Raw genomic sequence first — 72,089 nt, 5'->3', positions numbered from 1 at the left:
GAAGGAGCACAAATAGCTCCAGGAGGAAGATGGTGCTGAATGCAAGCAGGAGAGGTATTTTCACAAGACAAACTCTTTCATTTCCTCCATCCTCCTGCTGAAGCCTCTAATTTTCTTCTCCTGGCAGCAACTACAGTGAAGCCGTGTAGCATCAGAAAGGTTTCACATTTATATGGTTAGGGTTTCTATGACCGAAAAAGCCAAGATGTTATTAGGGAAGGTGGTCAGTTTTGTTTTTAATAATTGTTAGCATGGTGCCTAACTCTCCATTGCCTTAACCCTTGTATAATCATTGAAGCCTCACACAAAGGATATGTAGAACAGTACCAGATCTGCGTGATATGTTAGTTCACATCTAATTTTGTAAACAAGTGTGTTGTGAGTCAGGTCATAAAGAAATGTATTTGTCATACCATCTGGTCTAATACAGGGATGTATTAAGGTCCATATTTTTTCCCAACTTTTCACTGAGCAGCATTTTATTTTTTAAATATCTGTATGAGCTCAGTGGAGCTACTTACGTCATATGGCATTAATAAATGCAGGCCTGTCAGAATCCCAAGCTATTTTTCATATTTACACTTAGCCTTCCAGAGTCTGAAACCACATTTGTTCATGAATCTATAAAGAATGCATCTGTACTCTCACATAAACAAGCCATGACTCTTCCCATTTTTCCTAATTTTATGACCTGTAATGTCTGAGTTCTATTACAAATTTAATTTCTGAAGTACCAAAAACATGTATTTATATAAATACGTGCCAACCTAAAATGAACACGTATACCTCTGTATTGTGTAACATTAAAAAACAGTTTTAGTATTTCTAGTAATTATTTATTTGAAACAGAAGGTAAAAATCCTTGTGAAGTGCTACTGAAGACTTTAGTGCCAACAAGTCACAGAACATTTGTGTACCTAACAATAGTGGTCAAATGATACATCTACTGTTATTTCTGTTGAAGACTGGAAGAGGCTGGATTTATGCCACCATGCCAGAGATAAAAGGATTCACACTGCATTTATTTAAGATATTGACTTAGTTACGATAGCTTTTTGAAGTAAGTTAGAGTCCCACGGGCATGGCTTTTATACAGCTCATCTAGCATTTCCTGACATGGAAAGTTTCTCACTGATTTATCAAATACAAGGGGAGAAAATTAATAGTACAACCAAGCACTACCAACACCAGGCAGCCAATGTGCAAGGTAAAAGATTGTTTTAAGATGAGCATTTTCAATCTATAAAAGACTCTGCCCTTACCCAGCAACCCTTAAATGGATTAATGATTGTAAATTGACAAATAGTTTCAATGAAACCCAGGACACTATTAATTTACTTCAGTTATGCACATGCTCAAGGGTTTTGTTGCGTCATAGCTTGTGAGGATGTCACAGCGTAAATCCCTGTAGCACTCTCTAATTGTAACTCATTATTAGCTTAATTACTGCCTGTATTGTGCTAGAAAGCTAAGACCGTACGTATATGTATTTGCTTTAATAGAACCCAGTTTGTTTTAATAGAATTCAGTTTGTTACCACTGATGGACTTGGATGCTGTTGGAGCATCAAACTTACAAAGCTCTATGACTTTGCTTTAAAGAGCATTTGTTTCAAAGGACTGTCAATAACTTGAACAGATAAACAAATATACTGATAGTGAAGAACACAAACACAGCTATCATCAAAAAAGTGTCAGTAAGAAAACTAAGGCACACAGGAGGAAGGAAAAGGTGATCAGCAGTTAAAAACAGATATGCTTTAATATTTCAGAAGTTTTGATCCTTTCAGAAGACTTTTATTTTTGATAATTCCCACTCTGATGACAGTTTTGCCACCTGTTATTATTCACTCCCAGCATTATTAGAGAGAGTAATACCACCTTGTGCTCAACTACTTGAGCACTAAAAACCTCAAAGTAAAAACCAGTTTATGACAACAAAGGAGTACATAAATTAGCAGTCAATAACCTCATATATCCACGTTACTGGTAAAAACCAGAACCAACAGCTTCCCTTTTTTTTAATAGGAAGGTACAGTCTGTGAAAACTATTGGCACAAGCCACAATGCTCCATTACAACATGAATTAGGTCTTGTCTTCACACTGGACAAAAGCTGAAGAGAACATAACGAGGTCTGTAGTTTCCCCAGATTTCCCGTAAGCAAGATAAACTTATCCTAAGAAGACGGTAAGCTGCTGAGGCTTATGCTGACTTTGACTACCTAAGATCTAACAGCCAGTTGTCAATGCTGTTCTGGAACTGACCCCCAAGTCAGCTGAAGACTTTCTTAGGAAGTGAAGGAGACTTCTTGGGTGCTTTAGTCTGGTGCCATTTCAGACAACCACATCACACAACATGTTCAAAATACGTATCATTTCCTTTACAATATTACATACATCTTCTTACCTCCCATTACTCACTTCTCTAGTAGTCCAAAAATATTTTCTAATTTCTAAGTCCATAATTATTTCTGACCATTTAAACCAATTTGTTGTCATGACTTATTAAACTAGCTCTTTTCCTGCTGCTCAAGGCCTTTTATGTGCTTATAGAGGACAAGTACGCTGCTTCAATCTGTTTCAAAAGGCAGGTTCTTTCAGCTTTCATCATAAAAGAGGTCTTGTATTTCCCCAGTCATCCTTGTGGCCCTACTCTGTCCTCTTCCAGTTTTGAGCTCCTTTTCTGAGAAACTTCCTGTTTCTCAGACTTAAGATAACTACTTAGTTATCAGACTTAGGATAACTACTTCTCATAAAATCATTTTCGATTTATAAAATAAACATAATCCTTTAAATATATATATAAATAAATAAAAAATCTTACTGTCTGGTTCCAGTTGACGGCAATTCTATTTGCATAACCGAAGAGGAACACACACAGGAACACGATGGAGAGGAACCACGCAGTCACCGCTACGAACATTACCCATCCCTGCAGCAGCGGCAGTGGAACTTTTGTAGATGCTACCAAAATCCAGACTATTGTTCCAAACAGCTGCAAGGAAAGGAATGCAGATGATGAACTGACAGAGAACTTTCATTCAGTCCCTTCTAACTCAGAATTAGCACTTCATATCACACATCAACAAGCCCTCTGACTACTTTCAGGAAAACAGAGGAAACACTTCAAAAGTTCTCAAAGAGTACAAGTGTTGTTCTGAGAAATGATAGGCACTAAGTGGAGGTTAAACGAAGCCCCTCTTAGAACAGTCTTGGCAATGGGATTTACATACTCAGGTGATTTCTGTGTTGCTGTTGAAAATGTTACTCTTACTGTCATTTATAGGGAAAGAAGTGTGAAAATATTCCACACACACACACATATATATATACACAACTATGTGTATATATATATACATATATATATATATATATAACGTATACACGCATACACTGAAGTTAGCTTGATGAGGATGCACATCAAATTTGGATTCAATCTCATACTGTTTAGTTTGGTAGTCCTAAACAGATGAGATACATAAAGAAGATGAAACCACATCTTTATTAATGTATTTGTAATAAAATGCTGAAAAAGTGCACAATAAATAATAAAGTGAAAGAGAAAACTAGATTATAGAATAAGGTGAGTTATAAATTATGTTGCAATAACTAGAGAAATGTACATTTTCCAGAAGTTATTGTAACCAGAGAAAGAACACAGCATCACCAATTTTTTTTCAGTATACAGATCTGAGCGAATGAGTAGTGGGGATACTGTGCCATAAGGGACTGATGGAGCTTTTACTTCCGCTGTTGGATAGCTACAATTAATTTCAAAGCAAGCTACTACTTTCTTATTTAAATCCTACAGATTTAAAACTACAAAGTCAGAGGCTACATTTTCAGATTCAGATAACTTCCTTGAGAATCAAGGCTGGAAGAGCGATCCCTTTCAAAAGCTGCCTGCTATAAAATTAGTTATAATTGGTTAGAAAATTAGTTGGGTCCTCTCTCGTGTTACGTTGCTGCAGCATGCATGTAAATACACACTGGTAGTCTCAGTTCAAAACTCCCAAGGGTTTCGGTATTAGCCTTCAAGTTGTTCTTTAGGGTTCCTTTTTTTTTGCTGCTGTGTGACAAACCGCTTTCTCTAGTTTCACAAGGCTGCAGGTGCAAGTCTGTTACTTATTGACCAGACAGCAATGGGCAGTGAGGAAGCAGAAGGGATAGCAGAAAGCGTCTGCTAAATAAAAAGCAGATACACATGAAATGTTTTCAGTATTTTGAACGTGGAATCTTGTAGGATTCTTTAAAAAAAAAGAAACAAAAACAAGGAAAAGAGAAGAAAAAAAAAATCTACTGCAGAGATTGCTAATCTCAGCATCCAGGGTTGTGCAATTTCCCCAATACTACAGCTGTCCCCTCCAGCTCGCATGGCAAATGCCTGCCAGGTTAGCCAACCTACTTAACCTTTTGTGCCCACTGACTCAGGCCCTGATTCAGCGCCAGGAGTTGGTGCTCAGCTCCTTCCTCAGGTGCCGTTGTACAGCTTGCAGGGTGGCACCTAGCTCACAGACACACGGACTGGGACGCCAAGTTAAAAAAAAAAAACAACTCTTAATAAAATTAGTTCTGCCAAGATTTCTCCCCCCATGCACACTAATTAGTGCCACAGTTGCGCAGAGACTGAGCTCGAAGGACCTCAGTCCCACATAAATCAGCACGGCCTTACGCACACACAAATTAAACACGCTTGCAGGAGTTTGCACAGGACCTGTAGCACAACCAGCGTAACTTTTCAGAGAGATTTTTGGGATCTCAGCAGCTTGAGCTCCCCCTGCCACCCATCAGGACGGGGTTGGGGGGTCAACTCCCCACATGGCCGGGACAGACCGGGGGTGCCCGAGGCGAGGTGGGGCGGGCCGGGGAGAGGGGTCCCGGTCCCTGCTGCCCTTCGCCGGGGCACGGAGCCGTTTTCCCCCTTTTTGGGCTGGGGTAGGAGCAGCGATACCTCCCCTTCCCTCCTTCCCTCCCTCCTTCCCTGCCGGCGGCTGCCACAGCCCGCCGCCCTCAGCCCGCTCACAAAATGGCAGGTGAGGGGCGACGGGGCGGGGGGGGCGAGGGGAGGAAGACTACGGTGTTCCCCCCCCCCCAAAAAAAAAACAACTCACGATCTCCAGGAAGATGAAGGCTCCCGAGTAGGTGCGCAGGATCTCCAGCCCCGAGGGCAGAGTGACCCGGGGGGGCGGGAAGTAGGCGGCGGGGTTGGGAGGAGGCGGCATGGACGAGGCTCCCCTGGGCAACATGGTGCTGCTGGTGGTGGTGGTGGTGGTGGTGGTGGTGGTGCCGCCGAGCGGACACGGCTGAGCCGCGGCCAGGTGGGCGAGGAGGAGGAGGAGGAAGGAGAGGAGGAGGAAGAGGAGGAGGAGGAGGAGGGAGCAGGTGCGGGCGAGCCCGTACGCACCGCCCCGGCCGCCTCCCTCCTTCCCCACCCCGCCCCGGGGCCGGAGGAGCTGCCCCGGTGTCCCCTCCCGGGACTCTTCTCCCGGCCAAAAGCCCGCAACAGGAGGCGTGAAAAGCAGGAGCAGGTTCCTCAGGAGCCTCTCAGGCCGGGCTGGTGGCCTCCTGCTTGCAGGGCACCGCGCTGGGTGTTTGCTCCGGATTGCAAAACCGCCCGTTCAGGAGTCCTGAGTCAGTTCCAGCCGCGTTTACGTGGCTGTTTCCTCATGCCGATCTGCAGAAGGTGGTTATTTACCTTCTGGTTGTAGATATTTGAGGCTTAGAAATTAGGAGGCTGCATTTTTTTTTTTTTCCTAAGGAGCCTATTTGGTTTACCTGTTCAAAATGCTGAAAACAATCACGTGCATCTGCTTTTCGTTCAACCATGCACAATTACTAAAATCCAATAGTATTATAAAGTGTTTTTCTGATGTAAAAGTTTGGGGTAGATATGGGTCTAGAAAGTTACATGGTCGTCAGACCACATATAATGTATTTTCTCATTCTTCTTAGTATGAATACCTTTTCCAGATCTTTTCCAGATGAAGGATGTAGGACCATCCAGCATTTTTGTTGTTTTTCCCTCTGTGGCTTAGGACAGGGTCACAGAGCGGCCCAGGCTGGAAGGGACTTCAGAAGATCATCAGGTCCAACCTTCGTGGGAAAACGGAGCCTCATGAGATTGTCTTGCACCCTGTCCAGTTGCATCCTTAAAATCTCCAGTGATGGGGGTTCTGCCCCTGAGGTTGTTCTGGTGATTGATTATTCTCACTGTAAAAAAAAAATCTTTCCTTTGTCAAGATGAAACTTCTCACGGTGCAGCTTGTACCTGTTGCCCCTTCTCTGTGTGGTTCCTTGTGAAGAGAGAGCCTCCATCCTCTTCGTAGCCATCCTTTTAGTGCTGGAATACTGTGATGAGGTCCCCCTGAGTCTTCTCCAGGGTTAAAAGATATGATTCCTTCAGTCTTTCCTAACAGGGCAGGTTCTCCAGCCCTTCGATCATCTTCCTAGTCTCCTTTGGACCCTCTCCTTGTCTTTTTTGAATTGCAGAACCAGAACTGGACCATGTGCAGACTGCCAAGTGCTGAGCAAAGTGGGAAGGATCACGTCTCTACCTCTGCTAGTAGAGCCCCTGCAGAAACAGTTCAGGATCTGATTTGTCTTCATTGCTGCAGTGACATCTCACATTCAGCTTGTTGTCCACCAGCACCCACAGGTCCCTTTCACCAAGGCTGCTCCTCAGCCACACAGATTCAAGCCTGTACTGGACTTGTTGGTTATGTTGTCCCAGGGCCAGGACCTTGCACTTTGTTAAGCTTCATACAGTTCTTGCTTCTCCCAGCCTGCTCAGGTCTCTCTGTAAGATGGCACCCATTCTGATGTGTCCACCCCACCACAGTTTAGTGTCATCAGCAAACCTGGCAAGGGTGCTATCAAGCCCACCATCCACATCACTTATGAAGATGTTGACCAGCATGGGCCCCAGTATTGATCCCTGGGGGACCCCGCTTGTGCCTGGCTGCCAGCCTGAGCAAAAACCATTAATTCCACCCTTTGAGTGCAGCCTGTTAGCCAAATTCCTACCCATCTCACAGACCACCTGTCCAATCTGTATCTTGCCAGTTTATCTAGAAGAAGACTGTCGGAAAAAGTGCTGAGCACTTTGGTGAAATCCGGGTAAACAATACCCACTGCTCTCTCCATGTTGACAAGAAGATATTATTTTGCTCTAGAAGATGATGAGGTTAGTCAGGCATGATTTGCCTTTGGTAAATCCATGTTGGCTTTTCACAACCACCTGCTTCATTTGGTTTGTAGTTGTTTCTAGGAGGACTTGTTCTATTATTTTCTCAGAGGCTGAAATAAGACTTAAGGTGTCCACTAGAATGAGTAAGTGCTGTTTCGTCCAGTGTTTCTGGGTGTTCATCCTCAACATATTCAGCTGAGATTTTAAAGATAATGTTTCAAGAAGGTTTCATGCAAGTGTAGCTGCTCTGAAGGTTGAACCAAGAAGGGCATTAACATTGTATTCCTTTGTTTTTAGATGCACAATGTCTTTCATAGGTTTGTTTTTTGTGATGACAAGAAATATTTTAGCTTGAGATGCCTGTCCTCCCCACCCCAATCTAAAATCTAGGTGGGGAAGCAGTCAGCTCCTCTAAACACATCTCATCTGTGCTTAGAGCATACCTAGTACATAAGTAGGATGGGGATACATCTAAAATGCAGTAAGAGCAGCTCAGTTTTTAAATCATGGCTTCTAGAGAAGGAAGAAGCAACAATTTGTATTTTCTTGTGCTCTCTCCTCATCGCCACACCCGTTGTGCGCCTCTTCCACTCTTAAGACGTGGGAGATGAAGGGTTGAATTTCTGTTAGGCTAAGGGAAGCACTGCACCTGGCCTCCTCTCTCTTCTGAGTGCTTTAACCTGTTAGTTATCAGATGAGAAGAGGGATACCTCTTATTCCTCCTCTGGACATATTTTAGAAATGAACATTGTGTCCCATTCATTTATCTTCAGGGAAGAATTCCAGGCTCTGGAGGCACATGCCTACAGGTCCTGACTTGGGTGTGTTTTGGAAGGGAATAGGATTCAGACTTGTGCCTAACTGATGAGGTGTAGGTGGTTCTTTCTTGGGGCTGCGTTCTGGAGACCATATGTCCAATTAACTTAACAGTCTGGTCCTAAATCTGTTGAGATTGCCCTGCACAGGGAGAGATCTGAGTGGGTAGAAAACTGTGTTGAGCAGTTTATGATTTGGAAGAAGAAATGTGATTATCCTTCTCTTATGCAGAGGAAGTACAAATAACACTTGGTCATAAACATTTCCATCTTTATTATCCTGCCACACAATTAATCTGTGTGGACTCCAGCAGCAATAGATTTTTTTTTTCATTTTAACCTGCACTTTCCTTTTAACACTGATATTCTTGACTTTTACGAGGTTGTCACAATAAAGTCTAAATTTCACTGTTAGGTATATGTATACACAAATAGTCTTAAAGCAGATTTATAGAAATCCTTTTTTTTTTTTTTAATAGATCCTAATCATTTAAATGAAAGTAGCTGTTTAAATGATTATTACTACGTTTGGGCAGTATACATTACAATGCCATATGTGATTCTTTATATACTGATTCAGATACTGTTTGAATCTTTTAAAAATCTGAAGTCAATAAGGGATCAGTATCAGGACTGCATTTTTAAGTTTCCATGGCAAAAGCATCCGTTGGTGCTGGACAGTTGTCTTAATAGCATTTTAATGTAAATAATTGCATCTAGGCATGCTACAAGGCAAACTAATGATGCGGCTTCAAGTCCACTGGAGTTGACAAGTAGACAGAAGTATATTGACTCACTCTACATAGGAAGGTCTGTTTATACAACCAAAGGGACTAAAAACTTCTCTTAATTAAAGTATTAAATAAAGTCCAAGCTTCCCCTTGATGTTCTTGAAGTGCTTATTGCATCCTAATGTAAAGTTGGGATTGTCACAGAACTGCAAAATCACTTTCTGTCATTTTTAGATGATAAGAATTATCTGCAAGGAGAGGAGATAAAAGTAAAATAAATTAAAGTTCCAGCATTTAAAAAGCCCAGGCGTATGTAAGTCGGTACACATGGCAAGTCAGTAGTCAGTGCAGAGAAAACACCAGTGGAATGAAACTTGTTTACAGGTCTGTAGATTGTTGATAGTGAGTCATTTTTCAAAACTAAGAGAGAATCTTACATATATTTAGCTAGACTTGCTGCAGAGTACATGGCTGAGGAAGTTAGATAATCTCCAAGATGCAACAAATGTCATAGGGTGAATTAATCAATTGATGATTTAAATTCCAAGTATAGTGATGTAATGTGTATATCTTTAATATGTATTGAAATAAAAATATCTGTTTCTGAAGAGAGAAATTAATATTTTGAAAAATACTATGAAAATTACTTATATGGATATGAAAATTACTTATATAGCAGCCCTATGTAGCCATATTCAGACTACCTTTTGTGATGTTCAGCATTACACTTCTGGAAGAGCTGAACATTTTTAATGATACTAGGGTAGTAGGTGGAAGTAATGTCAATGTAAGAATTTATGGTCTTCATCTTATCTCTGTGTGTTACCACAAGCACCTCTGGAAGCAGATTTAACTTTCAAAAGATGATCAAGGGGTTGGAGCACTTCTCCTATGAAGACAGGCTGAGGGAGTTGGGGTTGTTCAGACTGGAGAAGAGAAGGCTCTGGGGAGACCTTACAGCAGCCTGCCAGTGCCTGAAGTGGGCTACAGGAAAGCTGGGGAGGGACTCTTTTTCAGGGAGCATAGGGATAGGACAAGGGTAATGGCCTTAAACTAAAAGAGGGTACATTTAGATTAGTTATAAGGAAGAAATTCTTTATACTGAGGGTGGTGAGGCAGCAGAATAGGTTGCCTAGAGAATCTATGGATGCCTTGTCCCTGGAGATGTTCAAGGCCAGGCTGGATGGGGCTTTAGAAAAATAGAAAAAGCAAATAGAAAGCCAGAAGTTGATTGTATGACATGCAGACTGTTTTGTTTATAGATTAATTCATTTAATATGCTCCTGGAAATTGCATACAGGATTCTGATCTCATACTGGTGGAAGCTGGGTGTCATTCCTCTTTAGCCAGTGAAATTAAATTGGCATAAAACTGTTTTGCATAAGATGAATGTCAGGGAAAACCTTTTGTGTAGTGTGTTCTCCCAGTGGTAACAGAACTTTACGGTCATGTTTGGACCAGTGCATATTATGAATTGATGTGTAAATACCACATTGTTGAGGTTTCTTCAGAGGCAGCCTAACAATTTTTATTTTAACATGCAGGGCCAGGCTTTTGATTGCATGCTGGCACTTTTTGCATCGCCTAACTAAAGGAAAAATAACTGTTGAAGTCATTCGCCTGTTCCAGTAAGACTGCATTTAGGATGCTTGCTGAAAAGAGGGGATGAAGACTGAGAAACTGGTAGGTGGACAGCACACCAGCAATACTTACTGTTTTTTTTCTCCCTGCCAGCCTCTAGGTCTATGGTGTAAAAGAGGAGCAGTTCAGCTGGTTGCAGAAGAACCTAGGTTGGCCATCATTGGCTGGAGGATGTCATCTAAGTGCTGCCAATGCAGGATGCAGCACAGTGCCGTGCCATTAGAGCTGCTGATAGCATGGGGCTCTTCTTACCTCTCATCAGTCAGAGCTTCATGGACTCATCTTTAGTTGTAATGTGTTGGCCTCTGATCTTATCTCACTGGTCAGAAGTATGTGCCTGGTGTTTAGATGAACTATCCATGCTGACAGAGAGTCACTTTTTTTCCCTAGTTGCACTTTATTTGCTTTTGGAGGACTGTTTGTTTTATTGAGTGAATTCCTGGCTAAAAATCCAATAGAAGGCAAAGGGTAATTAGGCAAAAGACAAAGGTAGCTTCATTTTCTCATGAATGAGTTCAGGAAGGAGAAGCAGGGAGAGAAATCAAGCAGAGCATTGCTAGCCAGTTGAGGGAAGTGATTGCCCCACTCTACTCTGCAGTAGTGTGGCCTCACCTCAAGTAATATGTAGAGTTTTGGGTGCCACAGTATCAGAAGGACATAAAACTATTAGAGAGTGTCCAAAGGAGGGCAACAAAGATGGTGAAAGGTCTAGAGAGGAAGATATATGAGGAGCAGCTGAAGTCCCTTTGTTTGCTCAGCCCAGAGCAGGGCAGGCTGAGGGGAGGCCTCATGGCGGCCTGCAGCTCCCGCACGAGGGGAGCGGAGGGGCAGGTGCTGAGCTCTGCTCTCTGGGGACAGTGACAGGACCCGAGGGAACGGCATGGAGCTGGGACAGGGGTGGGTCAGGCTGGGTGTGGAAAAGGTTCTGCACCCAGAGGGTGGTTGGGCAGTAGGACAGGCTCCCCAGGGCAGTGGTCACGGCACTGAGCCTGCCAGAGTTCAAGAAGTGTTTGGACAGTGCCCTCGGGCACATGGTCTGATTTTTTGGGTGGTCCTGTGTGGATCCAGGAGTTGGAGTCGATGATCCCTGTGGGTCACTTCCAACTTGGGATATTCAATGATTCTATGAAATTAAAATATGTTTGTAGACAAATGCTCTGTAATGTTTTGAAATAATATAAAAACTTTTGCAAAAGGAGCAAGCCTTTAGATTTCAAAACACTGGGAGTTTATTCAATTGTAAATAAGGATTAATCTTAGTGTAAGATAAGGCCACATAATTAGGCCTTATCTGATGACTATTAGTAGGATGGTAAACATAACTATTTGAATGCAATTATGGGCATCATTAAGTGAATGATAAGTAACCTCTATATTTGTAGTTTCAGTTTGCTTAAGAGAGTAGGATCTTATTCTATTGGCATTTGTTGCTACTTACATTAACTACTGGAGTTATAAGGCTGAGAGGGAGCTCTTCGAGCACTGAATAATGGGCAGACCCCCAATCCTTTTTCTGACAACGCTTCATCTCAGGGTCTTTGACCCTGGCATCCAGGAATCTTACACCTCTGTTGTTTATGAGCTTTCCTGTGGTACTTCAAGCTGCACATAAGTCTGTGTAACAGGGCTTCTGCCAAATCAGGTGATCCTGTTCCCCCAACCATGGTTTACCTCTGCCTCCTTTGTATCAGAGCTAGTGTAAATGAGGGTACCAAGTGGGTCAGACCAAGACATAACTGTCCTTTTTTCTCTTTGATTGATTAGGCTTGTGCTGAGATTGATTAGTTTTCAGTACTAACAAATTGGTTTAAAAATAAACGCAGAATTTATGAGCTGAATACACTGCTATGTTCTGTCTTCTTTATGGAATACGCAAACATGGATTTTAATTCTCTTGTAAGATGATAAACAGAAAACCATTATTATGATTTTTTAAAAGATTTTCTGAATAATACATAAATAAGAAATAGTAATGCACCCAGCTGCTAGAAGCCTTCACATGATGAGCCATGCTTCTGCATCTTTAAAACCTGTGCTACTATAACCATACTAAACAAAGAGAAAAATCAGATCATCACAGGGATCTGCTTATGCTGAAAGAATATTGATTTCAGTATGAAATTCAAATTGTTCTTAAAGAGTTTAAACATGTAGGTGATATATGTATAGGTGATTTTAGTCAAATTAGTATCTGGAATTTATTTTAGTTAGACAAATTCGAAGTGCTTTAATGAGACAGATTTACAGGGTTTTACATCCTGGAAAACTCCAAGGGTCTCAGCAGAGACAAATAGGACATATGTCATCATTTGTCTCATTTTTCTTGTGTACTCATGGTAAGCACAAATATATGTTCTGTCACCTTGATTTTTTTGAGCTTGTCTGTCCACTGAAATGATAAACTCCCAGGGGGCACTCAGATGTTTGCAGGAGCTTATAGAACATGAACCTTATTTCTAATGCCTGATTTTCAGATGTCAGATTGTGAAACGCTGCCAGCTAATATACTTACATCATCTGAAAACCAGCCCTGATACTGACGGCAAGTTCCAAATGGTAACTGTTTCTGGTTCACCCAAGTGCTGAAGCAACATCAGAAGTTAGCATAGCATGTGAGAACAGTATCTTTATTTCAAAACACACTGTGAGTTTGGGAAAATATGTGATTACTTCCATGTGTATAACAATTCCACTCTGGGGAAAATTCTGGAGGAATCTAAGCTGCAAATGCAATGAACTGGGAAGTATTTATAAACGCAATTTATGGTGAGTATATTTTTTCAGGCCGATTTCAACTACTCAAATCCTACTGAGCTCAATGTCAGGTTCCTACTCAACCCAGCTTCAGGTTCTTACACAATGTTTTGATAAGTTTAAGCATTTGATCAAGTAGGTCTTGATTCATAGGAAAGCAAACAGGTTCGAGGATTTTTTTTTCCTTCTTTCATAAATCCCAAACCAGTTACACTGCATTCCTGTTAGCGTGGCGTCCTTCATGAAGAAATAAGTATTACACAGAGTATGTATGCAATTTTTGAATAGAAAACAATCTGTAGTTCTATTAGCATCCTTTAACTTCTGATTCACAGAGGAAGGTGAAGTGTTTTGTGCTGTCCTCACACCGAGACACGCTCTGCTAAGATGTGGTTCAGACCATGAAAAATAAGTTAAAGACCAACTATCTCACTTTCACTGTGTGATTTTTAATGAGACAACTACAGCAGTTACTCACCCAACTAATGCTAATGAATATTTTAGTTCATTCACAGCTGCTAATACAATCTCGTGTTCATCGGTGCCTGATCTTGTGCTTTTTTTCCAGTCATCTTTTCACTTCTTATATATGCTCCTCCATTATCATGAGTGTTGTCATTCTTAACAGTAAGTAACTCTTCAGAGTGGACTTGCACATTGTTCTGAGAGATTCTGAATGAGGGGAGGGAAAGGGAAGATGAATTAGCTACCAGGAAAATTTTGTTATTTATTTACAAGACAGTAAGTGAAAACTAAAACCAAATGAACTTAAAAGAGCAGCCTCCCTACACATCTCTGATTCTAAAAAAAATATTTCATCTACTCTGGAATCTGATTTGGGACGGGATCTTATGTTCACATACCCTTCTGAGTGTTTACAGTGTGTAGCAGTGCATTTCAAATACTTGCCTTTCCATTTTTGGCTTACCAGTAATTTTGTGGAGCTGTTTAAAAAGCTTAAATTTTAATCCACAGGTATTTAGAGGAAGGAGGAATCAGTGGTCAAAAAACACAGCTCATTAATTTTGTGTAATAGTAGAAGAATAAATAGGCCAGTATTCTGTGCATTATTTTACTAATAGAATAGTCTAATTGCACTGAAGTTAATGTTTATATGGTACTTTGAAGTTATAATTCATTGTGCTGGACTAATGTAGTGTTCATACACTTCTACATTTAGCTATATTCTACTTGGAAAGAAATTATTAACCTAGCATGAAGTCCTTGGGGTTTCTGGTACACAGCGAAAAAAAACAGGTGGGATCCGGCTGACCAAGTGCTTATGTGTATCTCTGAGCTATCTGGCTAGACCCCCACTACAAAGGGAGAAAGAAACAGACACATTTGAAGAACATTTTTTTTCATACTAAAGTAGATAACTGACAATAGATCACAAATCATTTGTGTCCGCTTCTCACCTATAAAGGAAGTTTAGAGCAACTGCACCTGATGTGGACATTTACTTTGCAGATTCTTAAACTTAGGTGAGAAAAAATGCCTAGACCAAACTAGTTCAGTGTTTTCTGCAGTGATTTGAAAGAGGATAGAAGGGCTGCTTAATGTGATTTGAATAGCAGTCTGGGCTGGTTGATTGAAAGGACTGACTAAATGTAACTTCAAGGGACTGCATATGCCATATGCACATGTACCTGGTTCCAAGCACGTTTGACATGGTGAATGAAAGATGTTGTTATGCTCTTTTTCTTTGCCCTCAAAGTCTATGCTTTTCTTTCTGTCAAAACCTAGCAGGCTAAGTTCTTAGAGCAAACCCATTCAGACTTGATGCTGTATCAGCCTGCCCTGGCTTCCTTCCAGAGACATCTGAGCTTCCCAGCCCCTTATGTCGGTCACCGTGCGGGTGGTATCTCGGAAACAGTTGCAGCCTTGCACATTTGGTGGTAAAGTAAACACAAAGCAAAAGTATGACCTTCCTTCTTGGATCTATGGCAGACACAAAACTCTCTCCAGCCTTCCCCACATGCACTTAACTGCCTAGAGTCTTCCTAGCCCCACAGAAGCAGTTGTGATCAGCAGGTAATCAGTGGAATCTGCATCTATATTTCAAACCTAAATAACTTCTTCCCTCTGAGTACTTCCTTCTGTATCCCAGTCTGGCTCTTCTCTAGAAAATCCTTTCTTTCACATTTTTGCTAACCCTATTAGCAACAAACAAACAAACAAAAACAAACAAACAAACAAGAACATCTTTGTCAGTGTAAGATTGTGCTGTGTTCCTGCGAGACTTTCTCCAGCTTCTTCCCCCAAAACTGGTCTCCCAGATGGACCAGTGCAGGTCTGGGCTTCTGAGGTGCTCTCTTTAACTTTTTCCAAATCTCTCCTGACTAAACTATGCATTCTCTCAGACACATGATCTGATTTTTTTTTTTGTGTGTGTGTGTGGTCCCTTGGGGATCCAGGAGTTGGACTCAATAATCCTTGTGGGTCCCTTCCAACTTGGATATTCTATGATTCTGTGTTGTCTGCTGTTGTTGTTTGTTTGTTTGTTTGTTTTTGCTGAGCCATACGGGCAGCTAGCCCTCACTTCCAGCTTTTCTAGTAAGCCTCACCTCCATTGGAATAGGAACTGGCTGATACTATTGTCCACACACAGAGAAAATTACCTGACTGCCATGACAAAAAGAGGATGAATATAGGGACTGGTAATACAATATGCACTCTGATGTCTCTGAGTTACAAATCAGATCCCTGTGTGTTGGGAGGAACCACAGCCTGAAGTTTCAGAATTTAATTAGTTATTTGTAATTACAACAACTAGGAAGGATAAGCAAGGATACCTATCTTATTCCATAACCTTCAATCTCTGTGGTTCCTCTGCTTCCCAGATTCCTATAGCTACTTGGATAGTTTGATGTAGAGTTGTTCTACTATTATTATTATACTGCTCTTATGTTCTCTTTAGTGAGTCTTTCAGTGGTATGGTATGATATGGCATGTATAGTCGCTATCATCTGTCACACACTGTCCTGTCCACAGAGAAAATCATACGAAGTGCAGTCATATACATTCCCTGCATAAACTTTAATATGTCCAGTGTTATGTGCCTATATATGGAAAAGGTTCATATCTGAGAAAGTAGGAATGAAAAAGTGCACCTTTCACACACTTGCGTGTGATTATAATTGTCCTTGTTTCTAGAGAAAATGTATTTCTACCTATTCAGGCACTGAGAAAACTCTGTCTCTTGCATATGTGAACTTGTAGGAAGCTCTGGGGTTCCTGAGTTATTGAATTCAGATTTCTTCTTGATCTACTGACAGCCTTTCAGATTTCCTCAGAGAAGAATTTAAACATTTTCAAGACCTAGAAACTGGCTCACAGTGGGGAAAAAATTCCTCAGTTCACATTCTAAGTATCCGCCAACTCTGCATTCACATTTTTCTGCAGTGTTTTACTTAATTTTCTCCCAACTGACTGATTATCATTGTTGCTCCTCCACCCTCCACATGGTGTAGTCCCACATGCTCCGGGAATGTTGTGGGACAACTGGTACAAAGAATTCCATTGTATGAAGTTGGGAAAATTAGCATTTCTTGCTGGACAATACTTCACTGATAGGTGAATGAAATAGCAAAGACTTGAAAAATCTAGTAAGGGGAAAAAATGAACAGAGGATTCATGACTGAAATCTATTTTCAAAAAGACATTGCTTACATTTATTATGCTCTTAAGGATTGAACTATGTCTGAAACAGTAAGACCAGAGCAATAATTGGCATCTGGCTACTTTTACAAAGCTATGCCTGTTTTGTAAAACATGTAAGTAAAGACTAACACAGCTATTATCTGTGTGGAGAGGGAAGATATATAGTGAAATGAAATTACATTGTGTGCAAGGGTTGCAGCTCCGCAGATGGGCCCATGCTGTACTGCATCATGCTCATGGGGAGCTACAGCCCCTCTACTGCCCCAACACCAGGATATCTGTTCTTTTTTAGGCACAGGGCGTCTGTGGGATTTAGGTATAGACATAGCATGGAGGATGTTACGGGTCTCACGAATTCAGAACTCAAAAATGCACATGATCACACTTGCTTCCCAGACACAGAGATCTCTGTGAGGTTAACTCCTGTGCTTTGGCAGGCCACTGCTGCTTTCTGCAAAACAAGGCGATGCAAGTTCCTGGTCCCACCCATCTAATGAAAATTAAGTGAAACTTTTCTTCCCTGTGTTGAAATGTCAGCATGGAGAAACCTTTCCAGGCCCAGGGAGGGTGGGGCGGCCTGCAGCAGCAGTGTGCTCCGCATGCTGCAGGTAGGCCGAGCTCACAGAATTCTTGTACCATTCGCTGTTCTCCCCTCCCACACAGGCATAAAAACAACCCGGATTAAGCTACGGCTTTGATCTTCCTCATTCTTTCTTACACACGTTGAGTACGTTAAGTGTGACTTCAATAAAAGAAAAAAAAAAAAAAAAGGCAGTTCGTGGCTTTCCTACCTGTGCAATTGTATTGAAGTGAGGCAATCTAGAACAATGCCTTCCAACATAACCACAAGCTGACCCCTATCTCTGTGACACATATACTACATGTCATCACACAGTGTCAAATCACATCTCGTAATAACAGTTTCATCTGGTTGAACTTCAACTACAATGTAATATTCGAGACTATGTGAAACCAAATAGAGCTGTCTGTATATTCTTGTGGCCGTGGTCAAGAATGTGTCACACCATTGCTTTAGGTACTACTTTTTTTAAAGTCATTGACCACACTAAAGTCAGTGAAAGAAGTGGGTCTGCTTAATGCCCATGTGAGATTGCTCGGTAATGTTGAGGAAAATATATTCCTAATGGTATATATTTATTCTGTAATCTTTTTTATTAGAATTATTTTTCAAAACATCGCATTTATCACTAGGATCTGCACCCTGTGTGCATTCTACATCTGGTGTGAGCAGGAGGTTAATGCTTGCATTGAGGTGATAATTTACAGGAGATCATTAAGTCTGTAGGAGATCATAAAATCCTGATTCTCTAAGAGCAGGAAGAACACTGAAGTATTCCTGGTATGATCTATCAAGATCTTAGGCAGCTGTCTTGTGTTCACTGTTCATCTACAAGCAGATGTAACAGGAGACTGGCGTGGCTGAACAGGGAGCTCATGGTGGAGTTCCAAACAAAAGAGTAGTATAGAGGAGATAGAAGTAGGGATGGGCTCTGGTGGAAGAATTTAGGAACATTACCTTAGTTTATAGGGGTAACATCAGGAAATCTAAAACTTAGATGAAGTTGTGACTTGCACAGGATGTTTAAGGCAACAAGAAGAGCTTCCACCACTATGTCAGTAGAAAAAGGCTGAGCAAAGAAAATGTAGCTGAATGGAGGAGAAGATGTAGTGACAGCAGACAGATAAAACTGAAGCATTCAATGGTTTCTCTGCTTTCTTTAACAAGTTATCCCATTCCTCTGTGCTTAGGGAAAGTGCTAAAAGAGAACAACCAGCAATAGATGAAGGCTGAGGCAGGGATTGCTTGAGAGATATTAACCAGAAAACTCCATGGGACCAGACAGATCACAGCCAAGGTGTTGAGGGAACTGGTTGCAAGGCCACTCTGTCACTTTGGAAAGGTTATGGTGAACATGGAAGGTTCCTAATGACTGGAATAGACAAGTGTCACACCCTTCTTCAAAAACACCAAAAGATAATCCAGGGAGCTATAAACTGATCAGCATCACATTGGTCGACCTGGATCTTAACAGAGGGAGTCCTCCCAAAGCACATTTCTGGGCATATCAGTGAGGAGAGGCTGACTGGGAACAGCATGGATTTACTAAAGGTAAATCATGCCTGGCCAGCCTGGTAGCTCTCTGTGATAAAATGACCGGATTTGTGGATGAGCAGTGTAGAGCAGTGGCTGTCATTTATCTTCGCTTTAGGAATGCTTTTGACACTGTGTCTCCAACAATATTCAGTCGATACACTCGCGGGCAGGGCTGCCATACAGAGAGACCCAGGCTGGAGGGCTGGCAGGAACCTTATGAAATTCAGCAAGGGCAAATGCAAAGTTTCCTTCATTTGGGGAGGCAGAGCCTCCTGCACCAATAGATGCTGGGGCTGACTGGCTTTACTGAGAAGACCCTCGGGAGTCCTGGTAGACAGCACTGCCCATGGGACAGTATGCCCTGGCAGCAAGGAAGGCTCACAGCATCCTGGGCTGTGCCAGCAGGAGCACCACCAGGAGACTGAGGAAGGGATTATCCTCCCATTCAGCACTTGTTAGAGCACATCTAGACACTGTGTCCTTTTAAGCCACCTCCAGAACAGGAAAGACATGGAAAAATTTGAGCAAGTTCAGATGAGGGCCCCCAGGATGGTGAGGAGGGGCTAAGGAAGCCAGACTTGTTCAGTTTGGAGAAGTAGCTTTAAGTGAACCTGATAGCTGCCTGCCAGGACCTACAGGGGGGTCTTCAAGAAGGTGAAGCCAGACTCTTCACAGTGATATCTGGTGGGAGGACAAGTAACAGTGGGCATAAACTGAAGAAAGGTTCAGACTGAGTATAAGGAAAAGAAAAACATGGGAAAAATACTGGGGTTAGGTTAAATGGTTTAGGTACCCTGCTCCAACACACCATAACTCATGAACAGTCTGACACCATTTCCTGTGCTCCTGTCTCCATCCACTTCTCGTAGAAACCTAAGGTACTTTACCTACCACGGTGAATTTCCATTGGCTAGCAGTGAAGCCTGTGATCTAGCCCAAATTCTTAATTATAACAGGCACGTTTTTCCTGCAAAACACAGCTACAATCCTTGAGTAAGTGCTAGCTCAAACTTGTGTCTGCATGGTGCAGAGCTGTATGGACTTACTTGCCAGGTTTCCTGTGTGGTACAGTGTCTTATTTGGCTTGGCCTGTGAGCTAGACTTCTTGGCAAAATTTATTAACTGAGACCCGGTGCTGCAGGAATGGGTTGTATGAGCACCTGACCTTGTTTATGCCTGGCTAGTTTAAACATCTGTGCTGGTTTCTTGGGCTGTGCCTCTTCTGTAGTTAGCAAAGAAACAGACACCCCAGGTCTACTTGGCCAGTGAATGCATAGTGGTTAGGAGGGTTGGTTTTGTTTATTTTTTTTCTATTTAAGAAAAGGTGAATCTGGTGTGGTAGGTGAGGTGGAGGATGCAGAAGACAGTTCCAGCCTTTCCATTGCAGAAACCCAACACAAGTTTGTCACTTGCTTCCCTCCGCCGTGCAGCAGTCATTCCTTCCCACATGTGGGGCCTGTTCCTGGATTACTTATAATTCTCTGTCTGCTAACAGGGTAGATGGAGTCCAACTTCCTTCGTTGCTTTGACCATATTTCAATCTAGACAGGTGCTCCTTGCTTTTGTACATGAAGGAGACTGGTTTTATATGTGACCAGACTGCCTGGTCAAATCCTAGGCAGAGCTTGACCCTGCAGCAAAGTGTTTCTGCTCCTTACCTTTTCCCAGCTCTGAGTTTCCTCCTAAGGAACAAGAGAATGGCCTGTTAATGATGATTGTCAGCATTAAGGACACCTCTGTTTTTTGTCAGCCAGCGATCCCAGTATGGCCAGGCAGTTCCAAATTTCGTTCCCCCAGTCTGGCAAGCATGCTTTTGTGACTTTTTGGCTCAGAGGTGAAGATGTGGGGTGGGGAGGTGGGTACCAGTGTGATTTTGCCTACCCACCTGGATGTTAGTATGCCATTTCCTCTTGACTCGTAGGAACTGACCTAACACAAGTGAGGCTGGCAGCCCGTGACTTGAACTGAAAAAAGGCATTACTTTTTTCAAGAAACTTGGCCTTGAATTAGTCATTATTTCTTTATCATTATCCATTAACTATTCTAAAAGCCAAATAACTTAGCTTAGTGAGTTTATTACTGTTGATCCTAAAAAGTGTAATTCTGCTTGATGCTGGGGACGTCAGTTCTCAGGAAGGGAACAATTCAGGATGAGGTGCATTGTGCTAAGTGAACCTGTTTGCCTAAATACTCTCACAGCCTAGCAGGGGAGCAGTGAGAAGAAATGTGGTCCCGCCCCTGCATTCACGGGGCTGAATAGTTCTCTGGAGGGTGTGTAGCAGCACAGGTAATTTACTGCTGGTAGCCATAAATGGTTTTCTGGAGGAACAAGTAGCTCCTGTGTTGGTCATTGCTCAGAGATGAGCTTGCAGTCAAACTACCAGCTAGGTGAATGGTTTGGAGGATTTTCCTGCTGAAGACCAGGTTGGCTAAGTATGACTGTTGTCTACTTGCCTTTGCAGTGCTGTACACACCAGTAGGAGGAAGCCTTAGAGCTGACCTTCTGCTTTACTACCTGATGGGAGTGCCTTCATGGTCAGCTCTTCATATACCCAGAAGAACACTGTGTGTAACCAGTGCCAAGGGTGACCTGCAAGGTACACTTCTGCACTGTGAGTGGTGCCCAGCGTTGTCCTCAGCCTCCAGGTAGCATTCTCGCCTTTTCAGTCTCAAGTGGGAAAGAAAATCTATAGACCTTGCAGAGGCCCTGGGTTGTCTCCTGGCATCTCCTGCTGTGAGGAAAGGAGACACTTTTAAGCAGGCTGAGGAAAGACTAAGAATAAACAGGTTCAGTTCTGAAAGCAAAATGGGTGCTGTGTCTCAGGAGCATCCTGGACTTAAGAACAGTCTTGGAAATGCTGTACAAGAAGCCACATGAGTATGGCTCTTCTACTGTATGAAGGAAAGTGATCCTTTGGTATTAGCAAAGATATGAAAATCTGATCTATTATGGGCATACTGACATGGATAACTGAGGAGCCAGACTGTGACATCAAAACCTGCACTTACTGCTCATCATTTGTGGAGAGTCCCGCACTAAGTCAACCCATGACTAAGGTTGCTCAACCAGACCTGAATCTGGGTTCTTGGAGGATAAAGCACGTTTTATAGCTGCTTCCTTTGTCACAAAGGCACATGTAATTTTAGCATTAGCATCAAACCTTGCTGGCTACTGAGGGAGGGTGTTAATATGTTCTTACAATCACTTGTTAAACCAGCAGTGCACGTTGGTATAAAATAAACTATTTGTGCTTGTTTACAGCCTACAGCAATGGTTTTGCTTCCTTTATACTGTTTTCTTTGCACTAAACTTTTCTAGATTCTTGCACAGCTTTTGCGGGGCATCAGAGGCTAGAACTGCCCCATCTCTATCTATTCCCAAGTCACATGCAAGCTGCACAGACTTGCAGACAGAAGTACCACTGTTAAGTTGGTTCCTCACACCTCAGCCCAACAGGATGGATGATAGAGTGGGAAGCAGAGATAAGTGAGTCTTCCCCTGCGTTAGTGAAATCATGTTTACCTCTATGTGCTCTAAATTTGCCCAACCACCCTAAATTACACTCGAAAATGAATTAAAAATTCACAGTTGGTGAATTGGAGACCTGAGCTGACTTTATGGTCACTGCCATCTAGCAGTAGTTATTTTTTAACCTGGTGAAGTGAAGGCTGGAGGGAGACTTATCCCTCTTTGTCTGCTTTCCCTACAGCGGACGAATGAGGAGGGATTACAGCATGTACAGAAGGTGCCAGATGTCTTTTGTGGCACATTTATTTTCTCTTCTTGAGGAATTCACAGATGAAGTAGATGGTGACTTGGCACTCAGAGTCATTCCACTCTCCCGTGCTGAGCATTTCCACACAGTCCTGGCTGCCAGTGGAGTCGTGAGGCTCCCCGTCCTTCCAGTTACTGTAGTTCTGCAGCGGGCTGCTGTCTGCGTACACAAACTGCCCTTCTTTTTCCATGTCGTTCATCCCAATGAAGGCTCGGAAGAGACCGCTCGTGGAGATGTAGTCAGCAAGCAGGGCATTGGTTGCCTCATCTTTAGGCATGGCAAGTGTTCCTCCTCTGTCCCTGCAGTGGATCAGGGCTTCTCTGTAATTCTTCTCTTCTTTGACGATGTAGTAGAATTTCTCGTCTGTCTCCCTGATGCCTGCTATAACTAAAGGTGAAAAAAAAAATCATTCATGGCATTTCAGCAGCTATCAAAGGTGTTTCAATTTGATGGTTTTTTACATCAGAATTAATGAAAGGAGGGAGGAAAAGTATTCCAACCACTGAATTTATGATGAACAATGAGGACATGATCAGAGACTACTAGTGGGAGTGACAAGCACTGTGCATGCACTAGGACAAGGGCTCTTCAGTCCTGACTGGCATGTGTCTCCTGTGACACTTGAGTACCAGACGTCCTTCAAGTAAATTTTACCGAATTAAGGCATGCTAAATGGACAAATAGCAGTGTATAACTCTGGATCACCCCTGTTGCTTTATTGACACTCCTGTCATTGCCATATTGCCACATTTTATGTTATAGATTGTGAAAGAGTGCTGTGGGATAGGAACACAGGGGTATGGATAGCTTCTGTGCCCTTTCCATGCAGAAGAAAGTCAATGCTACTGCTAAAATAAGCCATTTTAAATACAGCTTGATATTCACAGCTGCTGTAGCCACTAAGGGGCATTGACTAGGAAGGAAACTGTGGCTGCTCAGCAGCTTTAAAAGGCAAACTTCTTAGGCAACATGTATCCTATTGAATAAAGCAGTGCCAAGAAGCATTCCTGGGTAACTGGCAGTTGATTGTCCCTGCTGTTGGATTGCTGGACTGGTCCTGGCCAGAGCTTTGGCCTGGGGCAAATAACATTTTCCCACACAACTCCGGAGTTACCCCAGGCGCAGTTTAGTGGTGGACCACTCCTGGTATGGCCATGCAGTCTTGCAGGATTTAGTAATATAGATGAGAGCTGTGCCAGCTGGCCATATAACAGTCTCAGACACATTTTAATTTACAGATATTGACTGAGGCCTAGAAGAGGTTGTGGAGCCTTCTCAAAATCTCTGCCATGCCAGGAAATGCTTTTCCTTCCTTTTGGTAGGGACATTTTTCACTGTCCCACTGACAGCACTGCCTGCAAACGTGACTTTTTATAACCCATGGTTTTAGGGTGCTGGTGTCTCCCTTATTACAGGATAGTGACACTCATAGTGAGGGAAGGCATGAGGAGAGTACCATGAATGCAGTCCTCCTGCACAGCAGCAGCAAGATCTATAGTTTCCTAGTGCTTTTCCTGGCTCTTTGGACCAGGTCTGCACCAACTTTTTTCCTTTCATTGCTTGAGTGGCCACTGAGCCTGAGGTTGAGCAGGCCGGCAGCGCAGAGGCAGTTAGCAAGCGGTGCCTGGTTCTTTTTATGATCCTTTCAGTTGTGCTATTGATCATTGCTGTATTGTATTTGCTTTTATTCATCAGCTCTTTGTATCCTCACAGGTGCAAGACTGCCTACTTTCTGTATGTGTTCGCATTGCATCGCACGGTGAGCCCTCTGTCTTTGCCTGGATGCTACCACAGAACAATGGTAGAAGAATAGCAGTGACAAAAGTTATGAGAGCCAAATAAATCACAGCAAATACACAACATAACAACCCTTACCGTTCTTTACAAATTTGATGGATGTGTTAAGCCGAGCAACGTTGATATTCAGTTGTCCAACAACTCTGCGGTATCTTCCACAGTCACAGACCGTGCCTGATGCAATGCAAAGGACAGAGGATTTATCTGTTCAGAAATACTTGTGTGTGTATATGTGTGTGTGTAGGGTCAGCCATAGCCCACCTCCAAATCTTCTGAAGACTTTTAAGCATGTGGATGGAACAGTTTGCCATCTTCCTTCCACCCGTATCAGTGTAGGATTTATACATCCCCTGCCCCTCTCATCATCAATTCCATCTGGCTACCGAGAACTGGCTTGAAGTGTTGATCACACAGTGTCACATCTGAATGCTAAAGGTGTCCTTTGGCACCTCTGTATCCATAAACAGCACTGATTCCTAGACTTCTGACAGAAAAAACAGCACCACTGTTTTCTCAGTGAAAGAGTATTGGGAGGATGCATTGAGGTGGTACTGGAAATACCTCAGTAGAAGGATCGTGTTAGTGATCAGCTGCATACAGCTGTGGTACAGCAGAAATTGTTGGTACCAACTCAAATAATCAATGGCTGTCAAGCACTGAAGTCTCAGTTATATTTTTTGTTGGTAAACTGAAATTTGGCTTAATGTAGGTTTTGTTTGTTCCTCTCTTATTCTCAGGAAGAAAACAATTTGCTGATGGTTTCCCATGAAGAGCCAGACTGATGCTGCATATGAAATGTCTTATAAATGAACACAGTGGAACATTCAAAGGGGGAAAACATTCAAGGTTATTAGGACTGAGAAGAACCTTCTGGGTCATCAAATCCAAATTCTCCTCTTAGCAAATGTGTTGCATTCATCTGACAACAGATTGTGCTCTATCTAAAATCACATATATTTCTGTCCCTGTGATCCTATTAGGAAACTATTAAAGGACTTCATTCCTTTGGTATTCAGAAACTTTATTCTAGTTTCCAGTATAAAAATATTCCTGGCCTGTTTACACATTAGTTTTCATCTTATCAACTGTTCTCTATTAATTTAGGTAACTTCTCCCTGTGTTGTGAATGTTTTTATATTCATAGCCATCAGTCATGTCCCTGCCAAGTCCTCATTTTGCTAAACATAACTTTTTCAGTCTTTTCCTGTTTGTTTCACCCATTCTCAAATTTGTCCAGACAAACCAACCCTGAAATCAGAGACCCAGAAAACTCAACCATTCTTCAGAGAAGGATGAACAGCATACCTGCTTTTCCCTTTTTTTCCAGACACCCCGGATAAGCCTTTGGCTCCTTTGTCACCTGAATAAAAAGGAAAATACATTTTCAGATCTCAGACAGTACATATGTCAGGGGAGTGTATTTGAGAACCCTGTTTAATAATATATTAGTGGTGTGCTTCTGATAGGAAGCCCTGATGTACTGTACTGGCAGATGTACCGTACTGGTAGATGTACTGTACTGGCAGATGTGCCAAGTCAAACAAGCCATGGTTAATTCTGGTGAATGAAAATAAGGAGAACTCTTTAATAACTAACTCACCGACAACACAGGCATCTTGAGTGCTGCTGGTTCCTAGTACTGCTTTAAATATAAACTGCCCAGTGATCCCAAGAGGCTGAAAGCACTCAGAAAACCTGAGGGAGGTGAGACCTGGCTACTCTCATTGCCTTTCAGGACAGAGCCCTTTCCTGGGATCGGTAGCTTCATGCTGGGACAAGGGACCAGATGGGGCTGATGGTCACTAAGCCACCGAATTCATGTGTGCAACAGATTATGTTTGCAGGCAGCAATTAGCACCTGCATGAAACGAGGTCAGTAAGGAACAGTGTTTCATTTCAGGTGTAGTTCATGGAAATGGGATTTATTTTCCTCCAGCTGCTTTCCCCTCGTACCGTGATTCATAAAAATGACTTTTATAAAATAAAATTGCTTCTCCAAACACTACGCTAATAAAGGAAAGTGACCAGCGTGGTTTTTTTTGTTGTTGTTGGTTTTTTTTTTAAGTAATCTCAGCTGTGATTTGACAGCTGTCAAAAGTCTTGGCTGTCTGGATCAAGAGCAGATGGACTTTATCCGAAATTAGTGTCAGCTCTTCTTTTGAAAATTAAAACCTTCAGAGGCAAAATAATGTTAATACTTGCTCTACTTTCTTGATAGCCATGTTTTGATGTGCTTTTTCTTTTATATGGTTGTATTATTATTTTTTAAATAGAAATCAGGAGCTGGCTGGCATTTTAATTAATATCGCTTGACAGCCTGCACACTAATATACTGAAATTTCAGGGTTGCTTCATTAAGAACTTGAATGTTTAATGGTAAGTCTAAACAGTGACTTAGTGGCCTTTGCTTCTGCAAATAAAAAAGGAAAAGAGAAAAAAATCCACCTAGAAGGGGGCAATACATTATACAGTCAGGATGACAGCTTGATTTAAAGGCTGAGAGCATTGGTTTACTTTCAGATAAACAGTTTTTGGATTCTTAAATTCTAGTCTCCTTTGGTGCTTGGAGACATCTTAGGAGATAGCTATCTGCGTCTTCAGTTGTCTAGGTACTTTTGAAAATTAATCCCTCAGGCCAAATTCTTTTGTTCTTCTCTGATACTGCGGCTGGCTAGGGGCCATCAAAGGTTTATTAAAAAGTATTGGCTTGAGAAGCTCCCAGGAGAGCTTGTTCCACCCACTCACTCGCCTGTCCGGGCTGATGCTTTGGTTAGAGACCACAGAGTTCCCCTTAGGATAGTGGATCCCTGCTGAGCTTTTGAGGCAGGTCTCATTGTGGCAGAAGTAATATTTCTTCTTAAGTAGCTCTAAAAGGAAAGCCTGAGCCTCTTTTCAGGCTACTAGACCAATAATTTCTTGAAATGATTATCCAAGTAGATTTGGAGTCTGCCTTGATTTGCAAGGAGTGGTTGTCCTGCATTATGTAAGTGCTCTCTTAAAACTCTAAAAATCCTTCCCTTACCCAGCTGTCCTGGGCATCCCTTGCTCACATCTCCCACACCAGTGCGGATCACCAGGCGTGGCATCCTGAGCACCAGCAGAGTATTGACTCGGGCCCTTCAGCATCTAAAGCAGAGGCACTAGTTCGGCTATCTCTTTCCAAGATATCAGAAGATTTTGGTACTTCCTTCACAAGGGCCAGATTTTCTCCCTTTCTCTTTTATCATCTCAGAGGATTGATTTCTTAACTCACATAGCAAATTATTTTTAGCCATGTAAGTGCTTTATTGCACATGGGAAATAAAACTATTTCAGTTGGCTCTCATCACTGATCTTTATGCATAGTTTTCTCTGGAGACCACTGGTCACAGCAGGTATTTAATGTACCTCCACACCTGGAACTCACACAAAACACATATTTACCTTGAGGGGAAAAAAAAAAGCAAACAAGAAAGTTCCCAGACCAGGACTTACCCTTTCCACCAATAGGACCAATTTTCCCAAGCATTCCCTGGTCACCGACATCCCCCACAGTTCCTTTGTTTCCTGAGAGAAGAAACAGGAGGAAAAGGGTAAGGATGGCTTCTGTCGTTTCTTCCCCAAGACACTAGCCCTTTACTGCTGCTGTTTTCCCTGAGTGTGGCCTGTCCAAATGTAAGGCACGGACACAAGTGTGCTCCTGTGAGTATACAGGTGAACACATTACAAGCTTTATGGTTTAACTTTTATATAGAAAGTTTTATAAATGAAGCTTGCTTGTACCAGCCTGGGCTGCTGAGGTGTTTCTGTGAGCCACAGGGTTACAGGTAGCCCCGCTCTTCTGGCAGGGAGCAGCAAAGTGACTCCAACACCAGAAACCAGCCTTTAAACAAGGTCCACAGCAGCACCCTGCTGGCAGCACAGGTTCAAATCGTTACTGTGGGATACCAACAGGGCACTGCAAGGCACCTTAGCAAAACTGCCTGTTCAGCTGCTCACAAACATCATATTTTCGTACAGAAAATATAAACTAAAACTCCTCATGAGTATTGATTTAACTTCACAGCCAACCCAGGCCATCAGCATGTTGCTTGGGAAGTGTTTCTCTGTTGATTTTTTCTCTACCCCAGACAAAAACCTTGGGTTTATTCAGGAGGTTAAGTACTCAGGCTTTGCTGGGAATCCTCCATCTAAGCAGGATTACAAATAGGGAACTACTTGTTGTGCTGTGTATGCTTTCCCAGTCCTCAGAGCACCGAAATAATGGATGCCTTTTTGACTGATTGATAGTTTAAGTTCTAATTTCTAGGAAGTCTCACTTTGCACACTGAAATTAACATCACTAAGTCACTTCTTAATTGGTTTGTTACATGGTCTGCTTGAATCTTACCTGATCTTTTTAAGGTAAGAAGCAAAGCCATATGAGTTCATTTAAAAATGAAAAAGGTTTTCATTATAACAGTAATAACAGGATGTTTTTAAAGATTCTATAAAGCTAGAAACTTTTCTGATTAAACTTAAAATATTAGACCACTGTCAAGGAAGAAAGAACATGGATTGCGTTATCATTAAACTTTAATGATACATTAAGCTTTTGAGTTAGAGTATGCAAACAAGGCTGACGCTATCCCGTCTGGTGCCTCAGAGTGCTCTGCTCAGCTCGCTGTGAAGGTGTGGGATATGTTTAATATGAGTCCTGACACTTCTTTGGCTCCTTGCTCTCAGCCCTGATGCTGCTTGCTCAGAGGAACTTTGTTTCTCAGTTTGCTTTTCTGCAAAATGGGGACAGCTGAGACTGAATTTTGTTGAGCATCCTGATGTATTGCCAGGAAGTAACTCTCAAAATTCAGTTACACCTAAAGGATCATTTCACTAAGAGAACAGTGATCTTCCTGATTGTACGTATGATTTAGGTAGTTATCAGTCTTCTGTATCACACTTATGGTTGTCACTTGGGAGATCAGCAGTAAATGTGCTGATTTATTACATGAAATTTACTTTAGATTTATTGCCAGGTGTAGCTTCGGTATCTATTGGCACAAATTGCCCCAAACTCTTAGAGCATTGTTAGGTTCACTGATTAATATTTGACAGGCATTGTGAAATCCACCAGGGCAAGAGGAATGAAAAGCATTAAACAGCACTGATCATATGCACCAGTACAGTTGTGTATGTTGATATTCATATACCAGTAATAGCCAACAAACCGACATAAATACCTTTAGGTCCTTTTGGTCCAACTTTTCCTTGTTTGCCAACTTCTCCTCTGTCTCCTTTCTCACCTTCATCGCCTTCCAGAAACATAAAATAAAGCATCATGGGACATTTTACTCAGTGCAGTAAGACCAGTTATACATTCTCAGAAAGTAAAGTCCACTATCATTTTTTTTTTCTACTGATTTCTTTTTATTTCACATTGAGGGCACAGTAGCCATGGGATAAATTTCCAAATAAGAGCTGATGAATCTGATCATCTGATCATTAGGAAAAGCTAACAATTTTCCCTTTGGGGGAAGCTGTTCCAACATAAGGATTATACACCAACACCAATTCTTATACTTTAAGGCCTATTAGCTGTAAAGCAGATAAATAAATGAATTGAATTTATTCAGTAGATAAATATTGGAAAACCTGAACACACCAGGGAGAAATGTCAAGGGAGACAATTGAATTTATTAATTGTTCCTAGTGACTCTGAGTTCAAGGTATGCAGATGCTACAGAAACAAGAGGATTATAAATGTGTTGCAACAGATCTTAGCATAGACCTTAGCACTTAGTGTGGCAGAAGTCTTGCCTTCAGTTTTTGACAGGTGGCCTGTGTTAACATAACAAACGTCTTTCGCAATTACTCCAATACTTTACTTTGAATTAGTCATTCACAGAGTATCTGGAGGAAGTAAATTCATTGCATTCATCATTCATTAGAGTAGTGCAGAGATTCCTCCAAATGAGACCAAGGTCCTGTTACACAGGTTACTGCCTATATGTATAGTAAGAGACAGCCTCTCATTGAGCAGCTTACAGTCTGAAAGAGCAAGACAGCAATTAGTAATGGGAAAGAAATGTTATCTCTTTCCTTAGGAAAGAAGTTGCACAGAATTTCATTCAAGGTTATGCAGCAAAACAAAATACCAGAGGTACAACTGAGATTATTTTATCTTCGAATTCTTAATTTTGATCCAAAACCTGAGGACATCTTTCCACTTTTTTTTTTTTTTTTGACAAATACTGGGAGGGACACCTACACCCTCCTGCAGCAAAAGACCATCACTGAATACAGACAGCCTTCCAAAATCTCCCCCCTGTTCCGGTTCCCTACCATTGTCTGCAAGACAAGAAGAAGGACAGAAGAGAAGGACAGATTACACGACAAGACCAGTAACCCATCTCACCGAGGATGGTGTCTCCAGCCCTGGAAGAAGGTGTTCAGAGAACTGGGTGTGCTGAGGGTGACTGCTCCCCGTGAGCAATGGTTGGAGGGCTTACCTGACCCAAGGACCACATCCAGGCAGCTTGTGAGAGCCACTTCTTATTCTACCCTGCACGGATTAGTCTCATGCCTTTTAAATGCAGTTAGATTTTTGGTCCCTACAATATCTTGTAGCAAAGATGTTGATGATTTAATGTGCTGGGAGAGAAAGTAACTTCCCGTGGTTGCTTTCAGATTGACTGTTTCTTTGGGTGTCCTCACTGTTTTGTGAAAAAAAAGCTACCCACTCATTATTTACCTTCCGCTACTTTTGTAGCCAAGACATAGCATATCATGGGGTGTCCCACTGGGTGATGAGAGAAGAGAAACGGGGCACATTAACTGCAGCATACAAAATGTAGCAGGGGGTCCTCTGGCATGTGAGTGTGTGCCACAAAATCTGTAGTGCTGGGGCTCCCTTGTGGTGGGCAGACTCACCCCATCAGTCAGGATAACCTTGGGTGTGGTGGTCAGTGGTCCAAACAGCAAATGATAAAGGGCTGAAATTCAGTCTGAGTTGGAGGGAGGGAGCATTTGTTAGAGAGAGGGAAAAGGAAGAAACCTCACATGTGTGTGCTAGTTCACTCAGGCACTTTGTTTTTAATTCCAGCTGCCTCAGGACAAAATAGGAAACGAAAAGGTTGTAACCAGCCAGAAGCAGAAGTTTTAAACATCTTTTTATTCTCACTGATTCTTCAAAGATGCTTGATAAGTCAGTATGTATTTCCAAAAGCCAAGCTTCTTAAAATCCTGATAAAGCTTGGGTCTGAGCCTCAAGCAGATGGAAGGATGCCTGCTTGTACTGGGTTCTTGTCTGGAGGTCATCAGACAGCAGAGCCAGAGAATTTGCAGTTTAATTTTGCTGTTGACCTCAGTGCTAACATCATTTATGACTGAGAAATGAAGCAATTGTCCATTCTAAACCCACCTGTGAAACTCTTCAGAAAACTGTAAGAATCACTTCGTAGTAGGACAGAAATTCAGAAAGATTCCCAGAGGTTGGCAAAGAGCTTGTAAAATGAAATTTCAGGGAAAAGTTAAGAGCTGGTGTGTTCATGGTCTGCAAAGCCATGCAGGAGAAGAAATGTGTGATAACAGAAGGGAATCAGGGTGTGATTAAAAGGCTGGAAAAGCTGGATGAGTTCTGACTAGAAATGTAGCATGGGGTTATTTAACAAATGGGCCACGCTGTCCAGCAGGGGAGGGGGACCTAGGAGCCTCTTCATGTCCAGCCTTTACCTGTGCAATGAATTTCCATGTGCAAGAGACGCTGTAATTCTGGGTTTGGTGTAGAAAGAGCTGAGGGAGTTTCTTTGGGCTGTGTCATGCAGGAGAGCAGATGAGATTCCTGCTGACCTCCCTACCCAGGGGGCTACCTGTCACCCTCACCACCCAGTCACCTTCCCCGTGGCTTGCAGACCGCTCTATTGGGTTAAGGGCTCTGGCGAGGCTGCTGTTCTCAAAGCATTGCTTAGGCACTTAATCTTAGAAATAGAATCCTGGAAAGAAAGTCAATAAGCAGCAGAGAAGCTGTGATTACTTCCCAGAGACGTTTTCTTCCAATCTCAGTTACAACGTTTAGAGCCACTAAAGATGCAGTGGCTTTTTCTGAGACTTTGGACGGGTGGGGCTGCCAGAGATGAAGCTAGGTTCCTGCGTATGCGCCATTAGACTCAGAGCCGGCAAGTAAAAGGAGTAAAAGGTGTGGGAAAGTTTGTTCTGGAGATTTTGAGAAATTAGGAGGTGTCTCAACTTTTATTGCTAATGTCTCCCATGTAGTCCCAATTATTGCTCAAACCATCTAGAAGGAAGACTATCACCTGTTTCATCTTGGCATAAATCAGCCTACCATGTTCTGCCTTAGTTCCATTACCTGGGAAAATGAGAATAATGTTAATTTGCCTATCTGTAAGAGGAGAAGGGAAATCCTGCTTTTCTCCCAGTATCACATCTGAGAATGGATAGGCTATTGCAAAGCAAGGGTAGAAGCCAACAGCATTAATTAGTGGTACCATTTCATTGTTAATCTAGTACTGGACTAAGCCCAGTACTTGGAAATACGGAGTTATAATTATAAATCCATTGTGCCCGCCTTGAGCTGTTGTGTGCAGTGATCTCAAATTTTGACAAAAAATGTGAACTCTTGGGTTATGCTCCCCCCTTGTGGTTTTACTGTGATTCGCAATGAGGTAGGAGGGTGTGTGAAAGGTTGTTTTGGACAGGAGTTGAGTTGGCTTTCTCTCTAATTTATAATAAGCATCTCTCCTTTTCCTCTGGGACCTTATATGGACAGGGCATCCCCCTGTACCAGCCACTTATTTTGTAGTCTGACAGAAAGGGAAATCTAACTCCTGGTTTTGCTCTGGACTGAGTTTTTCAATTTTTGTACCACTGTGCTTTATGCTACATGAATTGTCTTACAGGAAAAAAAAAATAAATAAAAAATAAAAATCTGATCCTGATCTCATGCCTGATATGGTTGTGGATGAAACACTGGGAGCCAGTAGCTGAAGCATGGCCATTTCTCTACCTGTTCATATTCCTGCAAGCTGATTCACTTCTTCTGTGTCACAGATTTAAATTATCAGAATATTTAAGTTAACACATGAAGCAATAAGTTGCTAGACTGACTCTTCCAGCTTGGGACTGCGTGAGGCAGAACAAAAGAGGAAACGATAAGCAGTAAATGACTTCTGCGGCCATTAGAAAACAGTAACTGTAATTGAGCGAGAGAAAACCGAGTCCTTTCTTCTATAAACAAGCTCAGGGAAATGCTGAAGGTCTAATAATCAGCAGGATTTTTAGGCAGTTGAAAGGATCTCTGCCTCTTTAGAAGTTTCACTGAACAATGCAATGTTGAGAGGTCACATTTGGTAAGAATGCAATTAATAAGAATTTACTGACCTTCGGGTGATTTATATTTCCTTCCTCAGTCTTTTGTTGGCAGTTTATCTGGTTTGTATTCACGAACAGAGGAAGTTTTCAGGTTAAATTGTTCACATATGTTTAGTGGCTCCCCAAGCCTTGCAATTAGGGTCTGACCCTGGATCTTGGAGAATCAGGCTGTAACCCCCAAGGATTACAGAGACTATGTTTATCGGGAGATACAGCCCTAATATGGGCGAGAGCAAGTCTGCGGGCTGGTTGGAAGCTGAAGCTGGGGGGGGGGGCTCCTAACTGGGTTTAGGCATGTTTTTCTCCAGGAGCACTTAGTATCCAGCCTTTTCACTCACAGCCCTGCTGAGACTCCCCGGCTCCACGCAGGGTTTTACTGAGACATGTCTCCTGGTGTGCTGACAAGCCGTGGCCTCAGGTCAGCTGCAATTCCTGTCTCCTGACCAAAAATACTCCATAAATGTTAATGTCTCTTAAGCCTCTCTTTTACAGTGAATCAATTAAATGCTTCCTCTGAAGCAAAAGAAGGACAAAGCCTTTTCTTGGTAGAGCCCTCCCAAAAGTCCCAGATTCAGCTCCCTGAGCCTGCAGGCTCAGCATGCATCACAGCCCCGGGTACCTTCCTCCACACTCCTGGGCATCCCTTTCAGATGGTAGAAACTCTGCTTTTGGTGGGCTAAAGCACAGTTCTTCTCCTACATCAGATAGTCTGAACAGCAAAAAGGACACACCATGTACAGTCTGCAACCTACTGACGCTGAGCCTTTGCAGCACTTGAATGTGTACTCTCTGTTGAGAGGTTTGGTCACCAGAGGGAGTCGCAGACTCCAAGAAATAAATAAATAAATAAATAAAAACCCAACACCAAAACAGTTTGCCTTTCCATTGTACAAGCATGTCACAGTTACATCAATGGAAAGACTGAAGATTTCCTCTAATTTCACTTTCGTTGTCTTTTAGACACTTAGCGAATTTCCCGTAGCTGTGGGGGTTCTTGTTTCCAAGATGCATACGACTAGTGAGGACATGATTTCTTGTCCTGCCCTGGAGTAAAATGGTATCATCTGGCTGGAATCGATCCGACGTGATGTGCCCTTCCCCAGCCTTCCTCCTCCTGTCTGACCCCAGCACTGACCTGCGTGCTTCTGTCCCACTCTGGGTGATTTCGAGCACTCTTCTGACCCTGTTTTTAAGGAATTATGGGAATGAAAAGGGAAATGCCAATATGGCAAATAAAAACACACATTTTTAGCAAGCTGAACTAGCTAAGTGAGGACTCTGATGAATAAACAGCTGAGCCAGCGCAAGGTGAAGGTAGGACCATATGATCTGAATGGTAGAAGAAAAAGATGTTGGGCCTCCCCTTTTGGGAAAAAAAAAAAAAAAAAAGACAGATCAGTCCAGCTGTAGTGTTTAACTTCACCCACAGCCACTCTTCCAGGTGCCCTGCAAGGAACATGCAAGGCTCCACAGGTTGCACTATGAGAATAGAAGCATTTTGCTTACAATTTCTTGGGCACTGTCTTTTTTTCACCCAGCATCAAGTTAGACAGCAGGGGCCCAGTCACCTTTCCAGGTGAAACTGAAAGAATCTTCAAGAATAAATTGGATTATCTGCTCACTTTTCTGCTTTCCACTTATTAGCAGATATTAACTTCACTAGAAATACCCTTCTACTGTATTGCATGGGCCACACTCAAACCCTCAGTAGGTTCTGTGAAGCTCCACTGACCTGGATTATTTGAAAGTGTGGGCCTTTGTGCACGGATGGGACATATATTGTGCCTTTAATAACACAGAAATCATTTAAATTGTTTCTGATTCATCTTTCACTTGATCTGTCCCAATTTAAGCTTCTCCACCTGATCCCCTGCCACTATGATGTGATCTCAAAGACCCATGGGTTACAGTGGTTTGGGTGAGGAATCAAAACAACATTGGTAAGAAATACAGACCTGATATCTTCTGAATTTGTATTTAAGTGCCCACATACATGCTTTATAACTCAGGCTGATAAACATCAGAAACTTAACATGTGCTAAAATACATGAAGGCTAAAATTCATGACAAAACAGAATTATGTGTTGATTATAAAGATTATAAAAGAAAAAAAATTATAAAGATCTTCAGATCAAACGTGAGGCGCTAAGAGGGAAGCTTAGTTATAGGTTTGAACAGCCTATAGGATGTGGTAAGGCACTTTATATTTTCGGAAGAAAATGTGGATAGCAACATATCTGGTTTCTGAGAGAGTTTTAGATTTTCCAGGAGTGGAATTGCGTAAGCACAATTAAAGCTGCGAGATGGACAGCTATACTGGAGACCACAGTAAATGCTATTTTGAGGAGCCAGCCAAAGTCATGGAGTTTATAAGCATCATTTGTCAGCAATAATAGTAAGGAAATGCTTTCCATCTGAATTGCTATGGGAAACTCCCAATACTCTTCAGATTTCATCTCATTCCAGTTTCTCAACCTGGGCCTGATTCAAGGCCTTTGAAGTTCTTGTGTCTGGATTTCAAAGGGAGTGATCTGGGACCTGATAGCAAGATAGTAAGATCTGGAGTCAGTGTTCAGACACACTCCTCCAAATTCACATGAAATCAGCTTTAGCCTTGTTCTGCACTTGTGCAATGCCAGCCGTATTCTTCTCCCCCTATTCAAGCTTTTGATAGAAGTTTAGTAGCCAAAGTTTTGGGCTCTCAGTTTATTTCTGCCCTCACGTTGTTGCTTATTGATTTACTCAGGCCAGAGCATGGACTGACAGCCGGTGCTTTTCCTTTCACAGCGTTCACTGCTGCCTTCCCACAGTTTCCCAGTTCCTCTCTCAGGATCAGCAGCCGCCAGCCTATTTCCAGGCTCGGAAGGGTGGAAAGTGAGCAACAGGGCCATGACTAATTTTGCTAGTCCAAGCACTTGGCTACCCTGGGAAATTCATTGTGTTATTTATGCCAGATCTGGTTCTGTTTGGACCCAAGAAGTTAATGGAGTACAGAATTTGGTCTTTACTGTCCTAGTTAGTCAGCTGTGGATAAGCATTACCTAACCTAAGATTTCAGAAGTCCTGCACCAAACCAGCCCAGATAAATCCAATTCATTCTTAAATGTCTCACATCAAACACCCCAAATCACTAGTTACAAATACTAAAAACATGTTTTGGTCCAAAGCACAAATTTGCTTCTTTTTCAATATTTCAATAAGGGTCCTAGAAAATGCTTCTCAGATTTCTATTTTTAACTTCTATATAAGCCAATTTGCCATGTACCCCAAAAAGTTTCTTAAGGAGGCAGGACAAGACAGCCATTGCACCAAGGCTATGTTCATTAAAAAATTCCCCTCTTTTTGAGAAGTGACCTGAGCATTGCATAGAAAATGAGACTGGGAAAGGAGGACCAGCTTTTGCTTTTCTCTTATGCTCCTTCCCGCCCGCTCACCCCCCCCGCCCCCCCCCCCCTTTTTTTTTTCCTGGAGTGAATATTTACAAAACTTCTTTGCATCATTCTTTAAAAACAGACCTCAACATTCATTTTCTAGCATCAGGAATGGAAAAGCAGAAAATAGATGGAGGGGACTGCAGAGTGCCTGGTTTGGATGACAAATAACCACCAGGGGTCAGGCTGAAACCCCTAATCATTTCTAAATGCAGAAGAGTTTAACTCAGGCAGACTTTCATCATAGCAACTGAAAGTGGAAAAGACGCAGGATTTCTACCGTCTTTCTCCTGTTCCTAGGAGATTGTGTCCTTCCAGAGTATTTTCTAGCTCTTTGTGTTTTGTGGTTCTGCTGACACACTTTGGGAGCTGGTGGGTCTGTCACAACTGGTGCGAAGACTTTCCTTGTGATCAGCCTGGAATCACCCTTTCTTTTCATCCCATCACTCATATTATACCTCACTGGTGACTTCTCAGTTCTGAGCATAAACAAGACGATAATTTTGAAAGGGAAGAGCTTGGCTTACACAAATTATCTGGAAAAGTTACAAGTGGTTTGTACAAGCAGTGACACCGATGACTCTTTTTGAACAGGTGATCTTTAGGGTGAACATGCAGGAAGGTCAAGTGCTTGCTCCTGTAGTAACTATGAATGCCTAAATGATGAAGTGAGTACTGCAGCCTTCAACAGTGCAAGAGCTTAGTGATAAGGTCTGAATCTCTCCAAACATCCTCTCTCTTCCCTTAGCCTCCTCTCCATGGTGCTGTGTGATGGGAAGAGCAGCATTGCTGCTGTGTGGTACCAAGGCCGATCCCACTTGCGGCCCACAGAGTGGAGCTAGTCCACAGGGCAGTTTGTGCCACCACAGCTTTGCACAGCTATTTAATACCTTTGAATTCTTGCACATCTAGGTGCTTGGTCCCGTTAGATACTCCATGTATCCCACTAATGTCCAGATGGAAGGAGGAAGTTGCCACAACAGGAATCTGGCTTGTGGTGGTGAGAGAAGCTGGCCACTGTACTGTGGGAGCTCAGCACCTCTGACTTGTGAGACCTCCATAGCTGAAGACACCGAGCAAATGGGAGGTGAGGTGGAGGAAATTGTGCAGGGTGGGTCAAAACCTATATTGAGGAGAATGTCTGACAAAAGGGCACAACAAATGTAGCACAGAAAATAAACCTTACAGCAGTGGTAGTCTGAGCCTTGCCTGTTGTCAGGGTTAAAGTTTGGGCAGAAAAGTGTTGCCTGTGGCTGTTGTGTGGTCCTAAGCTGGGGACCGCGTGCTCTGAGTCCTTAGACACAAGATGGATAGAGGAAAACTGGCAGCAGGACAGACTGGCTTCTGCCATATTAGGCCAGCAAGCTTCATCACTAACTACAAGAGATGCCTGAGGAGGAACAGGGTAGTTCACACACCCAGCCAGCTCTGTCTTTAGTTGCCCAGCTCACCGTCATCAGCTTATAACTGCCCTGGATGAGCTCAGATCTGGTAGGAACTGAAATCAGGCTATAGGATCGTATCACGTAGACTGCAAAACATATTTGATGACTTGCAATGGATTTGAGCCAGTAACTTGGAGCTGATTTACACTCCTTTTACCAATCATAGATCCTGGCTATGGTAATCTAATTTTACAGTAGTAGTGAGGACCCTGCCAACATGTGTTTGGCTCCCCCATCTCAGTATCAGCCAGGGGGCAGTAGGACTGGCAATGGATATATACTGACTTTCTCAGTACCGCACTTGCAAAGAATCATAGTATCTAACCTTGAAATGCTCCCTGTCCCAGCTAGACCCCAGAAACCACCTGGAGTCCCAACTACTCTCACGTTGTCACATGACCACCTCATTAGCCTCATGACTTGTTAAACACAATTCTGTCAAACTTTGTTCTCCAGCCTGCCATTATTCATGTACTAACTAAACAAACTCCCACTAGCTCCCCTGGGAATCATTACATCTCTCTACATTTATGCTGTGGCAGCAAAAGTTTAAGCTTGGTTTGTAATCATAAAGAAATTAATTTGCTGATTAAAAATGGTCCTTTAAGCAACATGCATTTGAATAATCTATCATAAAAACAAATGAGTCTGGAGAAATGCTTTTGACTTGATAATCTTTTTTCTGCTTAAAATTTAAATCAGTTGCAATTTTTTTTCCTCTCAATCTGTAGCCTATAGAAAAATACAATGAATTACTAAAAAGAAAGCAATAGTTCGAACTGCAGTAGCCATGGTGTGGAATATAGATTTTAGATCTCCCATCGCAAGATAGATTTGTATATTGTGGTTCTAATTTTTGGCTGAGGTACCCTCCAGGCAATTCCATTGACATTAGTTACGTTGCCCAAAAAGTAAGTTAATGCAGAAAATTTGGTTTCAGATATTTGCAAAGAATTTTGAAGACAAAAGAACTGCACATGCCAGAGCTGATCTAATTCTTGTTGAGGTCTGCAGTGAAGGTGCTGTTTAATTCAACAGGAGCTGCTGGATCAGGTCTGATGAATGCAGTAGAGCTCTGTTTACAGGTAAGCATTTGGAAATGATGTCAATACAATCATTTTAAATATTGCATTTCTCTCTCTACCTATATGCAAAGTGAAGCATTAACAGTTCAAAATAGGTGCTTACTTTCAGACAAAGTTTCTCAATTTATGGCTGCTACCTGTACCGGCTGTGTAATGAATACAAGAAGTAAGAGAAGATTTACATGGCTGGAAAAAGGTGCAAAAGGACAACTTTAATATATATGAGAATATGCGAGACAGTTCCTGAAACTAAAGAAAATTCAAATCTCATTGCTTCATCACTTTCCCCCATTACAGTTTCACTTTTCTAGACATTTGTACAGTCTGCATTACTTTAGATCTTTCATCCCCAGCCTGTGCCACAAGCGTTCCACATCTATTTAAAAAAAATCAGCCTTTATCAGTACTGGTCTCAGCATTAGTAACTTCATATTCCTCACCTTTTGGTCCAGGTAAAATTGTGTGTGTCGAGCAGATATCTGTTGTAGGTCGATTGTCAACATCAAAACCAAAAATCTGAACTTGGAAGATGAAAAGCACAACTAGGGTCCCGTATTTCCTTAGCTGTTGTTCTTTCTTGCTGCTCATCCTTGTAGCTTCTCAGGAAATGCCTTTCGTTTTTACAGTCTTAACAAATGCAGCTGATTCAAAAATAAATGCTCTGCTAACTGAAGCAGTGCAAAGATTGGGAGCTACATGCACGAACAGCTAAATAAAGTGAAGAAAGGAGTTTGATGATGCTGTAGTTATTTCTGTCCTGCACATTATCCAGGATATTTATTTAACACTGACAGCTGTTTATTCCAATTTATCTCTTATCTGTGAGATGTTTAGCTGCTTTTGCCATGGAAAATTTCTTCAATATATGGGGATAATCTGTTTTGTCATTCTTTTTTTTCCTTTCCCTGCTGATTCTTCATGCCCAGCTTTTCACTTACTCAAGAGACAAAAGACTGTGGTATTGTATCCAAGTGAGTACTAATTAGTTATAGGATACTTGTGGCTGGTTCTGTTCTGGAAGAGTAACTCAGCCTCCTTATAATGTGTAGAAAGACTACCACAAGAGCTTTTCTCCAAGGAGACCTTTTGTGACAAGGGACTAGCTGCCAGTCTGCTGTGGGTGGAAGTCACTGGTGTGATTTCCTTTTGGATGCCATCTACCCAAAGCCCCCATAGCGGGGGATGAAAAGTTGATTTTACCAATGGTTGTTTGAGCCAGAAACCCACAAATGATGGTTTTATGCTTACAGATTTTTCCACAATGGTTGCTCCAAGCCCAAATTATTTTGGTAAGCACAGCACAGAGGGACAAACTTCAGGATTAAAGCCAAAGTAGCACGAGGTTAAATGACTGCAGAACATCCTTTCATACCACCTTTTTCCTCTACTTGCTAACTGGGAGAGAAGATATATCAGGACAGTGGTACAGCACAGGCCCCAAGGTAGCATGCAGCAGTGCTATATATCCTCTTGGAAGGAACTGTGACAGCTGTCCATCCGTATGTTTTTTCTATTCCTAGAAAAACCTCCAGCTTTCTCTTACGGGGAACACACTAACCAGGGATGGCAGATTATTCTAGGAAGCTTGGCAGTAAAGAAAGGGGAGATGGGTATTTATAATCTTTCCAGGAATTTTGCTAACTTCTGGTTTCTTACACAAGAAAGCAGACAGCTACTCGAAAAGCTGAGCAACTCTGTTGAACTTCCTATTGAGTGAGGGCACATTTGCTTTCTATTTTCAAAAAATATGTTTCCTATAATAATAGCTTTTGAGGTGCTCTCCCCGCTATTTAAGAGTATCAATTCCTTAGCATCACAATATTTTAGTCTTCCAGTAGACAGAAAAAGTAGCAGCAGGGATGTAAAAGTGGATGTCTTTTCTTAAAGGTATCGCAGAAAGGCTTTGATTTCAAGCTTTCATGTGGGATAAACTGTTGGCCAAAGCCCCAAGAGGGGTCAGGAGACTTCTCTCTCTCTTTCTTTCTAGCCTGGTCGCAGACTGTCCCATTTTTCAAAACACTGTTCTCTTTTTGTTAAACTGTATACAGTACTTTTCAGAAATAAACAGTGGTCTCAGTGCTAAAGAATGTTATCTAACTAACACCTTCAAATGTGGCCTTGATAACAGATACGCCACAGCTAGAGGGGGAGGAGAGCAAAAGCTGGGATTAGAGATGGATAGAGTTGTACCAGGAATAAACTTGTTCCTCTGTGATTTGCATTGGGCACTGTGCCTCCGACTTGTACACTGTAAATCTGTTTTATTTATCTTTTTCTTCTCCTCACTTTCCATTTTGTGAGCAGAAGGTCAATGTAAGAGCAAGAATAGAGAGCGTAGGAGTGGGAAGTTAGTGTACTTAGCTTTGGAGGAGGCATTTGGGGAAATGTTGCCAAAGTGACGTGAATGATGCTATCTGCTCCACAATACTGAGAGACTTGCAGTGAATTCTTTGTTATTTATCAGTGATAAAAAGGGGTAAGTGTAAGTGAGACCGGAATCCATTTGTTTAACCAGTTAAGTTACTGACTGGGACAAGGCAGACAACCTTTTTGAATACTACTGTTATGATCATTTTCAAATGTTCTCATTCCACATAAGAAATGAAATCAAAACCCTACAATTTTTTTTGTCCATAAAAGTCACAAAACCCCTAAACACACATTGAGAAACAGAGCTTAATATATCCAAGAGCTTGGTAATGACGCCACTTACTTAAAATGTAAGAGATCCATATTCAAATGCTTTCTCTGCCTAACTCAAACCAGCGTTTGCACTGCAGCCTTAAGGTTATCCTGTTATTACAGGGCTTTTTGTTAATCAGTTATGTCTTCTTGTATGTTCGACAAGAAATTCCATCCTGGGACTAGAAAATCTTCCTTAACAGGAAATCCATCACAACAGATATAGTAGAACAAAAATCTTGGGTTTTGGTGAATCAGTATTTATCAAACCAGGTTCACTGAAAAATCCTCAAGCAACTTCACTGCTGATGGAGATTTAATGAGGCACATTGCCTATTGTGCGTGTTAATTCTTATTGAATCGGGCTTAGAGAAATGTCTGTAGGCAAGGGAGAAAAACAAACTAAGCAGTGTTGTCCAGACATAAAAGACATAAAACAAACATTTCTTAAGGCGTGAATGTTTTACAAGGAAACCAGCAGAAGACACAAAGGAAAATCCTGAAATATTCTGTTGCTTTGAGCTGAGCAGTAGTCAGTTAACCTTCCTGTAGTACTAATCCTCCTTGGAGCCCAAGCACTTCCTTGCTCGTTGGTATTACCTTGACTTGGTTATGCACATGTTAGTAGTTAAATGACAAGGAGTAAGTCATTTATGACTTACTCTCTCCTTAAATGATAAGGAATAGAGACGACATCCTAAAATGGTGTGCATCAGAAGATGGCCAGTTCTACAGCCAATCTAAATTATTCACAGATTCCCAGACTCTGTGGGTGAACTCCAGGTTAACACATCCTGTCCATTACCATGGACTGATTCAGGTAGAGGTGCTGAGAATCTGCTGGCAACCTTTCTAAACTAAATTTAGTATTAGGGAGAACTTTTATTTTCTGTACTGCAGTATACTGAATAAACCTGGGGGCATCTGAAGTAAAAGGAAAAATATATATATATATATATATTTATCTGTTTTGGGTTCCTACATGGCTTTCTATTCTCCTGGTATAACAGATCATGATGATTTGGAGTGTATCAGGATATCGTAATGGATACATCAATCATCATGGCAAAGCTTAGAGAGAATGGAAGAGGGAAAGTGGTACCGTGTGGTTTGCCAAGTGTAGAGAGGAAAGTAAACCTAAGGGTGTTTTGTAAAATGTCATTTTTGGTTTTGACACCATGCACTGTCTGCTTGAGCCTGTAAACACAAGGCTCCACCAGTGTTATTTCTCTGAGTAAGATATAAGCAATGACTAGACCTTAATATGCCTCCAAACAGCTGCCAAAATAGAACTGAACAAGGACAAAAATTCTCCAAAATCTCCTTGTTTCTACATTCAGTAAACAACTTTCATAGGACCCTAATGGTATTAGGAATTTTTTTCTTAAATACTTGAGGGGCAGCCCAGCAGTGTAGGAATAGATGTTCCCCTCTCAGCTATGATCTTCTTGGCTTCCCTACGGAGTTTGACTCTGTTGAGTTTGGTACCTTGAGAGATGATCTCGAATGTTCCCAGGTCTGACTCAGGGATGGCAGTTTTGGAGTAACTTAGGTCTGCTTTAGAGCTGACAACCCCTTTTGGGGGTATTCCTACCTCTTCTTTCACCCTTTTATCCCCTCCTACCTTCTTCATTTAGCCCTTAAACAGAAAAGCTGACCAGATTCCAGCTTGAAGTATGTGCTGCGAGGCAGGAGGGATACGGAGAGAGCTGGTGCTCAGGGAGCAGAAGGGCTGGTCAGTACCAAGATCTCAGAAGGAGCTTGGGGTGCAGACCATAAATTCAGAGAGCTGCTGGACTCTTTATGAGATGTCCTATTGAACAGACACTGTACCCCGTTTGTTAAACCTACCTCAGTTGTGTGTGACTTCTGCTCCCTCAGGTAGCACTGCATTGCAACTTCATGTTTCTAGCTTTTGCACTTTACTAGAATTTACTGGCTCACAGTGAACAAGTCATAAACACTTTCTTTGTGAAGGCTTCTCTGACAGTCAGTCTGCTGGCTTTTAATTCTACTGAAGATTCCTTTGACTTTACTCATATGGCATCAGATTTCCCGAGAAGCCTGAGACAGATACCTATTGTTATTTTCCATGCAATCACTCAGAGAAGCTGTTCAAAATAGTAAGGCGCTCAGATATGCATTCACAGATGCGATAGAAAGTGAAATACTCAGTGTGGTTTGTAATTCTGTTTATCTAAGTGCAGCCTCTTCCTGTGTCAGAACAGATTTCTGCAAACAAGAGGGCAATGATTCAGTTCCAGGGGAAGACTGACAAAATAAACCCCAGCTTCTGCTGACCTGATGTAGTGCTGAACAGTGTCCTACCCTGGGAAAATATTTCCTGCTTTATTTTCATAAATATTTATGTAATTCCTTCTGGGAAATATGGCTTCTTCAGAAAACTGAACATGCTGCTCCCTGACAGAAATTTAACTATTTGTTTACACATGAGAGATTTTGGCCATTTAATCAGCCTTAGATTTTTACAGTCTTATCTCAGGCATTTCTGTCTTTTAGGGTTCTCTTTCGCTCTGCTCCTAGAGTTCACATAATGCCTTGAGTCATGGAGCTCAGTTCTGGCCCTGGATTTCAAACATCCCCAGTGCTCTTTGTAGGATTGGTATTTGGGGCTGAGAAAGAGGAACCAAGTGTGATGTTCTGCCTGGAATCACATTTCTGTCGTGCCCAGCTATGACCTTCCCGTGCTGGTTTGAGGCTCCTCTCTAAAAATAAATAATTAAATTAATTAATGTAAGCAATTGAACGGAGGATTACATGGTTAATGAAAATATTTATATTTAGAAACAGACCTAAAGACACTTTGGTGAACTGATACCAAACAAGCATCTAGTTTTTGTGTTTGCTTTCTAAGTTTCTAGTTGTGATTAGCAGTGAAGTTGTGCATGAGAACAGGCATATTCCCCACCATGGCAAAATAAAACAGGTTGATCCTGCTCTCTTTAACCTTTTTAGAGAAGCCTTGTGCTAGTGCAAACCTGAGCTTTGCTCACCAGCTCGCTCTCAACCCTTCCCTGCAGTGGTGAACTCTGTGGGGTGCTGCAGAGAAAGCTGGCTGGTAGGTACGAGACATTCACCAGAGATGGCAGACGCTAAGCTGGTGCCCAGGATAAATCACGTGAACATGTAAGTGGTACTTAGGTCATGTGCTGACCTGTGGATTTTATATGAAACCTCCTTATCTTGAAGAACATTGAAAAAACTTCAAGGCACAAGCACATCATTCCCACGGGATCTTAGTCTCCTGCTCCTAGCATTCAGCCATGGAGGCTTGCATTACTCATGTGACCTTCTGATTGAACACATGCATTTATAGATTATATAGATTTACAGAGTATTTAATTTCTCTCTCATTTTTTTTTCTTTTTCGGTTTGAACTCTGCCACATATTTTCCAAACACAGCCAGAATCGAACAGCTTTTAGCACTTTCTTCAGCACTTTGCAAAAAAGAAAAAAACAAAACCAGGGAGCAGCTACCTGCCCTGGAGGATTCATGAACTCATCCGGTAAAATGGGAAGGCAAAGTTACAAGGAAGCTAGAGAGGAGACACAATAGAAAAGGAAGAATCCACAGGAGACCAGAGGAAGCTTAAACACCTCCCTCTTAGCCCATAGGTATGTAATAATACAGGCACAGCCTGAAACAGGCATTCCTGACCTTTATTTATTTTTTTTTTTTGGTGGCCTCCTGACCACCATCAAGGGTAACAGTGACTGCTTACTGCTCCAAAGGGGCTGACTTGCTGCTCTCAGAGTCCCTGGCTCCGGCCACTGCCTGAACCCTGCTGCCAAATGTGTCTGAAACATCTGCCTGCCCCGCTTGATGAACTCTCCCTTACCTCCTCTATTGCTTCCTTGCTGTTTGGGGACGCACAGTGTTGTGTAACACATATCGTAAAGTTGGTTTCATGTCCACGTGGGTGTATTTCTGGCAAGAAAAAGAAAGCTTTGAACTTTGTTCTCCCACCTTCCTAGTTAATTGTCTTGACTGCGAGACTGTTTGGTAGTGAAGGGGAGGGAGGTGATGGTGGTGGCATATTTTCTGCTTGACATCTTAACAAAGTCAAAGGAAAAAAACTCACCCAGTCCATATTCAGAAAACTGTTTTATTTCTTTTTTTTTTTGCTTGTTTATTTTTAAACCCGATAATGAATTAGACTTTTTACAGCTCCAAGTTCCGGGTAAAGAAGAAGGATTAAAATGAGGAGACATTTATCTTCTCAGTTCTGGTTATTGCCAGTACCTCTGAGGCTTCTGACTTCTGGTTTGTGAACCAGAAGACTGCATTCCAGTTCCCACTTCACATGCATGTCTCTGAAGTGTAGATACTTGTAAGTATACAGTATGAGTGGGTTTTAGTTTAAAAGTAGTTCAACGTATAAAGTGCAGCACTAGCATGGACTGGATAAAAGGGCTGCTGTGACTTCTACCATTTGGAGTAATTCACGTCACTTGGAACTAATGCTCAGCAATCCCTGGAAAGGATAAATTCAAGCTACAGGGCTTATAGAAAGATTTCTGAAGAGCAATTATTTTGCTGTTGATGGGAACTGTTGTGAACCACTGAGTTTTCAGCATTTTTTCCCAAGGCAGGATTCTCCCAAACTTCAAGTCTGTGTTTGTCTCATCCTCACATAGAAAGTGACACATGCTTGGGTGCTTTGCTTTTTAATCTGTCTGTTCTCTGGCTATAGCAATATAGATATAGAAGAAAGGCTCATAAATCAGCACACTATTTCTCATCAACAAAATTTGGTGCGTGGTTTTGTTTAATATGTGGGCTTTTATGACAGTCTTCAAAGGAATTTATGAGTTTAGAAGTAACATTAAATCAGTTCCAAGGACAGTGTTGGACTAAGTCCAACACTATCAGTAAAACATTATGTGGCATTGTCATTTCTCCAAGTGTTTTGGAGTTTCCAACTTTATTATAGGATTCACGGTCACTTTCAGTCTAAGGGACAGGAAATTGCCACACTCTCTGCTAGGTGCTTGCAGTTTGGTCAGAGCAGTACGTGCTGAGGGGAACCAGTGCATCCTGGCAGGGTTTTTTTTTTTTTTTGGTCCAATGCTGTGGTAGAGAGGTCTCGTACCCTTGGGCTATAACCAGCCAAAAGCAATTCAGAGAAAATCTGAACTTGTGAAGAGCTGAGTTAATGGTAAGAAGCTGCCTCTGATATTATCTGCTCCCTGCCTCTATAGCACAGAAGAGATTTGCCATGCAAGCATCCACCCTTCTGCATCCCATCAGACATGTTTTTTTCCCAAAAAACCAATGACCTAATCAAAAGAACAAGGACTATGCAAACGGTAAGCAGAGTCTGATCACACAAGCCGCCATTAAGAAATCTCCAATTGCTCTTCTTCCTCTCCTCCCTCTTTGAGGGATTTTAAATTGCCTCTTTGAGGCAATTTAAAACCTGATCCCTTGGTGACAAAAATGACTTCAGGCAGTGGAGGAGGCTGCTTGGCTGATCCCCGAGGTGACTCCAGCTTCGTGCTGCTGACACGGTCCATTAGCTGCTGAATCCGTGCAGAGGCTCCGGCCGTGCTGTTGCCTCCACATTCCTGGGATTGGCTTCGTGCCCTGCTTGCCCACAGTCAATGCGTGCGCATGAGCGCTTGGCTACTCACCCCAGTACCCATGCAGCAGGATGGCGCTGTGCCTGCTCACGCAAGTGGGAAACCGATTTCACCAGGGTGCAGATGAGCACTGCAAATGGATTTAGGCTGGCATCCTGCTGGATGCTGCTTCTGCCAGTTCCCCAGCTGGAACTGGCCTCTTTTCTGCAATAACATTTTATTTTTATTTTTAAATTCTAGACTTAATTGATCTGGAAATGAATTACTGCCTCTTAGCAGTAATTGACAGAAGTTATTCGCAGACAGCACGTGCCTTCCCTTCAGGAGGATCTGTGGTGGGGAATGAGTCAGTAACTGTGAGTCTTCCCTTGTGTGTGGATGCCAGTGCCTCGGTGCCGACTCCATCTCATGCAATCACCACTGTCATGCCATGCCATGCCATATGCACAGACACATATTCAGTGAGTGTCTCTCTGGTCCTCCTGGTGGGAAGGGTGATGGAGACAAAACCTAAATTCTGAGCCTCCTTCCAAGGAGGCAATAGTTGAATTTTTTTTGACTAGAGTCCCTAAAAAAACATGACAGCAAAGACACAATGGCTTCATATCTCCAAATATTTGCATCAAACAGCACTTAATAAATAACAAGGATGCACAGTAACAGAGCATGGAAACAAAGGACTCAAGCAATCTTAAAAAGAAAACATGGATGAGAAAATGAGAAGTTATGATTTGTCTGTTATTCTAATTATGTGGGGTTAGAACCAGACTACAAACATCTGCTACTGTGATTTTGCTGCTCCTGGGATTCCTCATCCCTTTCTTCTTAAGTGGAGTTCTTCAAGTAAGCAAGATCTGGCCTGAAGAACTCCATAAAATTGTATTCATTACTTAGGTTTTCTGTTTGTGCTGATTTAAAGATCTGGCCATTTTGATTTCGTTTGGCTTAACTGAGCTCAAGGGAACTCTCTGAAGAAATGTGCCACAGTTTTTTTTCTTGGTGTTTTTTTTTTTTTTTTTGTGTGATGCAATGCATTAAATTTTTCATGCAGGCAGTCATTAATTGTCAAAGCCAAAAATACCCCTAAACTCCTGTCTACAATTATCTGTGCTGTGCTATATTGGGGACACATTATGGTTTCTATCATTAAGAAGGCCTCCTTGTAATGCCCCATCGCGGATAAAAGATAGCCACAAAAATGATGCATATGGACAAAATATAAAGTGAAATTATGGGTTTCTATACCGAAATGGAACTACTGATGATGCATATGCCAGACACGAGTGACACAGAACAGAACTGTTAGTAAACATAGGCTAAACTATAAATATTCTTAAGATGAGACATCACGCATTGTTTCAAGTGACAAACTTTGTGCTAAAAGAAAGAAAAAAGATCACAAATCTAGACAGACAGCACTGCTAAAAGTTATATAGCTGCATGATTCATTCCCCAAAGAAATCAATGTCAGGATGACATTTTTCTTCAGGCAGTACTGGCAACTCCTCGTAATTTGGGTAAACTTTCTCTGCCCTATAAAAACAAACCATCAAACCAAAAGGTAACCACTGAAACAGCTACCACTCAACCAAAAAAAAATAGTATTTTAAACAGAGCACAACATAAAACTGCATGAGTCAATCTACCGTAAACTTTCAGCAAATAAGATGTGTCATAGAGATCAGCTTCGGTGTTTCCAGAGAGCATAGACTTATACAGCAAGCTTTTTAGAAACAGACTTTGCTCCAAATAGTAGTTCCCTACTTTCAATAAACCCTGACTGGCTGCAACTAGTTATTTCTCCTGATACAGACAGCCAAAATAACTGCCTTGTAAATAGAAGCCTATGGAGCTAGATTAATTACAGGGATTGCATATAGTATTCAGAGCTTTTAAAACAAGAAGGGATCATTATGATGATCCCGGCTGGCCTCCTACGTAACAGAAGCCTTGGAATGTCACTGAATGATTCCTGCTCGTAGCTGCTGGTGGTGATGGGAAGTTTCATCTATAAAGATGTATAATTTTTATTTAACTATTTCCAGTCAGTGAAAATTCACCAGCTAACCTGTTCCAGTGGCTAGCTGACCTAATTTTATAACCTGCTAGATCTCCCAAATCACATATTTATTCGAGCATATTTAATATGTATGTCTGTTTAAATAAACAAGGTTTCATTTCAAGTATTCCTAACTTTCTATCAATTTTAGGCCCAAATGCCAACCAGTTCTACACCTTGTATCCTAAAAACTGGTTTATGACAGTGTATCACATTAGCAACTTTCATCCATAAATATTGCAGTTCTCACGAGAGAACTTTTTTGGCACACACCAATGCTTGCTTCTTGGTTTACTTCTTCACATTAGATAACAGTCCTGAGATCCAATGTTTTTAGCTTATTGCAGTATATAGTGTTCTTGACAAACTCCTCAACTATTTAAGTTGGTGTCTTTAGTATTACCTTTCATGGGGGGAGTTGGCTGAGGTGTTGTCTGGAAGTGAGGAGGCTGAGAGGTCCGAAAGTTCTTAGTGAACTTTATTGTTCTCTTTTGATGCTCCTTAAAGTCTTTGACAGGAAAAACTGAGCTCAACTATTTGCAACAAACTATTTTGCCTGAATATCCTTTTAGATGAGACAACCAGTTTGTTTGAGTCATCTCTTCCCATCATGCATGGGAAGACGATTTAGTTTGCAGTTCAACCAGTGCAGTGGTTCCAGAGAGAGCTAAGATGATTCTGTGCGAGTCAGTTTGGGTCCAGCAAAGCTAAAGAGTTTAAGCTCAGTGCCACAATATTGCTGATGTAGTTACTCCCAAGAAAAGTTCAGGTCCAAAACAAGTTGTTTTTTTGTTTAGTTTTGTTTTGTTTTTTTCTTTTTCTGTATTTTTCCTTTGCCTATGGTATCTCATAGCTCTGGAGAGTGGAGCATTGATTCTAATAGATTTCTGTAAAGCATTTGACTTTGTATGTATATGTGGTGGAAACATAAATTCCACCATGAGTCAGAGTAACATAACCAGGTAGCTCCTAGTCCCCGCTTTGTTACACCGGACAGGCATGTGACATGGGTTTTGAGGAGGATGCATGGTGCAATTGGAGAAGAGATGGGAGCAACAGAGAATATCCCAAGCTGCCTTTCTATAGAAAGGAAGAAATCAGGTAAAGATTAAAAACAGGACAGCTACAAATCTGGAATGACCTTCTCCAGTGGGTCTTCAAATGAAAAAGTAAAACTCCAAGGAAGGAGTTTTGCAGGTGAACATTCAGAAAGATAATGAAGAGTTAAAGATCTGCAATAGAGAAATAGAAAAACTCACATTAACTTCCCTGAGCTTTGGACCAAATCCCTGGTGAATTATACAGCACAGAAAATGAAGTGTGTAAATACCTAGAGCCCATTCCACCTCTTCACCAGGTTAACTTCAACAGAATGACATAAACTCACAGTGGGAAATGGTTTATATAGAAGAACTTAAGAATGGACATACCAAAGATCCTTCCATTCCAAATGATTGTCGTTCACTTACATTGGAAAACAGAAAAAAGACAGGCCAAATTCAAATAACAAATTATATGATAAAGATAGTGAGCTTTTTGCAGAGATATTTCTACTGAAGACAACTCTGTGCTTTTGTCCAACAATATGATTTTGTGTCCATGAGCATTCTCATTTTGGCATGGTTCATCAATCTGTATTAAGTTTGGTTCAGAAGTTTCTGAGGTTTTCAGAAAGAAGAAATCACAAATAAGGGTTGTTACATTTAATGTTTATGAACAGCTTATCTATTACCAACATCCCAATGAGGAAGCAAGGTATAATTTATTACACCACTTGAAGACTACCTTTTGCATTATTCAGTGAATCGTACTGGACAGCTGTAAAACAGGCCATCATTCTCAGTATTTAGTCAATTACACAGAATTTAACTAATTTGATTTTTTTTTTCTTAAGAAAGAAAATCTGATTAAAAAGGAAAAAATGTCTAAATGTCAGTCGTCCACTATTGAATGTGTTTGGCAGAAGATCAGAAATTTGGTAGTTTCATCAGCTGCAAAAATGTTTTAACAGTGATAGATGTACTTGCTCACCTAAGGGCTTTTCAGCTCTGCTGAAAATTCCTTACTACCTCTACTGTTGGTGTCTGTCAGAGAACATGCTGAATGTTACCAATAATTCAAAGAACCACCTAAAAACAATTGTTGACGTGGCTTTATAGATAAGAATTTTACAAAGGATTATCTTCGACATAATTCCACAACTGTCTGTCTACGGATTGTGTCTTCTTTAGCTTCTTGAGAAAATTTACCATCAGCTGCATGAGGGACTGAAACTGCATGCTGTTGATAGTCACTTGGGAAATATTAGCATAACCTCTGTTTTTCTGTCCTTTATTTTTGTAATACTCGCTGACTGGAAAAAAAGAATAAACATGTAACTGTAAACTGCCATTTGGAAAATCCAGAACTTTCACAGAAGAGTCATGTGGACAATCTCTTGTTCTCCATGTCTCAACTTTGTGGTGGTCTGTGAAGCAAAAAAGACCTTCTTCTGGCAACCCCCAACAGTGAAGAAGTCAGAAAAATAGTTGCACTTGGGTATTTTGTTTCCTGACATCAAAGCTTCTTGAGAGAGAAATGTGCTATTACAATGGCATTATTATTTTTTTTCTTTCTTCCCGTAATAGCTGTGGCAGATGTTCAGCACTTGCCTTGCACATTTAAAATTCTGATTCATTCAGGGAAACTGGTAAAAGTTGTTTTGAGTTCCTGTCACCCTGAAGTCAGTGGTAACACTTTTACTGGGATAACCTGGACCAGCAATGTGCACCCCCTACATGGGTATTCACTGGAGGAAAGGAGGAAACGCAGGACAAAATTGTCCTTGAACCTGAGGCACTGAAGTAGACTCTAACATCTCTTTAATCTTAGGGGTGGCAGCTGGCCTACTTGCACATCTGGGAGCCCTGACACATTTCAGTATAAAAAAGTTCTTGTTACTTCATCCTGAGAAGTTCTAACATCTTTGTTGCTTCCAACAGGACTTTGAAATACAGGTATGTGAAGGGTGTGCACATACGTATGTGGCAGGAGGAAAAGAAGTGAGCTCTTAATGTAGAAAAAAAATATGCATTATTTTGTCTTGCAAAATTGTTTTTCCAGAAATCCTAAGCTTTGCAGAGATCCCACAGAGCTTAGGGAAGCTTCCTAGCACCACAACCCAACGCTGGCATGTCCTGCAGCCAGCACAGCAGGAGAGGTGATGAACCAACAGGCTACTGGGACGCTGCAGCAGCTCTCTGGGGAAAGGCTGGGAAAAGACCCCTCCTCTGCCCCCCTCCAGGAGCTCTCTTCCATCAGTTCTCTCCACTGGCAATACGGTGTGTGTGGCTGCTAGCTGAGACTGCTCATCTGCTTCCTCCAGCAGTTGGCCTCGGTGTAGCAATCACAAGTGGTCAGCACTGAAATCCCATTGATATGGTTGCATGGGAACAGAGTAGGCTTTCTTTAAAATGTGAGTTAGCAATGCACACTTGAAACTCATACTTCCTTTTTTTGAAGTGGAAAATCAAGTCCTCTGAGTTTGGGAAGCGCCAGATATTTATCTGTCCGGCCAGCCTAAATTTGGCCTCATGTTTGTGTGTTCTGGTATGATCTTCTGTTGCCTTCATCATGGGCTCTTTCTTCTCAAGGGCCCTGATTCATCTGAAGTTCAGTCTTGTTACAAAATCAACACATCAAAATTAGGAAGCATGAAACCTGGGGTTTCCCAAGTATCTTTCATTCTGCAACTTCTCCATTTCATCCCTAGCTTGAACAAAATGTGTCAAAATTAAGGCTGTTGGGGCAAATGCAAATGTGTGATTTCCTAACTTCTGAAAGTTTGATTTTGCAAGTGTTACAAACTATCAATGCTTTTTTCTTTTTTTTCTTTTCTTCTTTTTTTTTTTTTATAACTAACAAATAATATAAAAAACTCCCATGTAATTCAATAATCTGAAAGTATCAGCAGTGTGAATTCATTGCTGGTTATGAATACAGCATTACTGCACTTAATGGATCACTTCATCCATTCATATGTACCTGCCATGTTTCAAGTAACTAAATCAAAGGCTGGTAATAAACTCCAAGGCATGTGAATGAGGAAAGTAAATAATGTGTGGGTTGTAAGTGGAAATTCAGCCTTGCGCTTAACACTGGAGCAAAATTGTAAGAAAACTGGCAGGTATTTTAAGATCAATAGGAAGAGAAACCCTCCAGCCCCAAAACAGCTTATGAAGAAGTTTTAGAGAACAACCACAGCCAAAATGAAGACCAAATTTTATAGACATTTTAAAATTATTATTATTATTTTTATTTTGGGTTTTGCACCAGACTGCTGAGCTGAGTCATGGCAAACCTACATCTTGCTTTATCTCTTGTCAGTGACCTGTTGCAGACCCAGACATTCCTTGTTTTGCTTACATACCAAATAGTCTTTTATGGCAAACTCTTCCTTTCCTATGATTTTTCTTTCATGTGAATGTCTACCCCTAAGATGAATCTGATAATAACACTATCTTACAACTTTTCAGCCCTATTTTATTTTCTTTTTCTACAAAGTATCCTTTGCTGACTTTTTTTTTGTATTGCGTTGCCAGTGGAGGTGAAGAGATGCAGCTGAATTGTTAAGACAGAGCCCTTCCCAAATGGCTCTTGTCCATTGTAACACACTGACTAAGTATGACAAAGTTTTCTGCATCAGCAGTGCTTTGTTGCATCTGAGTGTGTTGACCCCTTCTCAGTAAAAGCTTTTTGCTGCAAGTGCCCAAAGGCATGTGAGTTCCTGTTGTTTGTAACTATAGACTACTGGTTTAAAGTGACTTCAGCTTTGAGAAGATATGACTGTAAAATATTTTTCTGTCTGAAACAGCGTGGCACTTGACAACATTGTCAGACTAAATGGGACTAAGCACCATTTTGATATATTTAAGTATTAAAGAAACAGCGTAACACTTGCAAGAGGAAAACTGTTAGGAGTGGTTTTGTTCACCAGAGTATCCTCAGCTGGTTTATTTGTTACTTCGAATTTGTTTCAGCAAAATGAGTGCAACACTTTGTTATCTTGGGTATACTTCCAGTCCTGAGACTGGTTGTGGAACATACAAAGCACGTAGCTGTTGTGCTTTTGCTGTGTAAAAGGGACGAGGCTTGACCCAGATTCTTGCCTTATGTTTCAAAGCAGCTTACAAAGTGGGCCTTAGTCCCTTCAGCAAGCATGTTTGGTACCAGTTAAAAGTAGGTAGTTTCCATTCTTGTAGAAACATATAGCACTGCAGGAGACATAGCGCTGCTTCCAGTCTCTGTAATAGGTACCACATGCACAAAGCCTCCGCATGACTTATTGCTAAGCCAGCATTTACAGTGGAGCTTGCTCTGAAGTGAAATCCCCTTAGGAAGTGCAGGTGGGAAGCCTGCGACATTTTTATTCTACGTAATTTAGGGAAATAAAATCTTTTAATAGTCAGTCCGGTATCACAGCTGGCTGATTTCACAGACTGTCAAGGATGGGTTGATGTGTTCAACCTTGAACACACAACACTTCCTTGTCAGCTTTATTATCTGTTTTACTGTTACTTTCAGTTTTCCCTTGGCTAAAAGGAAACGAGCTGAAAAAAAAAAAAAAAAAAAGATTAGGTATTAAGGTGTCTCTTTCTGTTATGGAGAACTCCTATAAAAATTCCTCAGGTGACTCTCACTTCCCTGAACACCTTCCCGTGGACTGCCCAGTGGACTAGGAGTCCAATAAGAAACAAGAGCAGGTTGAGATAAATTCCATGTCAAGAAGGTCTAAGTTAACAAAATTAAAAAACATTCCTCATATCTTTCCCCCAGATGTGCATATTCTTCCACTTGCAATCCACAGAGAGAAGCATGTGATACAGAAACGGGAATTTGGCTCCAAGGTAAATTTCTCCAGAAAACTTTCTTTAAAATAAAGACCTCTGTGGTATTTTCTAAAATTATTTTCAATAAGGGCTGTGCTTTTTCTTTTCAGTTTGATGCTTTTCCAGCCTCTCAATCTTATATGTTAAACAAAAAATATGACTAGACTCCGATTCAGTCCCAATACAGCACCTGGATTTAAAAGCATCCAGTGCCCAGCCTGATTCTTCATACCCTGTCTCCAACAGTTTTACTTGTGGAACTACCTCTGTAATTTGTAGCACTGTTGGGTTTTGTTGTTGTTAGCTTTTTCTGTCCCTATATGTGAAGATACTATGGGATCTTTTGTAAATTTATTCAAAGTTATTTGCCGGTCACTACTACAGCTGACTTTTTTGGTAATTCTAGCCTTGCAGGCCAAACAAATGCAAAAGACTGTTTCAGTAAGGTCTCCCTAAACTTGATCAAAGCCTGCTAAAATTGAACTTGTAGAGCAGTTTGGTTAGGGACTGAGTTGGAGGAAATTCTGTACTTCTCTCAGATGACTGCCATTCCAGTATATGAAGAACTAGAACATCTCTTTTGGGGAAGAAAACAAAAAGTAAGTTTCAGCATGCTGTATTATGTAATAGTTTTGCCACATTACATAACAATTTTACACTAAATATGGGTCCCTTTAAAAATTATTTATGGAGTGAGACTGAAGCCCCAGAAGTGATAGATGCAACATTAGGAGGAGGGCTGAGAGGAGCAGATCTTTTGCAGTATCTTCACTGCATTTCACTCAGGATGTAAATATTAAAACCACCTGAATGGGTAATTAGAGTGTGCTATTGTATTTTAATAAACTAGAAGTGTTCTTATTCTGATATTGTTATACACACAATGGACCAGTCAGGAAAAAAGAAATATAATAATTGTCAAAACATGTTCTTAATGGATGCTGTTGAAAGTAGAATTATTTTGTATACAACTGCTGTTGTTTATCAGTACCTACAGCTCAATTCAATGGGAGAAGAAAAAATAAAATGTTGGTAGGCTTGCTTGTCAAAAACCTCTTTCTTTAATTTCCATAGACATATGCTTTTGGCCTACAGCTCACTAAATATGTTGGGCATGGCAGTTTCTTTGAATATTTGATGTGGGTTTGTGGTAACTGCAGTAGCGAATTTAATTAAGAGGCATAAACTCTACAAATAGGTTCAAGATCTTTCTTTCTTCATTGGCTTCTCTTCACTTTACTATCAATTTTTCTATCAATTTTTCTCTCTCTACTTTTTGCAAGGTCTATAGTTATGATGTTAAAAAAAACAGGAAATATTCCTTCACTAGTTGTTTTGTACCCCATCTCTTAGTGTCATCCGGAGGTAATACTGTGCATCTGTTATGCTTAAATATTTGTAGAATCTCACACAATTTTTGCAGCTACTGTAGACAAATTAATATTTTGATACTTCTTTTAGACATATGGTTAGGATTGCAACTAGTTCCTTAACAAGTGTTTCTGCTCTTCCTTTAGCATACTATATGCACAATAAAATTTGTGCCAGTAAGTAGCTCAGTGATCAGTAGTTTCAGCCTTTTTTTAGAGTCATCCTCTACCTGCATCACGGTTTCATGCAGATGTGGATCCATTTGTAGGCTTGTGTGGGGAAATACTTTTGACAAAACAGATATAATTTTCTGAGCGTTAATGCTCATAACAAAAAGGACCAATTTCTGCTGCTGAAAGGATGGATTAGAGTTCTAGTCTCAGAAGAACAATTGGTTATCTACAGAAATATCATTCAGTCACAGAGTAGTCCAATTCCAATAACTGTAATATATATTATTTTTTCCTATTATATCTGTATAAGATAGATATCATGAGCAGGTAGAAGGAAGATGCATAAAACTTAACGTATTATCAAGCCTGTCTCCATGAGAGGGTAGAAGACAATTCTCTTAGCAGCTTGGCTTTCTTGTAGTTATGTTGAAGAAGAGCTGAGGGTACAAAGCACCTGAAATTCCTGACACAACCAAGATGGCACTATTTATTTACTGTATTAGGATTGTGGTCCTTGTTTCTTTAATGGGCAGATGTAGCTCTTATTTGCATGAATGCTGGGCAATGTATGGTCTATCAGTGTAAACAAGTATAATTCATTTATTTATTAATTATTTTATCATCTATTAATTACTCTGGTGCCTGTGCTTTTTTATTAAAAAGGGTAAACAAACCTCTGGAACTCAATGAAATTACTTGTGTGCTGAAAAACAAGCATTTGACATTCTTTTCAGATCAAGTCTTTGGTCCTTTTCCTTGTGTCCTGCTCTGATGCAGCAATTTTTGACAATTAAACTCATCTTCCTTCACCAGAGCATTTGTGCAGGGAGTATATTTCTGCCATAAGAATATGTTTTTATTGCAATGATAAATCCCTGAAAGAAGAATTTGTAATGGAAACAGTGACTGCTCCTTAAACGACTATGGAACCAGAAAGCTAGTCAATGCTTAAGAAAAACAAGGGAATATTTTAAATTTAGATCTACCATTCCTACCTTTATATGGACTAGAGGAAGTTAATGGTTCAGCTTCAACCCAGAGACAAAGCCAACAATGTTGACTGACTGCATTGCACCAAGCGCGAAATTGGTCCAAGACTTTCGATATATTCAGCTTTCCAAAGATCTTATAATCTGACTGCTATCAGGCAGTCAGAGGAATCCTGGAAAGAAAAACAAAGTGCCATAGGAAGTGGCACTTGTGATTCAGCCGCTGACATTCTTTGCCTTGAGTCAGCGGTGCAACAACACCCAGCTTCCCTCCTGGGTGCTCTCCTGCAGTAAGTCCCAGCACCGAGGCTCTGAGTCCTAACCGCTCCATGCCATGAAATTCTGGATGACACTTGTCACAAGAATAGCAGCATCTATCTTGGTTTTTGGCTGTAGTGCAAATTGGGTAATCACCATAATGTCCTGGTTGCTCTAATTGCCCACGGTTATTCCTTCCCCTTAGTCTGTGTCACACTGCTGGCATGTTGCAATAGCTGCTGTGTTTCTAGGGGAGACTGCTTTTGCTTGGTGCCCAAGGGGACCCGGCTAGATTTCAGTGAGTGCTGAGTTGCTCCTTCTGTGTCATTCCTTTTTAGCCTGTGACATTGTTGAAACAAAAACTGAACTGCCTTTCATATTTAGAAAGTGCCCACCTACTGGGGTCCAGATCAAAATAGGGGTGCTACTAGCTTGAGGATCACTGAAGACTTGTGCTATGGCAGTAAGTAAAAATGATCTTTGCATAGCATCGCAGGCACAAAAGAGCACAAAGATTCCATTCCTACACAGAAAACATATCTGGCTTGAGTCAGTTATTAGACTGTATTTCTAGTGCATGCTTTGGCACTACCAGCTAATTGTCAGCTGCATGTATCTACATCAGGAACACTCAGCACGTACTCATAAAGAATGCGCAGCAACTCCTCTCCTTTACAGGTTATTTTTAAAATAAGGAAGCTCTTGTTACAGTTATGGAATAATAAGCATTGCAATTAATGTTAAGGACCAAAGTTTGATAGGTAATAAAAGCCCAAATAAACTTAATTCCCCTAAACTTAAGTTGAATGTTTATAAGGAATGCCATAACAATAACTGATTTCTTTTTGTGGTAACTACTTAATCAAATGCAAATTTCAGAATGCCTCTGAGGCTCAGAAACCATACACCAACTGTCTGTTTTCAGTAGATTTTTATGGTGGCTTATAATGGAAAAGCTGATAAAACTTTAGCCATTGCCTTGCTATCAAATGCTTCTGTAATTCCAAATTAATATGCCTCGTGTTATCTGGTAGCTCAGCTGCTTGCTTTGCATTCATTATGATAGGAGAAATGATGGTTCCTCGGTGATTTTATTAATTTTACTGCCTAAGAGTGTTTTTTGTTTGTTTGTTTGTTTGTTTTTAGTTTCTTCTTTGAATCAACACATATAGCAGAAAACACTCTTTTACTGATTTGTTAGAAATCCAATCTCGGTAAGTACTGAGTGTCTTTTGGGTTGGTTCTGTTGGTTTCAAAGAGCTGCAAGCGTGCAGTGACTCACAGGACATGTTGGCACCTGGCAGAATCGTGTCCTAATCGATCTTATGTGGTGCTTGGTGGTTTCAGTTGGCAAAAATTTATGCAGACTATTGCCTTTTAGTGTATTATACATTCCAAGCTAAGTGGTTTTGCAAGCCTTGAAGCTTGCTTTGAGCTCCAAATTCAAGTGTTTCTGAAGCATTAATGTAAAAATCCTTCAAGGTTTCACATTTCTTGACTTTCATAATGAAAGTAAGCAAACTGTAAATTTCATAAAAGTTTGGTGAAAGAAAACTAAGTACTGTTATTAAGCTTGCAATTAAGAGCAGGTTCAAAAGCTCTGCCAGGACCTTTCTAAGCCCCAAACACAGCACACTTCATTTAAACCCTAACATAAACACAGTTGATATAGCCTTAATCAGAAATTGTTTCACTCAGCTCTATTTAGTAAGGGGCCAGCCTGCCATTAGCTTTTGCCAAAACTCCCACTAAAGTCAACAGAATATTTAAGCACTCAGCAAACATATCGTCTTACTTTATTTCCTTGGTTATTTATAAACATTTACAGACTCCTAAGGTAGGTACCTGTGCATTTATACAGATCCTTTTAACACCTTCATCCAAGCTGCCAACTTATCATTTCACTACTACGGGATAGATGTCTAGGTAATCCTTTTGTGCAATGATTACACAGGATACAGATGAAACTAGATTTTAAGGCAAGAACTGAAGCCTTAAGAATATCTTGAGAAATGCCAAATTTTAAAATGGATCATAAGTCCCCATTTCAGGTGTGTTTTTCTGGAGCTGAGGATTTCCTGCATTGCAGAGCTGACTTCAGTTGTCCTTTTATAGCTGACTATAATCCTAAACCTACATTATTATCCCTACATTATGCATGATGGTGCTTTTAACTGAAGATATTGATCCATATTGCCAGAGGGGCTAATCTAAACTTCAGTTAACATAGCTCATTAGTTATTAACAGGACACAAGCTGCCTCCTCTTCTTTGCTGCTATTCTTTTGCTCTTTTCCCAAAACTTCTCCCATGCACAAAAAGGCATAGGTGTTCCCTTTCAATTTGCACGGGAGCATTTCAGCCCCACAGGTCATATGTCCAAAGACTGAGGACATGTACCGCAGCCCCGAGGGGCTTCACACCATGCACAGATGACGCCAGTCCAAAGAAAGCAGTTCAGGTGTCACTTCAAAGTGTGGCTACCACCATTGGCATGAGGCTAAATCGAGCTTAGAAAACATAATACCAAAGTCAAGTTGTTCTGTATTCTTCAAAGTGTTACTGAAAAGTCAGTGAGACTTAATTTTTTCATGCTTTTCAGCACCTATAAAAACCAGACCACAGCTCTTTTTGTACATTGATTTGTTCTGAAGCAAAATTCAGTTTTTCAATAGCAACCTCCAAGTGAGGAACAAACACAGGAAAGTATGTATGCCAGAGCCTCATCTGCAGGTTGCATATTAAACAGTTTCTAAATGAAAAGGTGGCTTGCTGTACTATAAAATAAAGTCATCATTTTGCAGACCTACAGCCCACCGGAACAAGGGGACAGGATGGAGTGTGCCTTTTCCAGTATTCCCCACCCACTGACCCAGAGCATGAAACCCACAGAGTTCTTGGAACTGCAAACAGTGTTTGAATTCAGACTAAAACTGGAAAACAGAAACTTGCCTTTTTTTTTTTTTTTTGAGTCACATCAGTCAATGCTATTTACAAAATCGGTTTATGGAGACCACAGGTGGACACTCTGACTCATTACACATGAATACTAAATATATCCAAGACAATCTTGGAAAATCCCATAAAGAAAGAGGGAATAGCCGTCTGATTTTTATATTTATAACCTTGGGTTTTGGATGCCAGTAATGGAAATTATATTGTTTTCACAAAAAGCAGGTGAGGGACAGTAAGGGACTGAATGATTGCCAGGCTGCATGTGGCTGGAAGGAGAGGAAAGCTCTAAGCTAGACACGGAGGAAGGTTTGTCATGCCGTAGTAGTTTGCCACTCACATTTGCGGCAGGCTGTGGTGAGGTTAGCAATGCATTCCACAATTGTCAGGAGTTAAGCAAATGTTATGTCCCTTAGCCAGGGTGAAAAGCACACCTGCCCAGGAAGCTGGCATAAACTTTGGTACAGCCTCAGTCCTACCTCAGTCCTACATGGAGAATTTGAGTAGTACTTTCAGCCTCATATCCTGCCACACATTTCAGTCTCTCTGATCTTTTAAACCAGGGAGGTCCAAGGTCTGTAATATATACAGGAAAGCAGATAATGGATCCCTTTATGTTTGTCATCACTGACTTCTGTTTTGATGGATGTTTCAGTGCCAAGGCTTCTCTTATTCCCACCGCTGGAGGAGAGCTATTGCTGGACTTCCTACAGTCCCTAGCTTGGCTTTGAGAAATGCAACAGGGTGAAACTGAAACAAGGCATAGCAGTTCTAGCCTGAAAGCTTACTTTCTACATAAGCTGAGAAACATCAACTTGTGTTAGGGAGGACTGACTGAGGAACGAGTTAGTTACTCTAATCCATACTCTTTCCTGGATGACCACTAAAGTAAATAAACTAGATGCCAAAATACAAATTTTTTACTTACAGATCACCCAAAAGTATATTGTGGGTTTATGATATTTCTTATTACCAAGATCCCAAGCCAAATTCCGCATAGATAGTGCAGAGCAGTTCCTCACTACTCCAGCCTTTGAAAGAGCCCCAAGAAAGGATTTCTCTGACACTACTGCCTTGTTGAATGTAGCAATGTGTGTGTGGCCACAAACATGGACACACTGAGAAACTGCTAATGCGAAGTCAAATTAGGTGGTCATAATTATTATAGTCAAAGCTGTGTAGAAGAAAAATGTCACTTCTTTGTGAGTGCCTTTCATATCAGTGGTTCAGTGGCTGAGCAGGTGTAATGCGGATTTGTTTGTTGACTTCCTATGAGAATCTGCTAATTTAGCTCAGCTTGCTGATCCTTTAGCACATTACCCACAGGTTCAAAAAAGTCACTCTTCTGGTACCCAGAATGACTAAAGTTTAGGAGACGGAGATGGAAATACCCAACCAGCCTACCTGACTCACTGCAGACAGTCTCTAATGAGCTCTCCATTTGTTCTCTGTGTCTCTGTAATGCTCCTTCAAGCCTGCAACTGCAGTACTTCTACTGGCAATCTCTGCTTCTTGCCTTCTTCCCAAAGGAGTTAATTCTCCGGCGTTCTACATTTGTTTTTCATCCGTTCATACTGTCTACTTCAACTGATTTAAACCAAATTAAAATACTGTTTGAAACGTTCAAGATGTTGTTGTTGTTGTCTGTTGAATTTAACCAGTGTAGAAGACACAAACAGCACAGCACAAATGGAAAAGTTTATTGCAAAACCAGAGGGATGGCATAGTATCCTTTTTTTTTCTCTTTTCTTTTTCTTTCTTTTTTTTTTTTTTCCCTAGAAGAATGAACTTCTTTGTTTCAACAGTAGGCCCAGCAATTTCTAGCAGTCCACGGTCTGCAAACCTTATTTTTGCATTGATCATCACAGTCACATGAATTTATTCAACAAGTATTTTATTGCCAAGGTCACATGAAATTACTTAATAAAAACTTAAATGTGAATTTGCCAGCTCATCTCTCATTGAAATACTCTTATGGCTTAAAAGAACATGCTGAGTTGTAAGAATGAGCATTATTGGGCATTTTCCCAATAATAAGATAGCAATAACAGGGAGGAATGCTTGGCTTTGTTGTGCGGTAAATGAACAACGCATCCATTAGTTTTATATGTTTAAAGTCTTAGACAATTCATGATGACAGATCTGTGGCTAGTTTAAAATTACTCTGAGAAGGAAAATCATGTAGGTGGTCTGCAGCCTTCTGCTAAGCCTTTTTAAGAACCCCCAACCAAAGTAAATGGAAATGTAAACCTTTTTGTGGGGGAAGGTGGAAAGACAACTTTTGGGGGATAAAGGATATTTTGTTAGCCTAACCAATGTTTCATTTAAAACTTTGCAAAGGCTCTTCACTTCAATCGAGCTTCACTCTGTGCAGACTTTGGTCTATATTACAAAGAAGCAGCACTACCAAAGATTCACTCTCTTTCATGAGGTGAAAGGGTCAAATGACAGAAAAGTTTGAGTGTTTTGATACTGAACATCTGAAAGCTGAGCGCTGCTTCAGAAGCAGAGTTCCCTAACTGCTCTATTGCCAGCTGTAGGTCTCCTCATCGCTGTATGTCTGGACTCATGGTTGCAGAGCCCCTAGAAGGGGTCCCAACAAGAAGGGACAGGATACTGCTTACTCAGTGTCCCATGACTCGACGGTCAGGCTGTCTCCTGTGAAGCAAGAGCCATGGATTCAGGCTCTATCATCCTGTAGAAGGTCCCCAAGCCAACTCTCCTACTTGGGTGAAGTACTGCAACAACTGGGTTACTGCGTAGCTCACTTCTTCCTGCTGTCTTTCAATGAAGGTAGCTGTAACCACAGATCTCAGTGCATTCTGCTTGTGTTGTGAGCACACCTGAAGGATCCAGTGATTTATGGCTGCAGTTTCCTTTTATATGAATCCCGAACAGCCTTAAGCAGGAAAAGGGCTTCTGAATGCTCATCTCAGCCAAGGTGGTAGTTCTTGTGAGTAGAAGTAATAACTGGAGGTGCCCCACCAGCTACAGGTGCATGTATGGATTAAAAACAGCTTTCCTGGATCATTTGGAGTCAAAACCATGCATTTTGTTTCATTTTAAGTGTTGAAGAATTTCCTTTTAGAATTGCCATAGAATCATTACAGAATGGTTTGGGTTGGAAGGGTCCTTAAAGATCACCCACTTCCATCCCCTTTGCCATGGGCAGGGACACCTCCCAACAGACCAGGTTGCCCAAAGCCCCGTCCAACCTGGCCTTAACACACTGCCAGGGATGGGGCATCCTCAATTCTTCTTTGCAAAGAGTTTTTTTGCTGAATACGTGCTTAGATATTAAAAAATACAAAACTAGTTACGGGACTTCCGAGACCCAGAGTTCATCTAAGTGAGTAAGAAATGTTCTGTATTTTGATAAACAAGAGCTGAGGCCTTTTCAAGAGGTTACTGTGCCTATTCGTGTCTTAAAGGCAGTTGCTCTTTGACTGCTCTGACTGCTCTGCATCCTTAAAATGAGACCACACTGTGTGTCAGCTAAATGATTGAAAAAATAGATTCTTTACCAGTGTTAAGTTGGACTCTCCAAAGTGTTTAAAACAAAGTTGAGACACCACAAAACATCAGGTCAGTACAAATTGTTCTTTGTGCTGCTTCCACTAAGGAAAAATGCACAAAGTATTTCCTTTGCTGAACACAAAAATTCTTCTCACATTTGCTGCAAGAGATTTGGGTTTATATCAAAGGCTTTACTTTTTAAACCATAATAATTTCTTGCTAGACAGAGTGTATGTGAGCCTGTGTATATGTTTATGATTTTAAAATAAATATATTACACTTCAACCCTTTAAAATTTACCACAAATGTGTTTTACTTTTATTTCTTTAACTTCATTCCAACCAGGCTAACCAGAAGTTTTTCCTGACCTGATAAGAACCCGCATAAAGTCCTCCTTTGCCTAATTTCCTAAATTTTGTAAATTTTCCTAAAAAATTCCTAAATTTTATGCCTAAAATGTGGTAGAAGTAAGGTTTGGAGTTGTTAGTTAGTTTGTTTGTTCATTTGTTTGTTTCTTGCCAGTAGCAAGAAATTAGTAATTTGGTGACTTAGCACCTCCTTAACTTCCACAAGGTCACATTGAGGAGATCTTGAAGCAACAAACCTTTTAGTCCTGGTCCCATAATATAGCCATTGTACCACTGGGAGGAAAAGGGGAAAATGCTGTAAGAGTTCTTCTAACAGAAGGGGAGCTTGGGAGCATCTGAGGATCTGCCAATACCTATTGACTGCATTAATGACAAACAACATAGACAAGAGAGTACTTGTAACATAACTTCTGGTGCCTGCTCTTGTAAGCAAAGGTTTAACCACAGAAATTAGAGAGGAAAGGGAAAGGGTGAACACAGGTATGAGAACCTGACTGTTCACAGCAGAACATTTTAGGTAACTCTCTTAAAAGCTCATGTGAGCTTGTGAATCGAACTACCAGTAACCAGAAACCATTTCCTCTGATTTAGGAGATTAATTTCTCATACTGGAGAAAACTCCAGCCACAAGGATGTCTGTGGCTGTCCTCCTGCAGTGTGCTCATTATAAACAACAAAAGCTTATAGTTGCTGCTGTGAAAGTCTCGATGCAACTTCTGTGATGAATAATCTTCCCAAGCAGTGCTCCAGGTCCATGAACGAATGGCATGGCAGCGTAAGGCTTCCAGGCAGGCAGCCACGTTCCGACCTCGGCCAGCTGGGCTGCACCGCACAGAAGCAGGGTAAGGCTGAGCAAAGCTGTTCCTCTGCAGTCCTGCCAGTGATATCTGTGGGGATAGACCTCCGTCGTCTCTTCCAAAGGCCAAACGTGCTCAGGTGTGTGAGGAATACAGCAGGAGCTGGGGGCTGCGGCCTTGCTGTGTTTGTATGAGGCCGCAACTCCTGCCGAGGCTGGAATGCCACCCTCATCTCTTCCCCTCTCGGCTTAGGCCACTGGTCTCAAGCCATGAAGCAGGAAAAGGACATGCTACTGGAAAGCAGAGTGTGTATGGAACTCATGAACGCTGAATTCCAAAAATTCCCTCAGCTCAGACCTGAGCTCCAGTGGTAACGATGAGAAACCACCATAGTGGAGAGGCAAAAAACAGAGGTTAAAGACCAGGAAATGAACTGATCAGATCTGCATTGTCTGTCCCCCCTTGTCTACCTCAGGCAGCTATTAAATACCACTAGGCTCAAATCCCCACAGCCCAATTAACCTTTTCCCCAGAACATACAGGTTATCTCAGAAGTGAAATATGATAACATAATATTTTTCATCCTCACTGAACTCAACACTGGTTTTCTGATTGTATTATACACCCCAAGTTATTTACTCTAGTTTATTGGTTACATTAGAGAAATGCTGCGCCTTTTTTTAATCTATTCCGAAGTGGTGTTTTTGTATTTTTGCATGAGCTGTAGTCCACAATGAATAACCGATTATGTATCACAGCAGTTTATTTTTTCTTCCTTATGTTTTAAATAAAATGCAATGGAAATTCAATACCCTGATCCATATTGTATTCTCAGTTTTACCCACAAAACTTCTCAGAGCTGTCAGATCTCATTTGCAAGCCTCCCTTCTTCTGTCATCTGAAAATTATGTCAATATTCCACACCACCTGATGTATCCTCTTGTCACTTTACCTAAAGATCAGAGAAAACACACATAAAGTATTGACCACAGCATGAACAATTATGACAACTGTTGGGCCAGTTTGCAAAATATGTCTTCTTTATTACAACTTACATGAATAGCCTCAAAGTGAGAAGGATAGGCATGTGAAATGATCTCACATACAAGCTACTACCTCTAAAATATAAATATTGAAGGAACTTTGGAAACGTGTTGTTTCCCTTGGGTATTGGAAAGAGCAGAAGCATAAGTAAGTCTGAATCCAAGACCACACTTATGATTTTCCCATAAGAAATATATTAAGGAGAAAATTGGGGAAGCTGAGAACTTGTTTCTGAGCTGATTTAATAAAAAAAAAAAAGGGGGGGGGGGGGCGGGGGGGGGGAGGAGGAATCCAGCTTTTAAAATGGAGTTAAATGCATTGTTTTTATTTATTTTTATCTCCAGTTCCAAGGAATGTAGCTCTCCGATGTTTCAAAATTAAGAGAGACTTAAACTAGAAAGATTGAAGGCCCATTGAGTTTCTTTACTGGAAAACCCTGTCATTAGTTAAAATTGCCCAGGAAAGGAGAAGGCTGTCGTGATTCCAGTGCAAATTCCACTGTTTAATGAATTTAAATCCCTGCCAGTTACTGGTGAAGTTCAATCTTGTTGTACAACATTCAATACTTTTCTTGTAGATGACGAATGCCCAAAGAGAAATATTTGATATGGTCCACTCATAGTACCATTAATACCAATTTCACTGTGGTGCCATGCTGTGGTGTGGCAAATGTAGGAAACCAGAAAAAAGGGGTACGCAATTACCCATCCACTTCTTAGTTGTGGCCATTGGCGAGAACTTGCAATGGCCACAGTGATATTGCCAACCACTCTTGGAAAAAAACACCACCAATTAATACTGCTTGTTTATTTTCTGGCAGCCCGCAATATATACTGGGCCACTGAGGGGGAGCCAAAGGCTGCTTTAATCTTCAGGAATTAGCAATAACATGCTGTGACAGGATTTTACAGATCGGACTGAATCCATATTAGCTTTATTATACTCACAAAGCAACCGCACACATGCTAGAATTTTTCTGTACACTCATACATGACACTCAGATTCTGGCACTGAACTTCTGATTTTATTTTATTTTATTGTATTGTATTTTATTTTATTTTATTTTGGTTTGGTTTGGTTTGTTTTCTTGTACCATTTTCCCCTTGAGTTACTTCCCCTCTCCTCAAGTCTGCCCCCTAAATTTCCTGTGACTGAAGACTGTGTTTCCTTCCATGTCCCCTCTGCAACTGTTGGGTAGAAACAGCCCCAAAAGATCAAGAAACAGGCGGATGGACTGTTCTTGGTGTTACTCCCAGGAATGAAGGTTTGCTTGCCAGTGGCTTTAGTTTCATTGGAAGAGACAGCTGCTATCCTACAGCCAAGTGGGAAGATTAAATGATTTGGGGACAGCGAGTTCACCCAGCAGAGAAGGGGTGGAGAAGACAGTGTCTTGGCACAGCGAGTCTCTTTTGTGTTGGGAGAGCAAGTGTCTGGACGAGACTGTGCTGGGAGGTACAGCCTAACCCAGAAATGACTAAAACAAATGCTCCTTGAAACACGATTTGGAGCAGAGCCTACAGCAGGGCTGTAGCGCACATCGGATAAATCCTAGAAATGGTTGGAAAGGACCTCTAACTGCAGCAAAAGGCTGAGATGCACTTTAAAGTGCTCAGAAAAGATGAAAAGGCCAACTAGAAAAATTGACTGGGTGCTAAGAGGGACAGATGCTACATGACTGCTGGGAAATACAGCACCTGATTCTGCGCCTGGACAGGCAGAGGATTTGCTGTGCCTAGAGGAAAGCACTGTGGAGTATTTTAGAGCCTCAGCCATCCTTGAACTTGCTTCCTGGTTCCCCAGAAGGGATTAGTGTGGTCAGGGGAAAGATTAATGTTCCAGATGTGCATCTGGGTTTCCCTTGGCTAACGTGCCCTCCGCCAAACAAAGGGTCTCTTAGAAGATGCTCCCCTGCCATTGCAAAGCTAGTCAGAGGCTTTAAGCTAATTAATTTTATAAAGATGAGGCCATATGTGTATTCCCTTACGCTTCTTCACCCAGTTGGCATGAATACCTTCTCCACTTTCTTGTAGAGGACAGACTCCAAATCAGCCCTGCACTTGGAGCTCCTTCAAAATCCAAGCCTTTTTACTCCCCATGCCTAATCAAGCATTTCAAACCTGTTCTGCACCTCCTTATCTCTTGTAGGTAAGTGCTAACAGGGAGGTGAGGAAAGCAAGCCCTAACAGGGAGACAGGACACGAAGCTCTGCTGAGAGAGTTTTTTCTTCTCTGTTTCCTGAAAAAGGCCTCTGGCCAGTATTAGGAGAAAGCGATTTTCTGTGTGTGAGCCTTCTTCCTGGCGTTACTGGCAAAAACAAGGGACAGGTTTAAATAGCTCCTGGGTGGATCTCCTTTTGAAACCAACATCCCCAGCTCATGTACTCTTGCAGAATTTGTGTCCACCTGTTTTACCCCAACACAAAACCCATCCTTGCCTCCAAGCACAAGAATTTGTGGCAGATCAGTGGAACTGTGTTTGGAGGAATAAGAACACAGGCTTTCTGAGAGAAAACAGCAATCCATCTATACAAACGATAAAAAATTCTCCACTGGTAACTCTGCCAAGAGTTTGTTAATTTGGTTTCCTGTCTGCTGGTGTAAACATCCAATAGTAAATGTCCTTTAACCACATGATTTCATCCTTCCACATCAGCTAACCCTCTCTCCTAGGGCAGTGGCGCTGGGTATAATAGGCTCAAAGTCTTCAGGTGTGCTTGGACAGCCTCTCCCTAAACCTTTCGGAAATGTTGCCTTCTCCTTTCCTGTGGCTTTTATACCTACTGCAGCTCTTGGGATTTCAGTGTCAGCTGATGGGGAGTTGATGTTGCCAGAGTTTTTTCAGGATTGTGGCTGCTGCCTAGAAAGGACCCTGAACAGTCAGTGGATACCTCCTGCTGCCAGCATATAAAATCAACTTTAGCTAAGAAAAGTTTACCTAACCTATCCTTATACAATCCTAATGACAGTGAAGTGTCCTAATGACAGCTTCTCCCCACAAACTCTTCCAGTATTTAACTGTCTTTCAAGCATAGAGTATTTTCTAGAGTTCAGCCTGTATCTCCATTGCTGTCATTTAACTTGATTTCTTCTTCTCCTGTGCTCAATTTGGACAGAGAACAGCTAGTTTTGCTGCTACTTTTCACCTTATTTGAAGAATTCTCCCTTGTGTCTCTTCTCTAGACCATCATCCATTTCTTTCAGTCCTTTCTTAGCATGCTTCCTTCCTCTCTCTTTCATTTGTCCATTTCTGTTTTGAGTAGATAAATAGCTACAAAAATGCTCAAAAGGCCCCTTGAGGGATTCTGAATAAAAATCTTGTAATCTCTGTAATCATCACCTCCTTTATCCATACTAATAAGGAAGGATGAGGTATGGGTAAAAAATAAGCCCAAGGCACAAATAATACAAAACATATGTAAAGGAGACAGTTAGTCTCTATTTTGTAGCATCTCACAGCTTGGGAGGTGTTTTAGCTCTACGGCTATTTTGGTTTCTGAAAGTCTAGTAAACAGATTTCCACAGAGAATAGAGCAGCACCTCTAAAATAGGTGAGAACACCTGAGTCTAGTACCACTGGCATGCAGTCTCTACCATGTGCTCCCTGCCACTTCACTGTGGTCAAGTGAGGCAAAAGTAGGGATCGGTGCACCCAAAGATATGACATTTCCCATGCTTCGTTCCTTTAAGCTCAGAGTTTAGGTTACTGTACAGTGGTGGATAGCTCTATGGCATCCTCCTGTCAGCTCCTTTCGGGGAAGCTCTGCATATTCTAGAGCAACAGAACCAAATAGCCTGGGACGATACTGACTAGAAGTGTCTTGTGGAGCAACATCATTTGTTTTCCCTGTCAGCTTGAGTTTCAGTGGTTGTAGTCTTCCCTGGCTGCATGTAATGATGAAGTTGGAGAGTCTGTAATATTGCCCGTAAGCCACTTCTTTAGAGCTTCAGACTGCAGAGCTTGCATATCATTCGTGAAGATAGCACGGTCTTCTGAAGTTGCTCTCCATAACATTAGGTTTAGTCACTGGCATTAATAAAGATATTTGGCAAGGTATATTTCTGTTTCAGACTCTGAAGATGCATGATGTAAAGAATTAAATGCTTGCCAAGCCCAAATATATAAAATGTGCCATGCTGCATTTAGCATATCTGTGGAGAGGAAGAAAGAACATTTACCAGCAGACTGGGTGAATCAAAATGCCAGGGTAGTTTCTGGCAAACATTATGTAACTTGCATCATTGCTTATATGCATTTCCAATGTAGTATGAAAAATGCAAACTGGTCATATTTCAGTGTAACCCTCTATTAAGGAAACATTTATAATTTCAACCCAGAGTACATGGGTAACAAGATAGCCTTGTTAGTAAGCTCTGTCTGAATGAGTCACAAGTACACCATTATATGGATCAGAGAAGATGAAAATCTGTGAAGATTTCCCTTTGGATCTGTAGATTTTCTACAGGTGTATCTCTTTCTGTTTGTCACCATCAGATATCTTCACAGAATGGAAATTTGATGTCTGTGATCTTCCCCAAAGCAGCCCTTATCTGATAGCTTTACCAGACACCTATTACATTTGGGTCTTTTGAGAAGGATTAAAGAGGTAAGCTTGCATAGCCAGTGT

The 72,089-nt window shown here is 41.4% G+C and overlaps 2 protein-coding genes across 4 annotated transcripts in view; both read right to left on the bottom strand.

Moving 5' to 3' along the window:
* Positions 1–5,246, bottom strand: part of MAL2 (mal, T cell differentiation protein 2) — a 10,057-nt gene extending 4,811 nt beyond the window's left edge. The window contains exons 1-2 of the mRNA XM_035556276.1: positions 5,112–5,246; positions 2,825–2,995 (exon numbers count right to left, since the gene is read on the bottom strand). Of these exons, the coding sequence (XP_035412169.1) occupies positions 2,825–2,995; positions 5,112–5,246 (306 nt within the window). The remainder of the gene's footprint in view (positions 1–2,824; positions 2,996–5,111) is intronic.
* A 17,398-nt stretch (positions 5,247–22,644) lies between these two features.
* Positions 22,645–44,386, bottom strand: COLEC10 (collectin subfamily member 10). Of its 3 annotated transcripts, none has more exons than XM_035556242.2 (6): positions 44,319–44,386; positions 29,678–29,749; positions 27,954–28,025; positions 25,785–25,839; positions 24,558–24,653; positions 22,645–23,069 (listed from the first exon to the last, which is right to left on the bottom strand). In XM_035556242.2, exons 1-6 carry the CDS (start codon positions 44,358–44,360, stop codon positions 22,678–22,680), a joined length of 729 nt encoding a protein of 242 aa, XP_035412135.1. In that variant the 5' UTR covers positions 44,361–44,386; the 3' UTR covers positions 22,645–22,677. The 3 variants fall into 3 exon arrangements, with proteins under 3 accessions (XP_035412135.1, XP_035412136.1, XP_035412134.1); XM_035556243.2 differs by lacking the exon at positions 44,319–44,386 and adding an exon at positions 40,226–40,823 and having other exon boundaries at positions 24,558–24,658; positions 25,791–25,839; XM_035556241.2 differs by lacking the exon at positions 44,319–44,386 and adding an exon at positions 40,226–40,664.
* Positions 44,387–72,089: the final 27,703 nt, after the last annotated feature.

Source organism: Cygnus atratus, chromosome 2, assembly GCF_013377495.2.
Source record: "Cygnus atratus isolate AKBS03 ecotype Queensland, Australia chromosome 2, CAtr_DNAZoo_HiC_assembly, whole genome shotgun sequence".
Classification (NCBI taxonomy): Eukaryota; Metazoa; Chordata; class Aves; order Anseriformes; family Anatidae; genus Cygnus; species Cygnus atratus.
Note: the sequence above shows the minus strand (reverse complement) of the source record. Positions and strands in the feature narration are given on the sequence as shown.

What these genes read in the sequence shown, in the direction of transcription:
- COLEC10 (XM_035556243.2), bottom strand. Translation starts at nt 40,373, where the DNA reads ATGAGCAGCAAGAAAGAACAACAGCTAAGGAAATACGGGACCCTAGTT. An exon ending in AATTTTACCTGGACCAAAAG is followed by an intron (nt 29,750 to 40,225) that starts GTGAGGAATATG and finishes TGTTTCTGGAAG; the next exon opens with GCGATGAAGGTGAGAAAGGA. An exon ending in GTGTCTGGAAAAAAAGGGAA is followed by an intron (nt 24,659 to 25,790) that starts AAGCAGGTATGC and finishes CCTTTGCATTGC; the next exon opens with ATCAGGCACGGTCTGTGACT.